Consider the following 65655-nt stretch of genomic DNA (forward strand, 5'->3'; position numbering starts at 1 on the left):
TTTGATCACTTGTATATTTGCTTTTTGTAAAGTTTAAAGAAATATTATAAATTATAGAAATGAATATTTTAAAATGTATTCAAATGGCTCATGGCCTAAAATTTATAATAATGATATTGGAGAACTGGTCAATGACCAAATTTGCCATTAGGTTTTCCTAGGACTTCAACACAAATGGAAAGGCAATTATTTATGAAATTATAAGGTAAAATCTAAAAGATACAAGTTTTTCCAGACATACTTAGATTCATATTGGGACAATGTGGATTGTCTTTTCTTCCAGTTTATGGTATTGTGGCTGGAGCCTGAGGCATTATCTTTTAGCTGCAAATATGCACTGAGTGGAGAAATAATATTACAAGGTGTTTTCTGAGAATTTATGTGAAAATTCAGATTCAGAATTTCCTTAGAATTTCCTGACTTAAATTATTCAACTACATCAAACATTATGTCTGTATTATTATAGGATAACCTCTATATGTTCATTTGAGGTTTCTAAGCAGTACTCATGTCCTTCACCATCTCCACACCTCCTGGGCCCTTGTACAAAAGGATTCTCATTTAGATTGTTTCTACCAAAAACGTTGAAAAACATTTCTACAAGTTTCTACCACTGGCCCTGCTAGCCAGTCTTTTGTTAGCCTAGTGAAGACTGACAATGATGTTCCGAACAATTCTATTTGCTAGTTCAAAACTGTGTGCTATTTCCACTGACCTCACCAAAGTCAGCTTTTCAAATCTTGGATGGTTAATAATGCTAAATCACCAATCATCTAGATTTTATTGTTCCATGACATTTGTTATCTTATTTTCATGGTTACTCATTTTATTGTAGAAGCAATCAATGTGTCTATGGCTCAAGGAAATGCATTTTAAATGAAGGTTTTGCTATATAATCTTAGAAATAATCTCAAGTATCTGCAATTTTCAATAGACTTGGTAACGGCCAATTAAAGTTAATTATACTGCTCAATTTAATTTGGTGCTATGCTCCTGAATATTATAAAACTTTTGCTAGTATTAAGGAGGGAACTCAACAATACGTTTTTGTCTGATACAATATTAAACTCATAAGGACAAAATCTACATGTCTTAGACACCTTTGAATCACCTTTTGAATAATCTGCTTGTAAAACCAGGAAGAAATATTGGGTTACTGATTAGCAAATTACTACATCAGATAACCATAACATGCTGACTTTATAATGAGTGAAGATTTACTGAACACAAATACTGTACATACAGAACTTTACAGTAGTACAGTATAAGCTACACATACAGTTTCATCTGCACCGATTTACAAAAAGTAAAATAATTAATGTTAAATTATTATGCATTTGCCATGTTATTTATAATAGTACATTATGCACTTTACTTCATAAGCATGGAAACTTAATCTCTAATTAACAATTCAGCTGAAGACAATATGTGAAACAAATTTCTTTGACATGCTATAGTACAATTCAATAAACACCTTTCTGAACTACTTCAAAAATAATGCAGCATATACATAAGGTAAAAGAACTTAAATGTTTGTTACTCCTTTTGGGTCCACAAAAGCTAACAAAAGTAAATGGATAAAAAATATATTTACCTTTATATTATTTTTTAAAAATATTTATGTTAATTAGACAATCACAGTTCTATGGGGATTATTGTTTTAAGCATAAGTGAATCCATCAATTCATTTTCTAATCAACACAGGGTCATGGAGGACCTGGAGTCTATCCTAGCAAGCATGTGGCACACCTTGAAAGGGAAGCCAGTCCATCACAGGGCACACACAGATACACACATGTACACAGTCACACACTGTGCACATCTTCTCAGAAGGCAATTAATCTGCCAGTATGTCTTTGGATTGTAGAAGGAAACTGGAGTGCCCAGAGAAACCAAACGCGAAAATGAGGAGAACAACTCCATGCATTCAGCACCCCAGCTCTGGAACTGAATCCAGAGCCGCAGCATTGTGAGGCAGCAATGCTAACCACTGCCAAACTGCGCCACCCAGATAATAGTCAATAATGTGTTCAAATTTATCTAAAGTGCTAATACTCTTTTAAACTGCCACTGTATGAAAAGCATTTAATTTTGATTGCTTAACTGACAACTAAATGTGTTTTCTCACATGCTTTTAAAAAAAAAAAACACCTTTCCTTCAGAGTACTGGGAGACTGACCAAAATACACCAAGTTAAATAGAACATATGTCATTCAGTCCTAAATTTCTGTTATTTCCTGCATATCTCATTAGCTGTTGCTAACATCGTAGTGGTTTGGAATAATGAGATAAAGTGGCAAAATTCTTGTGGTAAGTTCAAAACCTCAGAATTGTATTTTAAACATTTCATACATATCAGAAGATAACTTTTTGATTTTCTGTTCCAATCTTAGTAAGTAGGCTTCATTGCATATTCTATATAATACAAAATGCAAAACAGATTTATTCTAGCTTCATCTCCATTCGCTCTTCCACAATCTGCACTTCCTGGGAAAAATTAAAATTTAAAGTTTAAAAATAAGAGACTGCATTAGTAAAACATGTAACACCAGGGAAGATATTAGCAAAAATATTGCATCTTTGATATTAAGTAGAAATAAAGGAATACAAATTTAAAGTAGTAACATGTTTTAAGATAATAGTCAACAGTTTTGATGGGTTTTATCAATCCCACTGTTTGAATTATTCCTTTTCACAAAATGACAAAACCACTGTTCTTTCCATCCTGGGCCAAATATTAGTGTGCTTGTAGAGAGAAGCAGCTTTCATCATGTTTTTTATAAATACAACAATTATGACAATGAATATTTGTAATGCAAACAGATGAAACTGTGGAAGTTTTTCTGGGTTTCTGGGTTTACTGGGTTACATTTCTTTCTCTGTAAACACTTTAAAGCCTCCCTTGTACAGAGAAATGTATCTGGCATTATAAACCAAAGGTATATACCATTTATTTAAAACAAATATTGTGCACTAATAGTAACACATGTACAGATTTTGATAAAACATATACAACATATGAACTAATTAGAAATAAGACTTCAAGGACTTCCTGAAGGTACTTTTTACATTATGCTATTTTTTAATTGCAGATGCAGTAAAGGTAAAAGAAACCCATATTTCAGTGAGCCAAGACCTGCACCGAAACATCTTTTCTGAAACAGCTTTTCATAGTTGAATATGCCTTCAGGCATTTTTTTCTCACTAGGTGGAGAATATGTGATTTCAATCCATGTTTGAACTGGGTGTCCAACTGACTAAAACGATGCCTGATACATTTTCCTCCCTGAAAAAATGTATCCCAAGCTAGCACTATGTTAACCTGAAAAGCATTCCAAGCCCTGTCCAATGAGCATGCTCATACCAAGCTTATTAAATTGACAAGAGCAAATCAACTTCTGTCAACTACAACCCAGACATGCAGTTTTTATTTCTTTCCTTAGAATCCTATCTTTTTAAAGTCTCTTTTTTCCACAGTCTGTCATTTTGATGGGTCCTTGTTCCTTACTGAGTGCCTACAGGCAAATCAGATCCTAGTGACAGGAGTGCTTTCAGGTTGTCATGTGTTAATGTAAAGTGCCCCAGGACCTCCAAGCGTATTCATCTTCATCTAGTTGACTTATGCTTTTCCCTTGTTGTTACATGTTGGTAAATTAAAGAAACCTTCCAGAAAGCTCTGTCAACAATTTACTGAAATGCACCTCATTAGCTGGGTGGGCTGCCACTCATGGAGGTCCTTGATTTTAATCCCATTGAATTATCACTCAGGTGTCAGGCAGAGAAGTAGGCCGCTAATGAGAAAACAAGAGCTGGAATTGCTCCAGCAGAGCACCAGGCATCTTAGCAGGGGAGAGTGTAAGGCAATGATTCATTGGGCTGAAGAGCTCCTGGATTCCTCCAGCCTGGAGGAAGATAATAAGGCCATTTATATGGGTGTCAGCAGCTGGGAAGTGCACGCACGTCTGGGTCTGAAGGTCAGCCATTTCAATGATGCCTTTGGAGATCAAATTTAGTGGACAAAATTAACATGTTCCAACACCTTCAATTGTTTGTGTGCTTCTATACCTCATGTGATGTGTGTTACCCAAGCAGGATATAAATAAATGCTTGGGCCATATTAAATAGAGGTCATTTTACAGAACATAAATGAACCCATAGTTCACGAGTCGACTATGATCTAAACTTCATTTTGCTTCCAGAAAATATGGAATGTTTAAAGGCTTTGGGCAAGCCACTTTTTCATGGAACAAAGAAAGGGAGTCCAATTATACTGATTTGTATAACCCGAGGCCTGAGAGATAACCTACTGTAAGTGAAAACCAATGTCCTCATGGTATATCCACTAAAGTATGAAAACATACTTAATCATAGAAGGTAATAACCTGTTGTTGTAATGTACTCATTGTAATGGAATTCTAGGTAACCCCTTTTAAAAAAACAATAAGATAGCTTACTGGCATGCAATAATAGCATGACATAGTTAAACTGTAGTTCTTTTTCAGTGGAAATGAATGCAAAGTAATCAAATTGCAGCAAAGTTTTGGTACAAAACTCATACCCAGTAATCTTCTACATTAGTTATATTAAAAGGGTGTCTATAGCCAGCAGTTATATCACCCTGCAGCTCTCAACTAGCTACCCACTGAAGCTAAGCAGGATTGAGCCTGGATGGGAGACCTTCTGGGAAGCTATGGTTGCTGTTGGAAGTGGTGTTAGTGGGGCCAGCGTGGGTGCCTACCCTGTGGTCTATGTGGGTCCTAATGCCCCAGTATACTGGCGGGGACACTATACTGTAGTGGGCGCCGTCTTTCGGATGAGACGTTAAACTGAAGTCTTGAGTCCCAGTGGTCATTAAAGATCTCCGGGCACTTCTTGATAAGAGTAGGGCATTATCCTGGTGTCCGGGCCAAATTTCCCCCCTCTGCCTTTACAGTGGCCTCCAAATTGTTCCCATGTATGATTGGCTTGCTGTTGCCCTGCAATGGATTGGCACCCCGTTCTTGGTGTACCCTGCCTTGCCCTCGTTGCTTGCAGGGTAGGCTCCGGCTTCCTGCAACACCATATGATATAAAGCGGTTTGGCAAATAACAAGACATGACAACTGTTTCTGCTATATCAGTATGATGGAGGTGATGGAGGATAAACCATATGAGATTTAGCAAGTCTAAGGGTAAAACCTGAAGTAGAACTGTACAGTAGGCTGATCATTGCCAAGTTGGGTGGGTTTGAGCTAGCCAAGGCATCTTTGACCTTGATATCAGTGAAAACATGGCTCCTCCAGGTGTTAAACAAAACGTCTAAGGTAGTACAGGGCTTGCAGTAGTGTTTCCAAAAGCTGAATTTATTCTGAGAACTAGGAGAACCACTACAAATACACTACACTTTCAGATATTACTAAGTTCTATTATTATTTTTCATTTGGTTGACAGCTTCATCTAAGGCTGTGGATCTCAAACTGTGGTATGCGTACCACTTGTGGTATGTGGAGCTCCACCAGGTGGTATGCAAGATGACCCTGGAAATTTGTTGTGTACACTGAAAAACTTGGACGGGTTTACATTTTTTCTATTTTCATAAAATTGTCAAATACACAGTCTATTGTGTTTATATAAGCTATACAGTTTATATAAGCTACAACGATACAGCGCGTGCTAATACTTGAGTGGACACAAGAGCTACTATGTAATTCTATACCATTGTATAGGAATGTGTGCTACGAGCCTAAGTGATTAACTGTATTAAAAGGAGTTATGTTTAGCAAATAGGCAGGTAGGCTAAAAAGGCTGCTTAACAACTCTACCTGCTGACATTTTCAAATGACACAGTCACTCGTAGAATTATTGATATGGCAGATGACGTCAAAAGTACACTGATAGAGCACATTAAGGTGAGCAGACGCTTTTCACTGCAATTAGATGAGTCTGTAGATGTCGTTGATTTGGCCAATTTGCTTGTTTACCTTAGATATGTGTTTGAGGGCATGTTCCTTGAGGACTTTCTGTTCTGTTAGCCACTACCAACAAGAACTACAGGAGAGTACATATTTCAGCTTCTGAATGAATTTATCGAAGAGAATGGTATTGACTGGAAAAAATGTGTCAGATTTTGTACTGACGGTGTTAGAGCAATGACAAGCTGACACACCGGTGTAGTTGCACGAATTAGAGAGGTTGCTCCACATGTGAAGTGGGCACACTGCAGCATCCACCGGGTTAGACTCTGCTGTCAAAGTTGTGAATTGTATCAAGGCTCGATCAATTAATTTACATCTGTTCAGTGTGCTTTGTCATGTAGCTGGTAAAACTAGCCTACAGTACCTGGCTGATATATTCTCACGTTTAAATGAGCTGAATATGGGACTTCAGGGTTACGCATTCACAATTTTTGACGTGTCTGACAAGATCACTGCTTTGATGAAAAAAGCTGCAGCTTTTTGTACATAAAATCAACGCAAGTGATGTCTCTGCTTTCCCAACTTTGGAGAACTATCTGCACACATATGGTGTGGCACTTGATGCTGCTGTTTGTGATGTAATTGCAGTTCACCTCTTGTCATTGGAAGAACAGTTCTCAGTATTTTCCAGTTGAGGCCACACCAGAGTGGATCAGGAACCCCTTTACTGTTGTCTTTGGAATACCAAAGGATCTGACCTGTGCTGAGCAAGAGAAGTTAATAATAATAATAATTGCTTACACTTATATAGCGCTTTTCTGGACACTCCACTCAAAGCGCTTTACAGGTAATGGGGACTCCCCTCCACCACCACCAATGTGCAGCATCCACCTGGATGATGCGACGGCAGCCATAGTGCGCCAGAACGCTCACCACACATCAGCTATCAGTGGGGAGGAGAGCAGAGTAATGAAGCCAATTCATAGAGGGGGTTATTAGGAGGCCATGATTGGTAAGGGCCAATGGGAAATTTGGCCAGGACACAGGGGTTATACCCCTACTCTTTTCGAGAACTGCCCTGGGATTTTTAATGACCACAGAGAGTCAGGACCTCGGTTTTACATCTCATCCGAAGGATAGCGCCTGTTTACAGTGTAGTGTCCCCGTCGCTATACTGGGGCATTAGGACCCACACAGACTGCAGGGTGAGTGCCCCCTGCTGGCCCCACTAACACCTCCAGGTACTGACCAGGCTCACACCTGCTTAGCTTCAGTGGGTTGCCAGTTGTGAGTTGCAGGGTGATATGTTGCTTGAGTTATCACCTGATGCGACTTTGATGTTAGAATTGAAAAGACAGTCACTGTTGGATCCAAAGACAGAGTGAATACCCAGCCCTCTCATTAAAGGTTGTGTGGTTTTTGATACGTTTTGCTACTACCTACCTTTGTGAGAAAGGCTTCTCTGCTCTCACTGCAATCAAGACAAAGTATAGCAACAAAATGGATGCTGAGCCAGATCTGCGTTTGAAGCTCACTGCCCTCATCCCTGACATTGCAAGGCTTTGCTCGACTAAACAGGCTCACCCCTCTCACTGAAATGGTAAGTGCTCAGTGTTATTTTTATTATATGTGTGTGTGTGCACGTGTGCTTATGTTGGTCATTGAGATTTTCTGTGGTTCCTATGAGAAGATGACTTGTAGGTGGTACTTGGATGCTTTGGTTTGATCAGGGGTGATACTTGGTCCAAAAAGTTTGAGAACCACTGATCTAAGGCAATTGAGTTTACAAGAATGAATGTGAGCAACACATGCTTTACACAGTTTAAGAATCCACACAGCACAAACAAGTGCAAGCCTCTCACTCAAAATAAGAAATGATGCAATATAACTATAGGACTATGATAGATTCATAGGCAAATTTAAATTTAAATTTAATTTGAATTTTATACAACACAACCGCAAACATAGAAAAGTGTAATCAATTAACCAGGGAAACACTGCCTCCATAAGACTTAAGAGAAAAAAATCCAGGAAGTATTTCCACAACTTGAACCAATTCACCAAAACAGGCATTTCCCTGGTTGTCAATGCAGACCTTTGATCACTCTTCAATTTTAATGTGGACTGCCTCAGGGAATCTCTTTCTGGGACAGGAGCTGTCTGTAAACTCTCCGGACCAGGTAAAGTTGGAGGAGAGGAATGCAGCTGCTCTGTTAATAAAACGGTAAATGGCTGCATATTCTACAGCTAGTGCACTACCTCAGCACAAAGGAGGTCATGTTCATTGTGGATTATTCCACTGTCACTGTACAGCACCGAAAACATTTCACCCTAGTGCTTAATCCCTGTCTGGGACTTCCTACTCCTCTTTTGATTTTTGTTATATCAATGCTTAATCACTTACTTAATCACTTTTCAGCTTATTTTATATACACCAAAAAATGCTCAGATTGCTTTATTTTATCAGACCTAAAAACAAAGGTTAAAATAAATCCAATGATTCATTTTGGAACACTGACAAAACAAAGGTTTCTCTTGTATCACTTGACTGAAAAATAAATATTACTGTCAATGATTTTATTAATGCATTTTTCATTTATTAAAATATTTTAATTTCCTAAAGCCATATCTGCCTAACGGGGCATCCAACTTTCATACAATTTCATATATTTAATTAAAATGTACCTGTTCAAAATATAGATTGACAATAATATGTATAATAAGTATGTGGGGAGCTGTGTCAGTGTGTGTTGGCTGCAAACGAACAAGTAAACGTTAATTTATCTTAGAAAAATAGAAAGAAGAAACACAGTATTTTGCCTGCTGAGCCTTCTTCAGGTGATTCAGAATTAATATTTACTTGTTTTTAAAGTCATGAAAAACACTTTATTTTGCTGTACAGTGTTTTTTGAAAACAGAAAATCTTTTTAACTGCATATCCATCCATTTGTAACGCAACGGGGGTTCAGGTGGGCGCCCTTGCCACATTAGGTCGGCCCTGCACTGTCGGGGGCTCGAACCCGGGACTCCCGCGTCACTCAACAGGGCCCAGCCTGGTGAGCCAAAGAGAGATCTCGCTGTATAGCCCAGTAGCTGTAGTCCTGCTATCACAGGGAAGGGCGGCGACGTCACCGCTCTGGTAAGCCGGCTCTTACACAGTGCCTGTCGGCCGTAAGCGTTACACATTAATCAGCTGTGGTTTACCAGCTAAGCTACTGGATCAGTTGAAAGGCTGTTTACAAATGTGATCTTTTACTAATTCAAAATCCCAAGCCCAGTTAGTAGCAATTCTTATTTTCCACATTGAACTGATTGGACACAGACTTTACTTCTGCAGTATTGATGCAGTACTATGTGGCAAAGTAATAACAGCCAGGGTCAAATTATGAAGTTCTTTGAATTGGTTGCTACCTGTTGCAGCTCTTGTAGGATTCTACTACACACCAAAATGTTCCATCATATTTTCTGAGTGAATATGATGTACAGTATATTGCATCACCAGGTCTCAACGTTATTTCCTCAGGGGCGTTACAAGATTCATTATCACCTCTGTCATTTATTTATTTGTACTGTGAAGAGCTTCACTAACAGATGGTGCAGATGTCTACTGCAATACTTTTGTGTTATCTAGGTCTTTTCTGACAATTGAGGTCATAAACCTATGTGGTGGAAAGTGTTATTTCCAATCTCTACAAGCCTGTCAATTCATTCTATTCATTTATAATTACATATTATTTTATTGAAATGTTTTTAATTAACAGTCTTCAGCTGCGATGGCACGTATCTAGAAAACATTTTTGGGAACCACAATACAGATTACACAGGTGGCCTTTAATTTCACTTAATCTCTCGTGAAACCTTCAAACAAGGTTTTTAGCTCCTGGTACTACTGAGGTATGTTTTTTAGTACAGACAGAATAAAGATCCACATAGCTGGGCACACTGCAGTGTCTTCAGTAGCTGTATTCTTATTCATTGCAGTTGTTTTTTGCATTTTACTTGCTTTCATACATTTTGCAAGAACAAGTTAAAATTGAAGTTAATGAAAGAATCTAAAACAATTAAGTAACATTTTATAAGCATGGAATACTGTGAGTGAGGCCTAATTTACAGAACATGCTGAACAAGGGAATAAGGGAAAGAATTTCATTGTGAAAGCACATATTTTGAGTGATTGTACCAATGCCTGTGAATTTGTAAAGTCTAACCTCAACATTGCACTATAGTTCTTCAGAGAAATTGTTAGTTTTGCTGTGACATCAAATTTCACAGCACTGACAAAATCTTGAAACAGTTATAGTTTTGTTTCATATTGAAGTTCTTAATGCAAACCACCTTGACCACTGAGATGCCCATTTGATTGATCAATGCTTACTATGTGTTCTCCAGGTGAAATATGCTAGGTCACTGATGAAATGAGGCTCTGAAATTCTTCATGCCACTTAGATCACACTACTTCCGTTAAAAATATACTCCTTTAACCAAGACAAAAGAACTTTTATTTGGATTAGCAGACCAACAACAAAGTCAACGTTTATGTATTGCTGGTAACTCAGCCAGCAGCCATATCACCCTGCAACTCACAACTGGCAACCCACTGAAGCTAAGCAGGTGTGAGCCTGGTCAGTACCTGGATGGGAGACCTCCTGGGAAAAACTAAGGTTGCTGCTGGAAGAGGTGTTAGTGGGGCCAGCGGGGGGCGCTCACCCTGCGGTCCATGTGGGTCCAAATGCCCCAGTATAGTGACGGGGACACTATACTGTAAACAGGCGCCGTCCTTCGGATGAGATGAAAAACCGATGTCCTGACTCTCTGTGGTCATTAAAAATCCCAGGGCGCTTCTCGAAAAGAGTAGGGGTGTAACCCCGGTGTTCTGGCCAAATTTCCCATTGGCCCTTACCAATCATGGCCTCCTAATAATCCCCCTCTATGAATTGGCTACATTACTCTGCTCTCCTCCCCACTGATAGCTGATGTGTGGTGAGCGTTCTGGCGCACTATGGCTGCCGTCGCATCATCCAGGTAGATGCTGCACATTGGTGGTGGTGGAGGGGAGTCCCCATTACCTGTAAAGCGCTTTGAGTGGAGTGTCCAGAAAAGCGCTATATAAGTGTAAGCAATTATTATTATTATTATTATTACTCATGGACTTTGGGGTGCTACCAGGCTGAAAAAACAAAATTTTGTGTTTGGTAGGGCATGTATCGGAGGAAAGTGTGCATGGTCTGCATTGGAGTCATTCCAGTCCATGATGATGAGTTGTTCCAAATAATTAGGGAATAATTGGCAATTGCATTTTTATTTTTAAGTTGTCTCTACGCAGACACAATTTTATACCTTATTCAATGTATTTTGTGAGGAAAGCTAATAAAATCAACATTTATTAATTAAAATAACCTTCTCTTTTATATAGTAAATAAAATATACATAAGCATTGATTGTGAAAAAAGATTTATCTGTTGCCTTAGAGGGCTGCCTTTTTTGTTATGAACCATTCAACCACTAGGTGGCAGCTAGACGTTAAGAGAACGTCTTCATAAAACATGGTATGCTGTAGTCATTGTATTGATGTAAACTACCAATGTCAGGTATGGTGTGAAATGGAGATACTATTAAGGCTGACATTTACTTAGTGTAAGCCTTTAATCATTACTTAAGTTTTACTCCCTGCTCCATAGATACTTTTTTGCTTTGCTGTTTTGCTGTGCAGAATTGTTTCAGTAACTTTATTTTTAACCTTTTATGTTGTGTGGCATACACACTTTTAACATGTCTCCTAAGATGTTGCCTTCAAAGGTGTCAGTCCCATCACCATTCTTCACACACAGACCTGTTGAACAAAGAATGCAGCTGTGCATCATAGTTACTTATAAATAAATAAAGCTTGTACTCAGTGCAAATGTTGATTCACAGATCTGGAGTATCTAATTAATGATTAAATGGTGAAATCAATCAGTATGTCTATGGTAAAATAAAGAGCAATTCTGTTACAATATTTTTCTTTCCTCCTAATCCATTTCTCTATACTTTAATTAAAAAAAAATAGTTGGCAATTCTTTTCTGGTTATTGGGGTGTGCACCATGTACAGCAGACACCGAACAAATCAGATGATAGGATGCTTATTAGTCCTGACCACTAGGTGTAGAAACTCAAGTGGATAGCAAGAACCTCATTCAAACATTGAGAAAAAACAGATGGTGCTGACAAAGCCTGTAGGACTGCTTTGTGTTAAGTGTGTCATTATTGCCCTAAGCCAATGTTGTTTCAAACCTGTCCTGAGCTCACCTTACCTCTTGAGATATTTGATATCAACATAAAACACCTTGTCACTGAACAGTCAACTTTTGTCTCAAAGACAAACTCAATGTATTTTGTGTAGCATCATTGTATTTTTTTTTATCTGTGTCTTTTCTCTAGATTCACATTAGCGTCTAAAATGCATTGGACTAGTCTTAGAAGTAAAATGATCAGCTCCAAAGCAATGCAAATGTAATTTAAAATCAATGTGGCTTGCATAAAATAAGCAAAGAAATTGAATCCTACAGCTTTAAACATTAAACTAAGAAAAAAAATGTATTTCTAATTTATACATCAAGATTACCAAAGTCATTTGAATAAAAATCATTGCGGTTTTGCAAGCTGTAAAGCATATCATTACCATTACCATTTTACACACTGGTATAACTGCAGATCCGGTCTGCAAAGTACAGAACCTTAACAAAGTCATTAAATCCATTTAAAAAGAGCCTCATTTGAGGAGCAATAAAATTTTTAATCATTTTATTACCAAAAGAGTATTTAACAAGTAGCTAATTAAATGCCAAAGGCAGGTTATCTAAGTTTAACCTTCAGAAAGAAAACGATGTATCAAAGTCTGCCGCTGGCATCTTGGGATAGAAATGTCATCCTAGCTTATCCCCACGCCTGAACTAGCTGGTGGCCTTTTCTGAAGCAGGAACAAAATTAGGTGATTCAATTAATAGCCATCTTTATGTTTCAAGGATTACAGCGCTTGGGCTACATTATGGGGAAAGATAGACAAGAGGAACAGTGAAGCAAATAAAAATGTGGGCATGGCACAGTTTTCAGGGAAATGCTAAATAAGGTAAGGTTCTACTCTGGATGAATTTCCATGCCAACATCATAAGATTAGATTGTGAAAATAACAGAATCCTTGTGTGCATGCTTTGAAAATAATGATAAAATTGAATAATACATTTATTTTTCATACAAGATATTTACAAAGAAGAAAACATGGCTTTGTATTGAAAACTGTCCCAAAATATGGGACAAAACATGTTTCTTGACATGCTAATAATAATAATAATAATTGCTTACACTTATATAGCACTTTTCTGGACACTCCACTCAAAGCGCTTTACAGGTAATGGGGACTCCCCTCCACCACCACCAATGTGCAGCATCCACCTGGATGATGCGACAGCAGCCATAGTGCGCCAGAACGCTCACCACACATCAGCTATCAGTGGGGAGGAGAGCAGAGTAATGTAGCCAATTCATAGATGGGGATTATTACGAGGCCATGATTGGTAAAGGCCAATGGGGAAATTTGGCCAGGATGCCGGGGTTACACCCCTACTCTTTTCGAGAAACGCCCTGGGATTTTTAATGACCACAGAGAGTCAGGACCTCGGTTTTACGTCTCATCCGAAGGACGAGAGCTAACACCTCTGGTTATATAGCCCATTTGAAGTATACGAGTTAACTTTTTAAGTTCTAATAGGGATTTCAAAAGGACTTTTTGTCGTATTCACTGTTGCATCTTACAATTTCATAAACTTTTTTTAGTTTCTATACATTTATTTTCATTGTGGTTCAAAATATTTAAAGAAATGTATTTCCCGTGACTTGTAAATAATCAAGTCTTTAAATCTTAAGCCGCTTCTAAGCCACTGAAGGTTTGGTTAATGAAAATAGCAATTTTTTAACTCCATAGATGAGACCTGATAATAAAGCAGAAGTGGGAGGTATTTAGGTCCAACAGCAGGAGATCAAGGTTACTATTACCATATATCTGTTGACGGACAGCCTTGGGCTCCCAAAATTGTAAAGGAGTTTTTTGAGGCTGGAGGTCAATTTATCTCTGTACTAAGATTTAAATTCTTAAAGCCAATGGGATTGTTGACGAAGACTCAAAGGCTGGGGGCCTCACCATTGAGATCCAACTTCTAAGTGAGGAGTTGGAAAGTTTATGTTTTTAATAGTTTAACAATTAACAAAATTGATTCTTACATTTAGTATTGCAAAAAATCACAAAGACAAAGGATCCAGGAGAACAAGACTTATAGAAGACAAGTCACAAAAATGGGAAGTACGCATCAAGTTAGAAGTTATCACACATAGAAAGGAGAAGAAAAACTAGGAATTAAGGTGTGAACTGAACCACAAAAGCTCTCAGAAGACTTACAATGCCAATCACAAGATAAGTAAAACTATGTATTACAAGGACTTTGACGCAATCTGAGATAATTTGAAGAATGAAGGTCACATCATCTGACTAAAATAGCATAGGCCAAACCCGTTCAAACAGATCTCAAGAGAAGTGTATGAGACCTGGCATAAAAATCGCTGGATCCCATAGGGTTAATTTAGTATAGGTCTCTGTGACAATACACTTTACCCATTGAGTGCATTCTGTCCTTGTAAGAGAACATTAGGTTTTCACCATGCCAGTTGGGAATGATACAAGGGGGTTATGTGCATTCATGCACTGCCTTCATTGCTTTGCTGCTTTCTGCTCTCTGTGAAAGTATTGACCAGCATAAGTTAGTGTTAGTTTGGGGTGCTTATCACTGGAGAGATAATGGCAGTGGTAAATTAAATCACCACTTGTGACCACTCTATTAAATTCAAAACACAGAAGGATGCTACAGTTATTCTCAGACACACACTGCTCCATAATCTGTAAACTCTAGATGCCCAACATGTAACCATAGAGACTTTAACAATATTTGATAACCTTCATATTTATAAATCCTGATAGTAGGTACAGCATTATGCTTTACATACTTATCTATCCTGATGGCAGATTTCCAGTTTTGGTTTCAAAAGCAAATTCAACTTCATGCTATTAGAAGTCAAGAATAGATTATATATGGTTTACATATGAAAATTCAGTAGGAGGTATGGGTCATCTTTACTAAAAAATAGTAAAAAATTATAACAAACCATTGATTTGGATGAATATATTTTAATATGTCAACCAACACATCAGATGTTATTTGTCTATTTATCTTCCCTAGGGAGAAACTATTACTGCACACCCCTAGACATTCTGTCAAACAGACTAATCACCAGCTATTTTTCATTTAACCTCTATCTCAAGCTCTGTCCACTTCAGATATTCTCCCGCCTAATTTTTACTTCTTTCAATACTGAAAGTTGGTCTCAAGGATTCAAGATTGTCAATGATTGTGAGGTCCACAAGGATATGAAAGCTTCTCTCAAAATATTATCAAGAAGTTTGAATAGAAAATATACTGTTCATATTCCAACACCAAACAAATTTTGTGAATTTACTTAATTTATTTCAACATTTAAATGTTTTACAAGAATAATTCCTGGGTAACAGTAAAGTAGTTTGAATAAACAAAAGCCCAGCTACCTCTTACCACTAGTTTTAATGCAGTATACATTATAAACATGTAAAATTAGTACTTCTTTAATAAATGAGCATTTGAAAAGAACAGAAGAAATAGAAAACCAGCAACACAGTTGTTGTTGCAATTTGACAAAACTAAAAGCTGCACTTAGAAAAATACTGTTGTGTGCTAGAATACGGCTATATTCCAGTTTCAAAGTCTGTAAATACATCTCCTAAAGCAATCATTGAAGAATTAAAATAATCTAACAATCTGATTTTCCACCTGAACTACCATATACTAACAAGCTTTTTTAAGTCACATCTGCACCAGTAATGTAAAAAATAAGCAGCAGGTTACAGTGGAACACTCATCAACACTTGGATAAACATGTGAACACAAAGGCCATTTTTTCTAAAACATTTCAGGGGCTTGTGCTTTTAGAGCCATATTAAACCTTCAGGAGTCATCTGTGAACGTTTTATACACTGAACGCATGAAGTAACACCACATCAATTATCTTCATTAATGAATTGAGTACAAAAAGAAACTTATTACTTTATTTATGAATGTAGGGTTATAGAAAATAAAGTATACAGGTTTTAGATATTAATTAAATGTTTTTAGTGTCATTGTGATTAATCAATCATTTATGACTAACTGTAATACATTCAAGCAATTTTGTTGCATAAAGTGCTTAATCGCCTAAATGATTTAGGAGTGAGAGAGGCAATGAGGTGATTTAAGTTGTTGAAAGTGTAGCCTGGTGAAAATCAAGAAAGAACAATTCATACTGTAAAGGAATCAGTATGCTCTGATTACCAAGAATAGAATGCCTTCATGTCACTTAAATATGGGAGTCAATTATGTTGGACTCACCGGCAGTAGACATCAACCCTTTTTAGTGGTGAATCAAAATAATGGATAGAATCACCAATCATTTTTGTTTTTTTTTATACTCACCCAATATGGATTAGATAGTTGTGTGTTTTCCATGTTGAAGCTCTCAGATGTGCTCCTATCAACACACACAAAGGAAACTGAGGAAGTGTAGGCAGACACCTACACTTGAACCACTTACCACTGACCCATGCATCAACACTTCCCAATATTGAAGGTTCAGTGCATACTGTAGCTCACTAACATCACTGCATGCAAGCAAAGTGCCCTGGGGGGTGCAGGAGTCACTGTGAAGCTGAAAGCTGAGAGAACACAGGATGATTAGTCCCACCCTACCCAGTAGCGCCAATTGAGGAATTCTGGTCGTAGTCTTTTAGTGATGTGACCCAGGCTTGAACATATGATTTTAAACCTCAAACTACATTTTGGGTGCCTTTAACTGGTGGATCCAATTAGGAGTCCGATGAATTGAGGTTTCGCTAACTGTTCTGTACAACAGACCAGTACATGGGATGGTTCAAATATGATGATCTGGGTAGGAGTGTAGCTGCTACTGGATTGCACTAGTAGTGATTGATTGAACCTGACCACACAGGGATATATTGATCAAGTACTGGGCCCTCGTTTTCTGTAGGCTCATACTAACTTGACAACATTCCAGCAGGACAACACATGTCCTCATGCTGTTCATGTAACAACAACTGTCTTGCAAGATGAAAATGTGGACTTTACATTGTGGATGCCCTAGTGCCTAAAGAAGCTGTGGAACCAACTGAATTCTTGGACGTCTTTAAGACTGAGGCTGTAATGTAAAATGGTTTCTGGCAATTATGTACAAGCCATGTAGCTGTAAAATGATCTAGTGACATTAATTCTGGCAGGTTGTTTTTATTTCACTTTGAGTTTGTGCCTCAGAACCAATACTGTCCTACAGCAATAACTGGCAAGGGAATAGAGCTGTTTGGTGCTGTCATAAATAAGAACAGGTGACAAGGCTGTTTCCATTTGAGTGAACTGTAATGGAGTTAATTATATTTTCAATCTCATTTTTGTTTTGATCTGTATTTTTCAAAGTCAACAATAAATCAGACCTCAAATATTTTAGAGGGACAACATCTCCATCCTGAGCTGTAATTTATATGGTTACTGGGAAAAAAGAATACATTTTAATGGAGGGAAGAGAAAAAAATGTGTTGGTGAATGAAGAGTCATGCCCTCTATATGTGACAATGAAAGTAAGATAACAGAGATGAGCTTCTGCCTATGGTGTAGTAAGCCTTAACTTTAGAAAGCATTTCAGTCAGTGAAAATTTTATAACACTGCTCTTATAGAAAGCAAAACAGAGAACACAAAATTGTGCAATTTAGCAGTAATAATTTCACAGGGACATTGAATAAAATAGCATATTATAGCAGTTTTGCAGAATCAGTAATAATAATAATAATAATAATAATTGCTTACACTTCTATAGCGCTTTTCTGGACACTCCACTCAAAGCGCTTTACAGGTAATGGGGACTCCCCTCCACCACCACCAATGTGCAGCATCCACCTGGATGATGCGACGGCAGCCATAGTGCACCAGAACGCTCACCACACATCAGCTATCAGTGGGGAGGAGAGCAGAGTAATGAAGCCAATTCATAGAGGGGGATTATTAGGAGGCCATGATTGGTAAGGGCCAATGGGAAATTTGGCCAGGACACCGGGGTTACACCCCTACTCTTTTCGAGAAAAGCCCTGGGATTTTTAATGACCACAGAGAGTCAGGACCTTGGTTTTACATCTCATCTGAAGGACAGCGCCTGTTTACAGTACAGTGTCCCCATCACTATACTGGGGCATTAGGACCCACATGGACCGCCCCTTGCTGGCCCCACTAACACCTCTTCCAGCAGCAACCGTAGTTTTCCCCAGGAGGTCTCCCATCCAGGTACTGACCAGGCTCACACCTGCTTAGCTTCAGTGGGTTGCCAATTGTGAGTTGCAGGGTGATATGGCTGCTCTAAGTAGAGAATTGGGGGTAGTTAATGGAGAAGTTGATGTCTAGAAATGGAAGAGTAGTGGAAGATATGTTAACTGTATATGTGAGGGACGGGTGGAAGTTGGGGAACTGATACATAAAGTACTCAAGCTGGTCGTTAGAGCATGTGGTGGAACCTCAAAACAGACATAGAAAAGATCGGGCTTTGCACATTTACGACATAAAAAACAAGAGCCTAGCTCAGAGCTCTAGCTAAACATTTTCAAACTCACTTTCTAAAGCACAGTGAGCAGATTATGTTCTTCACTTGCTTCACAAAATTAAAGTCTCTAACCACAAATGTCCCAAAGAAGATAGTCAAAGAAGCATGTCCACAGGCTCATTGGTCAGTCAGCTTCTTGCTCCCTTTTTCATCCGGTGCTGTGTATTACCCACTAACACCTCTTCCAGCAGCAACCTTAGTTTTTCCCAGGAGGTCTCCCAACCAGGGACTGACCAGGCTCACACCAGCTTAGCTTCAGTGGGTTGCCAGTTGTGAGTTGCAGGGTGATATGGCTGCTGGCATATCACAATAGTTTAACCACAGACTTCAAATATATTATACTTGATTTTATGTTCATTAAGTGTATCAAGTACAACATATAAATACAGTACTTTTAAAATAACACCATTGGCAAATATTAATATATGTACTTATATAGCTGCAGTTTTGAACACAGTTTTAAAGGCACCAGTTTGTATATGGATTTTTCTATATTTATGAGTAATTTATGAAAAATGTAGAAGGCCTTATGAATATGATTAAAAATATCATTTGCAGTAATGTATACTGTGTTTTAATACAAAATCTATACAAAAATAAATACTTCTTTTTTTGTAAAATGGATTTATGTTGCTGGTAATGTCCATCACAGAAAAAAGGAATAGATATATTATTTCTGATTTATTTTCTAATATTAAAAACAACATGTGTGTCTTGACCTCTTATGCTTTGTGATGGTATTGTAATGGTCAGTCAGGTTGAATAACAGTCAACTGTTACAAAATTATATCAGAGGAGAGGGGGATGGTAGATGTAGCTAGGTATTCTTTCGATTAGGTGTTTCAAAATACTATAGTGAACATCTAATAAATGTTTGAAATGTTGAAGGGTTTCTATAAGAGCATTGCATTACATACAGGAGTTTGTCCACTGTCCTGTCATATGCAACTCTCATCCAAAAAATGGGAATTATAAGGTGACTATTATGTGTTATAGAACACCTTGCATTTCCTCTGTTTTTTTAACAGTTGTTCTCATATCTGAGAACAAAAGGGTATTGGTAGAGGTCTCACCCTTTTTTAGTATATTGGACACCAGAAGATATTCATTATCATTGCAAAGTGCTGTTTACAAAATAAATTTAATAAAGCATGCTATGTGTGTTAATTATTGTGTCAAGATAAGATAAGATCATGTAATGGAAAGTTACTGAAGAAAAGTGTTTTATCCTAAAAATGTCATTTAAGGGCAGAGCTGTGTTGTAAAAGCAGCTGGATTCTATGAACAAAGTGTGATTGTACCCAGCGAGTCAAGGGCACGGGATGTTTTAATAATTTTATCTCTGCCCCAGCAAAAAAGGCAGGTACAAAACTGAACGTAGCTGTCTTCTCTGTCCTTCAAGGCTAAGACCTATAAGGACTGGAAAATTCCTGTCTTTCCTGTCTTTGTATTACTAACCAACCATAATGAAGTAAACAAGTTGAGGTGTTGCGTCAGCTAAGTGTATAAAATAAGGGACCTTTTCCTATTTTACTCTGGAAAACAGCTCTTGCTGCACAGAGTAGTTGTTGCTGTCTTTCCCTATTCCGCAATATGAATAAATGCCTTACTGAGTGAATGAGAACACCTTTCCTGGCTCTTCTCTGATAAAGATTCCACGAAATCACTTTATTGGCCATATACATTTTTTGTATTAGGAATTTGTCTTTTCGCATACCCCAACTTGCTCTCCATGAGACACACAGACAAGGAGAGAAGCTTGGGGTCAGAGCGCAGGTTCAGCTATTTATACGGCGCCACTGGAACAGCTGGGGTTAAGGGCCTTGCTCAAGAGCCCAATGGAGTAGGATTCCTCTGCCAGCCGCGGAATACGAACCAGCAACCTTAGCCTTAGCCTACAGAGCAACCGCACCGCAGCCCGCCTAGGACATGCATAGTATTTAACTTTCAGACTTACAACAGTTTTCTGTTTATCCACCTCTGGTCATATGGTGTATCCACATCCCAGGGAAGGTATGAAAGTTAGATGACAGACATTTCAGGTGTTCTCATCATTACTTTGAAACAATGAACCTGATTAGAAAAGAGAACTCATTTAAGATAAGTGTGTCTCAACATATGACTCAGATGCTGTGGGGCTCCACTGTGACCACTCTTGATCTAACTGGAAGTGAGCTGAGTGCGATCTAAGCAGGTCTGTAATTTATTAGCCCACTTACAAGAGTCAGCCTAGATTAACCTCTCTGTGGAGTTCTCTGACACAATAAGAAGCAGCCTAGGGGTATATAAACAAAAACAAGAATACTGTAGCTCCCCTACAGAATATTCAGTTTATTGAGAGGTTCCACAATAAAGTATAGGTGGCCATTATATATATTACGGAATTACATTATAATAGCATTGTAACAATAAATAAATAAGTTGATCAGAAATACAATAAGTTTGAACATTTTTTTTTTCAAAATTAAACACAACAATATTCTTTTTGGACTAGAAAGGTTTTTGGTTTATAGTATTATGCTGTAAATCAGAAACAACTTGTGCAGGGTTCAGTCATGTAGCATCCAAAAGCACATACAATATGTACAAATGTTTATAATTATATTTATTATATCTCATTTTGTGTATTGTAAATGACATTTTGAATAGACTTTTTGGATTCTCTGTTGGAAGAATCCTGGTAGTACAGCCTTTTCTTATTAACAGTTGCTGTACTTAAAATTACAAAGAACAGATTGATCAATTTTCTGTTTAATGCAGTGTAATTCTATAAAATGTTATAAATATTATAAGATTGTTAAGACTATCTCCATTTTATTCTAGAAGTGTGCTTTAGGTGGCTATGATAATTCTCTTTCTGACATAACTCTTACAAAACACCTCTCTTTCATTTTTGTATATACAGTATGCAGGAAAAGGTTTTCCTTAAGGAGCAGTGTGAAATTATACAATCTGGAGAGGGGTTCATGTTGTGTGGAGTATATCTGATGTTCTGCTGTTGGAGATTAGATGAAAAATGAGTGAAACCTGTAAGAGAATCCCAGACTGAATGGTGAGGACTCACGTATACTCACTTACTGTACAGAGGCCCAGGATCTGGTCTCTACTCTCCTGCTCAATCATCTATAGTGAGTTATAAGTTCACAGTAACTGTAGTTTTACTTTATTAATTCACTATGTGTATGAGTTTCTTATAAATAGCTGTTAGTGCATCTGTTGTTTTCACATTTCCCTTTTCTAAACCAATAGGCTGATGATCACAGAAGACTTGTTACAGGATAATATCTAAGTCTGGCATCAATCAACATGCATCATTCCAGTTTAGGTAATTAGACTAGTACTTGCACCTTTCAGAGAAGGAATTCAAGCAGGAAACAAGGATTGTTTGACTTTACTAACCTATTTATTTATGAACACATCTAGAGCATAGGGGGGATCTAAATTTATATCTGAGTTATTATTCCAGCTAAAGATAGATTTTAGACCTTCTTTGTGCTACAAACGTATATATAAGATAGGTATATAAGAAAACAACTATCTCTTTATTGTTGAAAGTCATTTTCAATGTATCTACCTTTCCTATTATCTATTTATATAAGAAGACATACATTTGGACATTCACACTTTCTCCAAGTGTACTTTTCAGTATGGTATTTTCCATGTGAAATGAATTTATGATCTTGTAACAGGATCACTTTATACAGGGTCAGAGATTTACTTGCCCAGGTTAGGTTTTTTAATTTGGACTGCCTATCTTCTTCAGTTCACAGGACCTCACATCTGTTACTGTAATATTTTCACACAGTGAGTTTCAAGCTTCATTTTGGACTCCTTGGCCACCTTTTGTTCCTCTGTCCAGCACTCTGAGATGCCATCCGGGCAGTATTTCAGAGAGGTGTGTCCATATCACAATCACAGCTAGATCATTAAGGTGTTTTATTACCAAACATTACAAGGCCATATTCTCTGGGGGAATGTTAGATCCAGGTGGCCACTGCTTAATGTTAAACCACCACCAAACTCTTCTTGAAGTTTGGAAGATTGTGTTTTTCTTTTCTACCATCACCAGTCTGGGAAACAGTACTTTCTCTCTGCCTTCCTTTCAACACCTGGAAGACTCTGTTTTAGCACTAGCTGGTTCAGTTTTGCTGTAGATGCTTAGTTACAGAAGAACCAGCCTTTCTGGCAGTCCTGCAAATTGAGTAGCTTGCATTACGTTCCTTTTCTTTTTAACTGTAGATGCAGACTGCTACTCTTTTGTACTCTGACAGAAATGACCTCCATCTGAAGAAAATAGGATTCTCCCAAGACCTAATTAACATTATGTATGCATATGAAAATCCCAGAACGACGAATCAAGAGCCTACTGTAGTTCTAGGGAGAGACAATAGTGATCTATTGTGGTCTTAGGAGAGACTACAAGCTTCTTTACCTTGTTATAGTACCAATAATTCTGTGCCTGTGTCTGCAGGTACTGTATATTAGGTCTGTTTAAAAAATCCACACCTGAAGAGCAAGGAGAAGGTGATGAAATGTTCCAATTAAGCCATTAATGAGTAGATTGACGTAGAGTTGGATTGAAAACCCACACCACACCAGACTTCCAGGACCGGGACTGGGAACCCCTGATTTAACTAACAAATTTCTTCACTAAAATTATCAGCAGGTTAAAATGCATTACATTTATTAGTGTTTCAGCTGCCTTGCAAGAGCTCAGATAATTAGTGTAGATGTTGCAGCAGTTAGTGAAGTGTGTTTCAATAGTTACAAATCACATGGGTAAATGGTATAAAAAATAAGCTCCCTTTCCAAGAATTTAACGTCACCATGATAGACAATAAAACAGATACAGATTTAAACTAAAGTGTATTTGGTAAATTTTGTGAAAAACCAGGATCCCACAGGATTCCACATTATTTTAAAAGCCTTCAGTATATTTCTAAATGTTAACTCACTGTGCAATCTAAAATTTTTCTAAAATGAATTTGTTGTGATTCAGGCATATCAAGCAACATTTTCTAGTGCCTATTTAATTAGACATCTCATATGATTTTCCATTTGCAACCAATTCATCCTTTCACTTTCCTATATCCTTTGCTTCCTTAATATCATTGGTGATTCACTTTCACATTTCAATTTTCAGAAATTAATATTATCAGTATAAGACCCCCTACTGTGGACTCTTCATATTCGGTTATACAATTATTTTCATATGTCCTCTATATCTCCTTCTCCTACAACACTTTCAGAATGAAATACAAGATTTTAGAGATTATAGCAGCTTCCACTATCCATTCCTGCTAGATAAGACAGAAGAACATTCAATTCCATGAAATACTCAACATTTTACTTCCCATCATTATACCTCTGAACCATTTCCACCTTTCTAAGGCTAAGAGGAAACCTTCAAACGAGTTTATCCTCTAATAAGGTATTTAATTAATTTAAGGCAAGTAATTTTTAAACAAATTATCACACGATCCCAATTACTGCAGTATTTGACACCTTAAGTTATAGGTTAACACATTAAATTATTATAATTCTCACAGGTTGCCAATACTCTGAAACCTCTGTCTCTGAAAAACGATTCTCCATAACTCTAGACATTCCCAGCTACTGTATTCATACTGTTACAGCACACCTTTATTTTATTCATAATGAAAAAACCTTATAATCTGTTTTCACAGTACCTTTTGTTTTCCTAGATGTTATGAATTAATCTTCGTTTAATACCATTTCTCAAAAGAACACATTTGTAAATCATACACTTTTGTTTTACTATTAGAAAACTAATACTAATCAGTGACTTTCAAATTGGAATCTTCTTTATAACAATAGCTCCTTCCACATATTAAGGTGCTTTACCTTATGTGGAGTCAATCATAGTTTTTTTTGTACACACACATAGTGTGGGTTCACATAGCATTTATCACAACGTGTTTTGCTTTATCATATAAATGCCTTTATGAATTCACAATTTTACTTAATTTGACATGAGAGTGAATTAGACTCACCTTTCAGTAAATTATAAAACATTTTTCATACCATCATAAAAGGTGGCCATTGTGTAGAATGAGGATTACAGAAATTTTACAGATGAAGGTCACAGGAGAGACCTATCCCTGCAAGCAATGAGCACTAGGAGAGATACACACTGGATGGGATGCCAGTCCATAGCAGGGCACAGACAGAAACAAACACACACACTCACACCAGGGCCAATTTTCTCAGAATCCAATTAACCTATCTGTATGGGACTGTGGAAGAAAAACGGAGTACCAAGAGGAGTAACATGCAATCACCATGCACATAGCACCCAAATAATTGACCCTAGAGCCCCAGTACTGCATTGTACCACATTGTCCATTGTACCACAGTTCCACCCTCTAATTATATTGTATATTATAAATTAGTCCCTAATGCAATGTGTAATATTACTTAACAATTGATAGCCTGTGCTTTTCACTGTAGACCAAATCCTACTTTTCTGACTTATGGTGTTGCTGCCACGTAGTGTTAAGAATAGGTCAAAGAAGTGTCAATATAAACATCTAAATCCTTGTCATAGGTTAGTTTGGTAATTTCCTAGTCACTTATACTGCATTGATCATTTTCATTTTTATACCAGCATTGGTTTTAAACATCATTTACCTGGTTCAGCTTTGAACAATATCTACGTTTTTTGAGTATCTGATCAAGAACTGAGTTTCATTTTTAGGTGTATATTGTTTATAGGCTGTCTAGTTTTGTTTTTAACGAGACTATTAAATATCACTTTGGAACCTTAATTAAGCTGTATATATACAACAATATGAAGGGTCTTCATTTAACAATATTTGTTTTCTGCATATTAACCAGCTCTCTGTTTTCTTAATTAATAGTCCAGGGATAAAATCCATTGGTTCTTTGAATTAAATGTTAATATTGTTTAACAACTGAGGTATATTAATAATTCCATACATAGTGAGCTGCTTTATATACAGTATTAGTCTTTTATGTCACTTGTTATTAATTAATTTTCTGTTTTCTCTTCTTTTCTTTATTATATCACAAACTGTTGCCAAAAATTAGCCTTACTCACTGCCTAAATAGCTCTTGGGAGAATACCCACCTGGCTGATCCATCAATTTGCCAGCATCATTATCAGGAAACAATTATGCTGAATAAAATAAGATGTTGTTCTGTACAGTATGAAACACAGGTTCAAAGTTATCTTGCGTGGACACAGAACAAATACCTTTGGCACATTCTCAGGTGCCAGCTGTATCTATATTTGTTTTACTGACTGATTTATTTCAGGATTGTACACCAGTATTTGAATCTTCTCTCTTTTAGGGTTTCATGCCCTCAAACAAACTCTTCTTTCTAAACAATCACTGACATCTGTTCACTATGTGTTTATTGAAATGGTTCCAACTCTTAAGATAGTACAGCATACTTTTTTTATCTAAGAATGGGGAGGCTTTATTTAGATACAAGTGTTAAAATCAACAGAACATCAATCATGTAATAATATATTTTATTTATAATTATAATAGTACTTTGCATTACTTTTGCATTAATGTAACAGATTGCCTCTTGCAGAATGCCAAAATAATTTACACTTCCTGAAATGTAACAATTGTTGGAGTGAAGCCTGAAGATAAGCCTGAAGAATTCTTTAATAAAATATAAGGGCAGACACCAAACTCAGAAAACCTGACTTGGAATGCATCTAAAGCAACAGGTTAGCACTTCTACCCTTAAAAAGAATCATGGATCTTTTGTTACCACAAATAGTCAGGGTTGTGGTTTAACGTCTGATTTGAAGGACTCGGAAATTAATTTTCACCGTATTAAATAATATTCACATATGATGTTCATATGATATTTGGTTTCTTATCCCATAGTATGAGCTTTTCATTTTGAGAATGATTTTACATTTTGATGATCATTGCTAGCAATTAATTGATATAATTTTTTCTAATACAATAGTCAATTCTCTGTTGTCAATTTTATTTATTTTTTTTCTGGGAGAAGAAATAGATTTTCATTATAGAGGAAGGATTTAAATAACTGTATGCATGGAAGTGTGAATACCATTTCCAACTTGCTCAGCAAGAACGCAACATTGCTTGCTATACATATTTAGAAATGATCATAATAATAGGGATGAGTATGACTCTTCTGTTCAGAAAAATTACATTTTTAAAAATTCATTGGAATCCATCCATTACACTAATCAAAACTAGCTATACCATATTGATTAGCCCTAATGAGGGTAAATCAGATGCCCATGGGCTGCAAACTTTGACTATATAAACGCAAAGCAGAATTAGAAATCTATTTACGCTGCTTTGAAGCCTTATGAATAATTATGAATACAGAACTAATCAGTATTCATATTCTCATAAATCATACCAGCTGCTTGCTCTTAAAAGACACCCTATCTCTGATAGGTGTTCCCCGTAAAACATCTATGTACAGTATATTTCCTTTTAACTCACAATATTCTTAGAAATCAAAATCTTAGAACAAAGTTTATCTAGCATGTTTGGTAGTTAGCAGTTAATTATCAGTACTTGACTAAAATCATCCTGTAAAATTTAAAATATAGTAGAACATAAGAAAGGGAACAAATCAGAGAAGGTCATTTCGTGCTTCTTGTTTATTTGATTGGTATTAGCTTATTGACCCATGTATTGAAAGATCTCAGATTCAACAAATTTGCTGGGTATTATGTGCCACAGACCACATTGTAATAAATGACAAGGTACTGTAGGTACAAAATGAACTGCAGCTGCAATACTGGCATATCACAACTAAAAGATTTCTAAAATCTGTAAAAATGGGGATTATGTTACAAGATGAATCTACACACCAATTTCTAGTATTTATAATAAAAAAAATATCAACACACTAAAAGTCAAACCATTCTAAAACACAAGATCTTGTTCTACCAATAAGGACAAAACAGAACCCGTATTTTTGATAAGCAACAAACATTAAAATGCACAATTAACATTAAAGAAAGGATTATGATTAGAAATATATCTGAAACCTTTCAATGCTTTTTGATCACTTTTGGCAGAGCAAGTTTAAAAAATGTTATATTTTCTATCATTTCCAAAACAATATTAGTTCACTTTACTCTTTTTGCTTGTTTTTGTAGCCCTGACAAATCTCATTGTCTCTCTTAACACGCTGAGTATGTTTGAAACAAGCAGGGCAAACTGCATAAAAAACATATCCTAGCCTGTAAAAAGAGAGATTTGCTCAGGCTACAATATTTGTATGAAAGTGATATCAATGCCTTAAAAAAAAAAAAACTTTGGGAGAAAAGAATTCTCAAACACTTAAAGGTATGTAGGTGGGCTGCAATCCATATCACCCGTGAGAGCCAAGTTACTGTGCGGTGCACCTTATTAAACAGAGCCTGATAGGGTCAATAGCCTACTCTCAGAACACCACCCTAGAACAATTTCAATTTTAATAGCTTTTACTATGTATTTCATAAGCAGGCCCATTGAAATAGAGCCATCAAAGTCTCCTGGTTCCTCCACGACAGATTTTAGCCTGAGAGCTTGGAGTAATTATCCCAGTGGATATCGGACTGTGTAGCTATTTCAACCTCGTTCATCATCTCAAACAGCTACATACTCTGCCTGCTAATTTCATCAGATGGATTAGCCTCTCTCACTTGTCTATCTTTTTTATATTTCTAGGGGGTGAAATATTGCCTCCTTCCAGTTTTAATAAGCCTGAGCAGGCCATGCACCAATGCCTGCATTCCTGATGCCTATTTTCTCTATGTGGAGTGATCTTCAGGGGAAGGGTTGGGAGTAAAAGTGAAGGTGAAAACTTGAGCCACTCTTACCTGCAGGGCAACACAAGCTGTTTTTCTTTATACATAAAGAAAAAAATCAAGGTAACAAATCTGCTTTAGAGCACCACATAACACGGTTTTCAATTTGCATTACAGTAATATGAAGTGCAATTAAGGAAATATTTACCGGCTATTATTCCATCGGTAGCACTATATACCAGTTAACTGAAATGACTTTTCACTGAAATAAAAAAAAAATCATTGTAATTTGGTATTTAGCATTCATAGTGATAATAAGAATAGACTAGATAGACTATCTAGATAGACTAGATAAGAATAGAGAACAAGAATAGAATAGATTTTAGTCAAGCACAAACTAAATGTGTATAGAAATTATACATAAGTAAGCATGTGATTTTTTTTATTTAAATTTTTTTCCAGACACACATAAATGTGGACCCCCATGCAGCTTTACTGAAAAATATTTTGTTAACAGAATGTGCATTTTAAACAGATTTGTTCCAACAAGTGCTTTAAAAATACATGTGTTGATTCTCTATGTGCATCCTTAATATTTATTGTGATCTGTCTAGATCTATATCTATTCTTATCTATCAATCATATTGACTGTTAGGGGTGCATGTGTTTGTGCATTCTCCTCTTTCTCCTCATTTTTCTTATTTTCTGTATTTGCCTTAAATATACCTTATATATTCAGTTGCTTTGGATTTAAAAAGTTTATGTGTCATTATTTTGCTGACATTCTTAATGGGAAGCCACCATGGACATTGGGGGTAGAATCCAAGGGCGATCCTGTTTGGATTTTGATAAACGGGCATAGAGGGATGGCATCAGGACCACTGTTGGTGTTATTGTCCTGATATGAAAAATGTGTCATTGAGTTGGGGGAAAGCTGTAGGATGTGGAACCACTGAATCTGCTTCTAGAATTAATGAAGCTATAGTTGTTCTTTTGAGCAGTGAAGAAGTGCTCCAGAAGGTTGCTCAGCAGGACTTAGCTTCAGTTTTCTTTTTGTCACTTGCAGTCCCTACAAGGCAAGTGGTGATTTCAAGTGTGCGTTCCTTCCTAAAAAAGATGAACTTTTGATCAATGAATGTAACAATTGAAGAAAAAGTGTTAAATATTAAAATGATTCCTTTATGGTATAATTGTTCTGATCTCAAGCATATCGTGTCTTAGAAAAACTATCAAATACTGTATCTTATGCGATGATTGAAACAGAGAATTAAGTGTTGCATTTTGGGGTGAAAGAAGCATGTATACAGTATAGTTATTGCCTATAACTAAGAAAGTTGAGACAGTGAGTTTCACTGTGGTGAGGAAGCACAACCAAACCTGGAGAAAACACTGAAACAGGAAAGTCAGGTGATATTGTGAATAGTGGGGCAATAGAGCAGGGAGGATAAACAAGGTACTTTTTGTCATGTGGAACAGTCAGAGGTTAAACAATACTGGGTAGACTGCAATGAGTCAGTAGGAGGTGAGAATTGCGGTAAATACAGTACTCAGAAACTGAATTGTTGACGGGTGTCAGTTTTTGCATGAGAACACCAAAGCTCAAGAGTGGACAGTTCAAACAATGATTAATAGAGAACACAAATGCTAGTGATTCTGACTCATCCATGAGTTTTTTCCAGTCAACACCTCAGAGGAACTTAAAGTACAGAATATTCCTGAAATGTATTAGGGGTAGACAGGAGATAAAAATAGTGGATCATTTTCCCCAATTTGTTTTCTAATGAAGGCAGTGAGAGAACAATGGCCTCCCTAAAACCTGGTCTTTGTGAACTCCTGTGTCTTCTGGTTTGTGCTGTATCTGAGTTTTTAATCACAGACTAATTTATTTGTATTTTTTAAATTTGCTTCCAGCTCTAAAAAAAACTGAAAGAGATTTGTAATTGGTATTCACCCAGAGCTAATTAGTGAGTTTGAGGTTACCTCATTCAGATATGCTAGGTGAAATATAATGAATTTGGCTGAAGCACAAGGAAAAACACTGACTCACTTTGGGGGGTTGTCTCATAGAGTTTCATGCCCACCTGTGTTCTGCCTTATAACAGAGAAGGTATGGTAACTTATTAAGTGATGTTTAGGCAGAAATAATGGAGCAAATTCTTAATTAGAAAGTTGAAGAGAGAGATATTTCTGTTCTGAAATAGATTAAATAAACCCTTCCCGATATATTCATACCCCTGATTAAAAAGCAAAAAATGTATTAAAGTAGAATGGGTTACTGAAAGGATCTCTCTCATCCTAGCGTTAATCGTTAACCGCTTGTCAGCACGCCCGTCTCCATTTGGTGGTTTGAACCAAATCTTTGAGCTGACGTTGCCATTAAATGAGACCGAGAATACTCCAACCGGCGCGTCAGGGAAGGAGAACAAAGTAATGTAGCCAATTCATAGAGGGGGATTATTAGGAGACATGGGAAATTTGGCCAGGACGCCGGGGTTACACCCCTACACTTTTCGAGAAACACCCGGGGATTTTTAATGACCACAGAGAGTCAGGACCTCGGTTTTACGTCTCATCCGAAAGACGGGGCTTGTTTACAGTATAGTGTCCCCATCACTATACTGGGGCATTAGGACCCACATGGACTGCAGGGTGAGCACCCCCTGCTGGCCTCACTAACACCTCTTCCAGCACCAACCTTAGTTTTTACCAGGAGGTCTCTCATCCAGGTACTGACCAGGCTCACGCCCGCTTAGCTTCAGTGGGTTGCCAATTGTAAGTTGCAGGGTGACATGGCTGCTGGCTAGGGTTACTGAAAGGATAATGTGTCTAATTAAACAAATGTTATACTGTAATCATAACAGGATTGCATAGAGAAAAGTATTATCATACATCATATTTGTTATTAACAACTGAATTCACAAAACCAAGAGGGTCACATTTATTCATACCTTACATATTTCTTTATGTAAAATTAAACAAAGGCAGGTGTACTGTAACATTGTATTGTATGGAATTGCAATGGAAGCCACCAGAATTATATACTGGTATCTGAAGGTTTCTTAGTTCCTTAGGGGTATAAAAGATGACAATACATTACAGGGAAAACATTCTGTAGTCATATGTTTTTCATGGTCATTGCTCTCCACAAGTTTAGGGTTGGCTAAAATGCAATCTATAAAAAGTTTTAATGTCCATTAGTAAGACATTAAGTCTACTTTTGTAATGGCCATTTTGCCAGGAAAAGGACACAAGAATATCTTGCCATCATGGGCTAAACTTTATGTTTGGGAGGAAACTATAAATCTAAAGGCAACAATTGGATGGTCCAATACTCACTGGCAACTTCAGGATGCAAAGTGCCAAAATCTACCTTGTCTCATCTTCATAAACGTTGCTTTTATAGATTTGTTTGTAAAAAAGAAAACTCTTCTAATGGCAAACCACAAAGAAAGGGCAAAAAAACTTACCAAACATAATCTGAATGACTTTCAAAACATTTTTTTTATGGTCAGATAAAATTAAATTGAGCTCTTAGGACTTGCTCAGCAGCTCCATAGTTGAAAAGATGAAGTTCTTGTTGAGAGAAAACACTCATACCACTGCACATGCACTGTGTGTGTGGGGGGTCTATTATGTTTATTTTTTGCAGCTTTGGGTCTTGGAGACCTTGTTAAAATAGGGGAAATAATTAACTTCAGTATGGACTCCAGCACTCAAAAATAACCTGACCAGCTCTTGTCCAGTGTGTGTGAAATCAGTCAGTGGGCTTTAATGCCACAGATCAGGACAGTTTTGTGATTTCTGGAATAGAACAGTGTGATTTATACAGAATAATATAACGCCAAACAATAATTTTACAGAAGAATGCAATGAGTATAAATCATTTAATTAAGCACTTTAAGTGTAACATACTCTCAGGCTTTGTGAAAATTTAATGTAATCATAAACAAAGTTTCATATATTCGCAGAGCCATGAGTGGTATGTCTACCTTATGACACAGTGAGAGAACTTTAAAAAAAATGCAACTGATGGCTACAAGGCCGTAAGGAAGAACATTCATAAAAAAAATAAAACAAAGCAAAATGGTGGTATGGCACTTAGCATTACTGTCCAACAGCTCTAAGGCTCAGGTTTTGATTCTAACCTTGGAGCTGTAGTACAATATGTCTATGTGCAGTCCTTATTTCCTCCCTATTTTGATGTCAGTTTTTGTCAGGTGTTCCAGTTTCTTTCCACCTCCCAAAGACATGCTGGCTAGGTTTGATCTGCTATTCTAAATGGTCCCTTTCTCCGTGACAACGCCATGGACTGATGTCCCATCCAGGGGGAGAGCAGTAGTAGGCGCGCAGTTCCTCCTTGTGCCTCAGGCTTGCCAGACCGGGATAAGTGGCTTACTGATGATGGATGGAGTAATGAAAGCAAGCAGTCAAAAAGAAGGAAACTAAATCCTTTATGTGTTTATTAAAGCAGTGAGTAAGTTATTATTGCAGTGTCAAAGCCCATTATACAGGAACATGAAACTATATATTATTTTGCAGAAATAAAATATCCATTTTGGAGGATTGCTCCTTTGAGGTAGGTGGACAGAAAGATGCAATTACTATGAGACTACTATGACTCACAAGAGATTGTCAGTGTAAAATCTCTCTTGCACATGGTATAATTAATTGATTAGAGTAAGGTAATAAGACCAGAGAAGCTGGTGGTGGCAGCAGCTACTGAGTCTCACAAGGGTTTCCCAGAAATTAATGACACATTATGTTCAATTCCCACAGGAAAACAAATAAATATTTGGTCCTGTAACATTTAACTGTCACAGATGTTGCAGAACATGTAGATTTTAAAGCAAATACGTGGAAAATGTCATAGGATTCTAGTAAAGATTTTATGAAGTACCATTTTTTCCTACGTTTCATATAAAAGTTTGAATGCAAGTTGTTCAGATATGTCTAACCTAGCTTTGATTGAAAATGAGATAAAACAAAAAGAAAATCTGCAGGGCATTAGTGTTGTCAGTAGTAAAGCATTTGCAGAAGTATTGCATAAAGGAGAGGATCATATTATTGGATATTTTCAGTTTTTAGATGGGAAACGATATGCCATTTATCAGCACAAATGCTGTTACTAAAACTATATGGTTTTGATATGATGAATGATTACTTTCTAGGAAAAGATATGTGCTTGAATTGATCTGATCTTTTCAAATAATCAGATAAAATGACAAAGGTAAAAATAAGAGAAACATTGGAAAACTGTGACCATGATGTGATCACTTATGAGTTATATTACAAAAATAAAAAAGACAGTCTAAAGCAATGGTTTATGATGTTAGTAAAGCAGGTTTCAGAATGAGAATGAGACAGAGCCTAAGAGTAATAAATTGAGGTAAATTACAGGAAATAAGTAGAAAACGCATGGCTACACTTGCGCTAAAGGCACAAGAAAAAATCAGAACGTGTTAACAAACTGTAGTCCAGAAAACGTTGGCATAAATTGTTTAATATATCACTATAGAAATGTTTTTTACTATTACAAAATGTTTTATACTATAGAGTTTATACAGAATAAAAAATTAAGATAAGGCCAAGCACAGCAATATCTTGAGATGCACACGCAGGTAAAAATGTCTCAAGAGCTAAGGAAAGATTCAAACAAACATATTGTGCTTATGGGAGCCAAAACTAATGTCAAGGGCCTTTTCCAATATTGAGATAGCAAATAAAATTGGTAAGGTAAGTATTAAAGTGTCATAGGGATACAAATGGTCTTATTATGGAAGATGAGGAGAGAATGGCAGATGTTTTCAAGGATTATTTTACTCAGGTGTTCAGAAATCAGGGAAGTTATAATATGAAACAATTAAAAGACAGTCCTACTCAGTTTTAAAATATTACAGAATAGTTTATAAGGAGAATAAGGTAATAAGGGGCCTAGGTCTAGAGAACTTTAATAATGCAAATTGCATGGACCAAATGGCTTTTTCCCATGATTAAAATGACTCATATGACAGGGGATATACCTAATTACTTCAAAATAGAAAATATAATACTCATTCATAAAAACAAAAGAGATCCAGGGAATTATAAACCAATTAGCCTTGCATCTGAAGTTATTGGAAAAATATGAGAAGCAAAATTGGAAGTTGTCATTAAAATGGTGTTTTGGGAGAACGTTAACATGGATTTAGGTAAATAACCTCCTAGATCACTTTGATCAAGTCACTAGTATAGTGTCAACTATAACTTCAGGGCTAATGACATAATATATTCAGACTTTCATAGCACCAATTGAAAAACTAACCTTCAATTTTAAAGCTACATAAATGATAAATTGGAAAAATAGGAAGCAAAGGACGCTGATTAGATGTTAACTCAATCCACAATAAGTCCAAACGTTTAATAGAAATCAGTTTTTGGACCACTGCTAATACTAATCTATAACATATCAGTAGTTTATACTTTTATGTAATAAACTTACTGCACTTGTCAAATTTTCAGATTATACAAAAATAATCAGTTTCAAAAGCTTTAAGCTTACAGTCTTGATCTATATTAACCTCCTAATATTTCAGAATGTTTTATTGTATTTTGTATTTTTCCTTTATCCTATTGTGTACACTGTGTACACCTCACGAGATAATCACCAGGTAACACTAGGTTAAACCAGAGTACCTGGCATAAACCTACATGAATACAGGGAGAACATACAAACTTTACGCGGACTGCAACTAAAGAATTTAACCTAGCGCCCCAGTCCTGCAAAACAGCAATGCTAACCACTGAACCACCGTGCTCCCTGAAGAAAGATACAAGATGTGAAAAAAGGGTTAACTGTTTTTTTTTTCTGCACAAAGACTTCTTTTGGTACAAGACATTCCATGCTTAAACACTTTTGAGTTATGGCAGGGACGGGACTTAACTGATAAGAGATTCCAAGTGCGAGCTGGAGACTCCCTAACCATGGGAAGAAGAGACCAGCCATTCAAAGTGTTCAAGGTCTGGAGAATGTCAGAACACAGGTGACCTCCCCCCATTACCATAGTAACAATTTGGGTCAGAAACAGCTGAAGTTTGCTATATAAACTGGGGCTTTACAACAATTCTCTAGACAATTCTTATTGTTCCTTGCATGCAATAAACTCAGTTGTTTAAACTTCATCTCGGGATCCAGAACTTATTTGTCTGTTACAACGTGCCCTACTATGTGGTCTAACCTCTAAACTGTAGGTTCACCGCTAAAGATGTCAAATTATGTTACATTTTTAGCAGCTAATCACTCAAGAAGAGGATGATGTGCCTATGAATATTAGTATGTAAAGTAGGAATATAACAAAATACAGCTAAACAACAATTACATAGTAATACATGGTAGGTATTATGTCTTCTACTCCATATCATTTAACACCAATTTATTGCACTGCGTGGTTCAAACTCAACTGCACAATTATGAAAATGCACCTAATGTACATAACCTTCATGGTGTAAAAAACACACATACTGCTTATGTGGTAGCAACATAATTCCTCTGCAATACCGCTTTCCAGAACCAGAGTTATCTTACAGTGTATCACAACCATTTGACATTCTGGTCAAATGTGTTCAAGACATCATATGACTTATGTAAAGAATTAAAATCAGATTTTTAGTGCTAGAAATTATATAATTATTACTGTAATTAACTTGCTTGTGAGAATAAACAGCTTGTATAACTAGACTTGCCCATGTGTTGTTTTTGTCAGTCAGGCAAACAAAACATTTAGGTCCTGTCATCCATCATGACCTGCCATCTAATCCAAAAATAGCAGCAATTTGTGGACCCTTGAAATGTTCTTTCCGCTTTTCTTTTTCTGTCTGGTAAAACTTTGAGACCCAGACATCTTAAAGCTGATGGCAATGATAGTGATCTGGGACAGATCCTCCTTCTTTCATTTGTGTGAAAAATTATGTACAATAGGCTCATCCATCTTTGAACTATGTAAGAACATAACAACGATTACAAATGAGATTTAGTGATGAAGCCTATTTTATATGCTTGGTTCCTAGTAGCTTAATGACCAAATAATTCCATTAAGCTGTTCCTTGAAGGTTCTCATTGACTTTGGTTTCAACAATGTGTCTAAGGAGTTGTTTTTACTCTTATTTACTCCCGTTTATGGGAATCTGTTTTCCATTTTAAATATTCCTAAACTTTATTTCTACCTGTGTTTCTTCTCCTTATATAGTTAATGATCTTCAAAAAGCCCTCTGATTTGATTTGGTCAATCAAATTCTGAATACCTGAGATAAGTCCCTACATAATGTTCTCTGCTGAAAAAAAATAAGATTTTTTTCAGAAGGGTATTAAGAGTCTAATACTAAAAGATTCACTTAGTCTATCTGAGCATGATCCCTTCAGACCAAGAATTAGCCTAATTTCTCTCATTTGTAATGCTGTTAGCAGCCATATCTTTCATGCAGTATGTTGGCTAAAATGGAACACAATATTTCAAATGAGTTCTAGCTAATGCATTGTATAATTTTAATATTACATAATTTCATTTGCAATTCATTGTAAACACTTAATATCATACGAAAGCATTCTCATTTTTTCCATCAAACTGTCTAAATTAGTCAGCATTCATTTCTATAGTTTTCTCATACTTCTGCTTCACTCACTGAATATATTCAGACACCTAAAATAATAAGGTATCTGAATTATATCTTTTAATGTTCGTTTTGCTGATGATAACATATTTGCAACCTCACCTAATTTTTTGTCATCACCATACCTGCTAAGTTTATTTGTTGTTGTTTTCCTAAATAGCAAAATCTATTTCACACTACTTCGAACTGTACTCACTGTTATTGCAATTACTAAAAAAATCTAAGAAAAGCAAATATTGATATATACATTGTGTCAAGTGCAGTATTATATTGTTCTAATGCACATCTCAATATAAAGCAGATGTGTAAACCTCTCACTAAAGGCTCTGTTGTTCTTGTGGTAATTGTTTTTGTACTTTGCAGCATCTGTAACTCAAAGCAGCCTTTATAAAAAAGCAGTCTCAATGCAGTCATCAAAAAAGTGAAGACAATGATATTTTATATTTTTTCAGGGGAACAATTGCAGATACACCAACATGACATAGGCAACGACCAGGAATGTGAAAGCGATGGGCCTGTGAGATTTATGAAACACATCTTAATGTGTGAATCAGGTTACCCTTTTTCACTTTGTAGTGACTCCTCTGGGCTTTACGGAGTAAACTGGAAAGCAAAGCCAAGCATGGTCAGCTCATGTCTGTCCAGTTTCAGTGACTCTCAGCCAGTTGCATTCCACAGCAGAAATAATTCTGGTCACAGTCATATAATGACATAACTCAGTAAAACTAGACATATCTCTTTGCCACTCAGGTAGTCTTTCAACCATTGTGTCCCATGTTGTGAAATGTGCAGCATTGTACATCTCATCCATGTTTTTGAATCCCTTTGAATATATACTGATGGAAAAAAGAAACACAACACCTTCTCCTCCACACTCTGGCTCTTCCATCTGCATGGAACAGGCTGAAGAGTGACTCATCTGTGAAGAGGACCTGATGCCACTGTTGACAAGTCCATCGCAGCCTCTGACTGGCCCAAGCCAGTTGGGTGTGACGTCTAGGAGGTGTGAGCAGTGGGCCTCTGACAGGTCGCCTTGCTCTAAGGCCAACAGCATGGAGCCTCACTGTCCTGTCACTAATGTGGGCATTGAGTCTGCCGGCAGTTTCAGCAGTAGGACATGTGGCAGATCTGAAACAATCTCTCAGATGGACCAGTCTATGTGTCGGTCATGCTCTGTGGTCACTTGAGGGCAACCGGATCTTGGACGGTCATCTGCCCTGCCGGTCTGCTGAAACCTTCTCTGCAGTCAGGACACAGTGGAGCAGCTTACTCCATAGTGTCTGGCAATGCTGCCACATGAGATGCCTGCCTGCAGCATGCCAATGGCCCTCTCCCTTGCTTCTGGTGACATTCAAGGCATTATGGAATGCACAGAAAGCTGGCTAAGTGTGGCCTTTTCCTTGCAGTGACCTAAGCTTTGAATTAAGGCCTTTTTAAAGGTGACCTGATCAGGCATTGTTCAACCTAAACTTTGTTGTGTAAAAGTGCACCTAACAAACTTTTATGTGATTGAGTTGCAATGCCTCATTGCACAAGCTGTATTGCTGGTCAGAGGGCTTAAAACAAATTGACAACTTTTTGTGAAAGTACATAAGCTATTACTATTGTATTCTCATTCCAGGAAATGTTGCGTTTCTTTTTTCCATTTATATATTTATTTATAACCCAACTGTGCTTTATTTAGTAGGATAAATGTAGTATTGTACAGCTTTACTGAAATTATACCACAAGCATATAAAGTTGCTCTATCAGAGCGACAGCTTGAATGAGACATTTCTGCAAAAAACTTACTAACTAGATTTGATAGTGCAACTGCCCACTCAAACTGATTTTTTCCAACTATTTTCCAACATGATTGGCTTTTTCTTGACATTGTGCTCTGGGCAAATGGGCAAGTGAGAATTTTTTTTTTCAGAGCTCGGTCTGGACTTTGCATGTATCCCATCAATAAATACATGGTTGTTCCACACTATCACCCTCCACTCCTGCTTTAGAGCCTTTTAGTGCACAATCCTGTCATAAATAAGGATGCCTTTTCTTGTTGTTGCAGTTTTATTTATATCTTCTCTTTTCTGACTGTTCTTTTCTCCCCCTTGCCATTCTGCAGGAATACAATGCCATTCTACAATATGTGGATATCTTCAAATGTTTGTATCACAGCAGAAGCATGTTTTTAAAATAAATCATGAAGGAAACGATTTTTCAGTTTAGATATCTTCTCATTAACTTCTCTAAGCAGACAAAGCCAAGCAATTCTAAAAAACAGAAAATATAAAGTTTATTAAGCATATGTGCTGCTTCTGTACCTACAAATCATTAAACATGATGTTATCTGATACTCATAGAGTTTTTGATTGATGCCAAACCTCCCATGGTGGTAGAAGAGGATAGAAATGCTTTTTATACTCATCCAAGAACAACAGAGTGGATCAACAAATGGACATTCTCTGACCACAGAACAACCTAGATCACTAAGAGTGATGAAAAATCAAACCAGATTTGATTACCTACTAATGTTAGTTTGCTAGTTTGTGGACTCTGAACAACATCCATCAATTTATACCAAAAATATACAGCTCTTAAAATTGTGCTGTGTGGCTTGAATTTCTGTGTGTGCTAGTGAAAATTGAGGATTTTCTATTTTTTTCCCACATATCAACCAAACTCAATGATGGAAATGCACAGACTGTACAAAGTAAATACAATAAATAAAAGTCTAATAATATACTGTTGGCTGTGTTACTATTGGTGTAATTTTGGTCAATGCATTCAGCATCTTTCTTATGATATTGTCTTCGATAGATACAACACAGAACACAATAAAATAATAAATCATGGCCAGAACCTGTATGCTTAGATTTACAAAAGACCTACATTCAATGAAAAAAACCCCAAAAACATAAACACTCTCTTTACCGTTTTTTCCTAATTGATGTCTTAAACCATTTGGGACACTTTTTGACTAACTTATGTATTAGCATAAATCTGTTCAGGACTTCAAGGAGAATCTTTCTAACCTTTTGCCATCCATTCTCCACTAAATCCATACATATCTTTACTCATACTCATTTACATCTCATTCCTGCAAAAGCTGCATCTGTTCATGTGAAGCAAACAATTAAGTAAGAATATGGATGTTAAGAAAACAAAGGCTGAATGACAACAGAAATAGCAAAAAATCTAAACATTTATCCCAATAAGGTAAGATTCCAACTAAAATGTTCATGAAACTGCGTGATTTTATCTGCAATGTCTAATGGAGTTAATAAGGAATGTTTGGAAGGTACAAAAGTACCACATTCATGATTAACCTATCAGGACCTATGGTAGATTAATCTACAGTATGATAGATTTAATCTACTGTAAATTGAATACTTTTCAAGCCACCCTTATCTTGATTATCTGTTTCCCCATTGTCCATAGTCTTCTCTGACCTCTGATCCAACAGTGTCTGAAGGCAAATGCTGCTTACTTGAGACTGGGGCTCTTGTTTTTCTTGCTTTGTTTAACTGCATGGAGACATGTTTAATTTATGACAGTTAATTAAGTAAAAATCCTTGCTTCTGGAGTTAGTTAGTCTAGTTGTGTCTGAGGACTAAGGAGGAAGTTCACAGGCTTTTCGTCCTGTTTTTTGCTTCTTCAGGAGGATCCTAACAACTGTTTTATTTTAAGCAGAAGTCAGCAGCACCTGGTTTAATGGCTTTCACTGCTGCTCGTTCCAGTACCTATTCTCATACCAACGATCCTGTGATTGTTTTTGAGTCCCTGCTCTGGTAAGTACTCCAGATTACTTTCTCGCTTGCCTCCATTTCTCCCCCAGTTTCTGTTCCTTCTATTTCCACCTTCCAGGAGCTTCTTCCTGTGGCAGTTTGATGGCAGTTTTTTCCCTTTCCCTCTGCTCAAGTTGGCTCACTTTACTATTTGTATGGACACAATGTATCATTATTAAATAATGTTAATTGAATAAAACTGCTAACTTGTTCTTACTCATTTGAGGCCTTCACTGCTTTGAAACTCCATTCCATTCCAAAACTTCCTCTGAAGTTAAAAATTATCTCACATTGCATTCTTACTATTAGAATTAATTCACTATTACTATTAGAAGTATTACTAGGTGCAACACTGGCATAACTTTTTTTTGTCTCACTCTTATGTACCTGACCCCATAAAAAGCCAGAAATGGACTGAACTCACTTCTGCTCTTCTACTCTTCAAACTATCTCCTCAACAAATAAACCAAGTGGTTTTTCAATAACAATTTCATTGCTATTCCAGTTTCCTCCCTGCAATGGTCATATCATTTTTGAAACTGATTTCCCCCTGATCTCAGAGAGTTCCTTAGAACATCAAGCTTGTTGCTGAGTGTTTCTCTACCCTTTAGACAGAACTGCTTTTTTGGCTTATTGGCTAATTCTGGACACCGCCTGATTAAAAGAATCTCAGTTGCTGGATCTTGGATAACTAGCATGAGTATATTGTATCAGGATAAGTTCCTTCTAAACCCACTTCCCTAATTTGAATTTATCTCAACTTGTTACATATAGGAATATGCTTAATATAGAACCCGTTATGCCATTGGTACAGTATTGGTACAGGTGGTGGAAATCATTTCCTCTTCAGCCGTACAGCTGCAATTGATGCTATTCATATTTGGCACAATCTGTCTGACTACCTCAGTGGGGCTGGACGTCTAATTTGTACATCCAGGTAGTCAACATATGACTTATGACCTGCTTCCTATTTCCACACAGCCCAATCATCTGTCATAACCATGCTCATATAGTTAACTAAACCTATGAACAAAGCTACTCCTGCCCATCATTGTACAAGTTATTTCTAGTATACTATACACCTTACGTGCCATACAAATGTTACTACATAGCTGCTTCTTATATCTATACATCCTTGTTAGCTGGTCATTTGGCAGACACCTGTACAGTACGTATAGCCAGGTGGCCACGGTTATTGAAGCTTGAATATTTGCCTGTTTCTTCCTTCAGATGATTTCCACTCAAAGTCTGAAGACATACTGGTGGGTTGTCCCTGTGTGAGTGTGGACATGTTGGTGTTTGTGTCTGTCCACCCTGCACTGGACTGGTGTTCTGTCCAGGGTGTATCCTGCCTTGCGCCCATTGTTTGCCAGTAAATATTCCGGTTCCACCGTGACCCTGATTTGGAGGAAGCAGATAGAAAATGGATGGTTTCAGAGATGGATTTTTGAGTGGAAGCCCTCATTTTCCAAGTTTAAATCAACTATATCTATTGGGAAATTACAAAAAAAAGACACTGTAATAGATAAATAAAAGCTTTTCATGTGATGAGTCTGAATTTAAAACTCTTTGTCTTGGCAACAAGATTTATTTGGAGAAGCGATTGTGAATTTTACAATGCTGAATGCCTACAGCCAACAGTGTAGCTCACAGATCTGAGAACATCCGAGTTTTTCAATTTCATTACAAAAGAAAACAATGAACCAAAACATAATTCATAAAACGTCAAATGATATTGTCACCAAACCCGAATTTACAAAAATTCAATAGATTTTCATATTAAATTAAAACATTTTGGTAAATAAACTGGTTCTCTACAGTGTTATATAGAGTGCTGAGAATAAAAAAAAACAATCATAATATGCCTGCATATGAATCACTGATGAAACAACCTAAAGATTTTAACCTATAGTTTGTCTAGACTGAAAATGATTATTCCTGGAATTCAGTATGCTTTGTCTATGCCATAATTTGTATGTTAATTTAAACCATTAGGTTCCTTTTTTCAATGGACCTCAAATACCCACATGTATCAGTATAATACAAATATATTAAAGTGGAATTGTTTGGAAGAAATAAATTACATTTTGAATTGACTTCCAAAAAAGCAATGATGTGATATTTATAAAATAATAACAAACCACTAACGTGTAATATTATAATTCTAAAAATATTATTTTTCCATATACAACTTCACTGAAGACTTGTTTATTATGCAGGGAACATGGAAAACCACATTTACACATAAGTCTAAATACTTAATATTTTCTAGTTTAAATTTCCCTTAGTAGATGCGTTTCACCTTTCAGCACCTTTCAGCAGAACTAGCTACAGTCTGTCTTTTTTAATTTTACTTTGTGTTGTGACATAGAAAATGGTGATAATATTTACATACTGTATCAATGTTCTGTTTCTGACTCATAACCTTATCCTACTGTATTTACCTTCATATAATTCCGAGTAACTGGACTACCCCCCTGACAAGGAAGACAATAGACAGATCAGAAACAAAACATCAATGTGCACCCATGTACAGAATCTTTCTATTTTTATATATCAAAGAAATAAACATACAATATCTAAATTGTGTAAGTGCTCTATTTTGCTACAATGCTCAAAAAGGTGCATGTTGTAATTTAACATAATGAACAGAAATATTTAAATCAACATCTCCCTTAAGCCAATTAATCTGCAATGTATTTAGATTTTACTGCTCTGTATTGCTTGAAATTATCTACTGACTGCAGATGCATAACAATTTTTGCAAGCATCTCAAAGTCTTACATTGAACATTAACTAATTTAATGAAAATATATTTTAATTATTATTTTTTTGCATATTGTTTTTTGTCAAAACTGTTTGAAATTTGATTTGAAACTTCACATATTTTCAGAAGCTCACTTTTATTATTCAAAATATAAATGGCTCAGTTGCTCAATCGGTTTCTTACAAAAAAGTACACGACAGAATGCAGAAAATACATCCATTTTTGTATTCACAGCCAAATAGTTCCTTCAAACAAATACAGTGTTACATTGCGACGAAAAACTACAGCCAAATACGGTATGCCTTGAGACTTATTTTTTCCTATAGGGGCAAATCCAGCCCCTTTTTTGTGATAGACTAAGCTTAAGCTTTAATAAGAAAAAATAAGTAACAAAATATTCAAAACTATTCAAATAAAGGACAGGCTATCAATTAATTAACTTATAATTACTGTACCAATCGCAAATTATTATATTTCAAAGCCTGGACTGAAGTTATCATGCATAAATAAACCAATACATAAAATCACTAACTTGTGTAATATTATTATTGCTCTTGTTGTTCAGAAAAAAATACATTGTAGTTAGTATTTTAAAATTATTCCTCTCTCACTGTAGGTAAAATGCAGAAGATCAATTCATACATTTACACTTAAGTAGTTTTACGTTGTTTTTTTTTAAAGTAAAGCCATGATCTTCATTTAGGGCAATATGGATTTAATTGGATGGATGTAACAGTGAAGAAGAAATTATCACTATGTATATACACTAACTAATATTGAATCTCAATAAATTTAGAAAAATAGACATTCAAATATTTAAAAAATCAAATCAAATTATTATATTGTATTAGAAATCATTTTCATTTTTACAGTAATACATCTCGGAATTCAGATTGTCTATCAATCTGATTTGCTTATTTGAAAATAAAAGCAGGAATTATGACTTTTTACTTTTTTACTTCACTTCACTTTGTGGTAGGTTATACATCTATTTAATTTTGTAAAACAAGGTTACAGGTGGCACCTTAGAGCATAGTTAAACCAAAAAATTAAATTCAGTGTCTGGTACAGTATATGCACATAAAAAAAAACTTTGAACAACAACAAGGCCACATAAAACAACAGTGAATACTCAGCTAAACCATTCTACAGAGCACTTTTGCTGTTAGTGGGAAAGAGCAATGCCTTTGTATCAGAGGTAAACCCACTGCTACATGTACTGTATATCTTTGATTGCTGAAGTATTTCTAAGGATATTTTTTTGTGTTACAACATTAACACAAGAAATCCTTCATGATGGATTTGATTCCCCTTCATAGGAAAAATCCCTTTCTTCTCACCATTATTATGGTACAAAATGTGATTTATTATACATTTAGAACATTATTCATCTGTGGCAGTGAAGCTTCTTGGGAAACGTTTATTAATATGGTCATTCTCTGTTTGGTCCAGAAGATGGCAGACTTTACTGCAAAATGTTTTCTCAGCGTTTTCGGCCACATTCCACCAAATTGTTCAGCAAAGAGAGGGTAAAAAATTGAAATGACCTAGCCATATTTTTTAAATGCATTGAGAAGAGACATGTTGTTATATCTGTAGAGCTATGCTTCAGTTAATTGTTCATTTGCGTGTCTTCCTCCTGATGTCCTTGGGATTCAATGGGCTAATTTAACAAAGACTATAAATAAAATCCTTCACATTTTTGTCCATTATTTTAATTTACTTTATGCTATTATTTTGAAGTAGATTCACAAACTTAATAATAATAATGAAGATTTACACAATTTACATTATTTAAAATTATTCTTTTGAAATAAAAAAACAATCCCCAAAATGAAACTGATTCAAGCACTTTTCAAGTATTTATGTGAAATGGTCAATTAACCAATAATTGTTATTCTATAAAGTACATTGCTACAATAATAGCTTTAAAAAGTAATTAACACACAACTTTATTTGATTGCGTTTGTTTACCTTTTGAATAAATCAAAATTAATTTATAATGTTGCATTAATTTTGCAAGACTTCAGACGTTCTTTGTGTTTTTCAAAAATAATCACACATGGTTTATTTATTTTAATTCTGTGATATTATTAATATCACATATTTTTGAATGAAGGATTTGGATCTGTTTTTGACTCAAAAAATCCACTCAACAAATGCCAAAGTCTTTCAGGAAGAAAACACATCACATGCTAAGTAACTCACCAAATGTAAATTATTTAAGACAGATACATGGACCAAGTAAAGAGTTTGGGATTAATACTTGTAACATGACACAATTTTGGTACCATTTAAATTAGTTAGAAAAACATGTTGCGATGCAATTATGCCATGATTCAGAACTTTATCATTGTGCTATGCTTTTCGTGTTTACTTTTAAGGCTAATTATATGTTAGTTTATACTGCAGGTATCAAAGTTTCTATTTAACAGTTCTGTATTATGTTGTTTTTCATTGTATATGATTTCACTCATAATCATGCAATAAGGCTGCTTGTATCTCTGACAAAATATTTACACAAACTTCACAAACTTCTCTACATATAGCCTGTCAATATTTATAACTTAATCACATTTGGAACTTTCCATGGAAAGTATGTAAAGCTCTACATGTACAAATTGGTAAGGTGCTATATAAACAAAGGTCTTGTATAATATTATGTCAGTTGTTTATGTTGCAAAATGTCTAATGTTTACATACCTCTGACTGTACCACATCTGCCCTTGAGATGCAAAAAAAGATTGCTTTTTTTTTGTTTTTCACAAAACACTTCTTTTAGAAGAGCTGTACTGTATATCAGAAAGGCTAGAAGCTCACAACAAGCTTTAAAATCTATTTGAAATTATTTGAAAAATGTTGTATTGCTTGATAGTTATTTTTTCAGTTTTCATTTTTTGACAAAAACTCAAACCTCAAACCTCAAACCTAAATGGAAACACAAAATCAAATTAAAATATGGATCTTATATTCTTTCTATTGCTTACTCTATTTTCTACCGATGTGTAATATTTATAACTACTAAAAAGAGAAAAGTAAGTATTATTTTAGTTTTGCAAGTACTGTACAGCTAACTATGCAGACATATATAAAAACAGAATTCTTCTAAATTTGTCTGATCTTTATGACAATAAAAAAATCTCTTTAAACTTGTGTTAAATACAAAAAAAATGGAATAAGGTAAAACTAAAAGTGGATTTAATTATGTTTATTGTAATGTTGTTAAAAAGAGCCAAAAATTTAATAAAATAATTCCAACATTTCTATTTATAGCTCTGACATGCTTGATAGACATTAATTTATCACACTAAATTAGAAATATATATTGGTGTTCACAATGCTTATGTGAAAAATAGTTTTAGACTGTTATTACATATTTTAAGACGTTGTAATCATGTAATTTTTATTTGAAAAATGTTGCTTTTGAAAAAAGGGATCATGATAGCATTGAGGGAGGACGTTACTGATTAACTGAATTAATCATTTTTTGTATCTTTATAAACTGAAAAGTAAGGATACAAAAAAAGCGGACAACTATGAATTAATATTCAATATGCTGCTTTATATATTTTAGTTAAAGTATGGAATAAAAAACAGATCCCTCATCATGATGTTCTAAAACAATTTTTGGGGCATGTGAATAAAAAATGTGTACAGTATGTATGTACGTTGTGAGGAATGCATTAATAAACATTCCTGCACATTAAAATATAAATCATATCAACTATATATAATAAAATAAATCTAAATTAATCATTTGTGGTAACCTCAGAAAAAGAGAGTTAACACATTCAGTCTAAGTAGACCCGTTTTGCCACAGCTAGAACTCATCAGTAGTCTTGCTTTTCCATAACCGTCTTTGGTATTTTATAATTTCCTAATGAACAAAATATGTAAAGTATTTTTTTCTTTTTATATCAGAAATAATTTATATATGTATTCAGTATGCATGTTCATCTGTATAGGAAGATTTAAATTTACAGTCTGATACAACATTTTTACAGCCAAAGTATGGTTAAAAATAAGAATTCACTGCTAGGATCATTTTCTAAAAGGATGCATTTTTTATTACACACATAATGAAAAATAAACATTTAATTAGTGGATTTTTTTACTTGATATGTAATAATAGCATAAGGTTTATAAAGCTCTGTGGATAACTAAAATTTGTCACTATAAATTGATTAAAACTACAAGATTCCTTGTATTTCAAAAGCTATATTAAACCTGTGTCAAATGGCATAAGGTGAAAAATTCCGTGCTTCAAAAGATTTGTTTTGGAAGATTAAGTAAACAATTACAGCAGTCTTTATCGGCCTGTGTAGGCTATTTAAATATAGTTTGCTCATATCTCTTTAAACTGCAGTTTTCACAAATGCAGATTATTTTTCAATCAATTTGGCTTAAATTTATGTAATTACATATGAATTCTGTTTTTTGGCCAATGGATCTACTTCATTCCCTAATTGAGAGTACTTTGGATGTCCTTAACACTAGTGTAACCTATTATTTAACTGCAGCGGAACATACTGTATGCATAAAAAATCCAATGATGTTATTTGCAATTAGCAAAATATGATTAATTCTAAATTAAATAAATATATGTCTATGACATACAATTAATTTAGAATGAATAACTGTAACAGTCTAACACAGTATTTAATTAAATAGACTTATATTAGTTTCCCTTTTTGCTATCTTGATCCAAATTCAAACCTTCTGACCAGTTCTGCTGTGAAAAAGAGGTAAATGTCTAGGGGCAAAAATAAAACTATTGTGTACAAGTCTCTAGAAGTAATTCACACTTGTTTGTACAGTACATCACTCACGTCACAATTATAAATGAAAGAAAAATAAAATTATTGAGTTACATACAGCAGACCTGTGTTTAAAGTGAAGATGTACTGTATGTGTCTGCAAGTCTATCATTTCAAATTGAAGGCAATTTTATTTTTAACTAATTAAATAATTTATTGTGGTTTTTAAACCCTAGTGTTTTCATATACCTCTTTTCAATTAAAACAGGCATGCATGACTGCTTCATACAGGGCAGAGTTCAAAAAAAGGAGTATATTTAGATGTAAAAGTAGAGAGAAAAAGTGTTAAGCTTACCCTTATAGAAGGATAACTTTATAGATACTGTCACGGCTGATCTAAAAATATTTTTTGAAAAAAAAAACAATACAGCAGACCACTTTAGTTCTTAGTTTTGCCCAGAACTAATTCTGTGAAATTTGCTGCACTTCCTTTTTTTGAATGTATTCTTATTTGCATGTTGCTTTATGTCTTTTATAGTACAACAATTTTGAGTTCAAAAGAGCATGTCTCCTTTTACAAAATAACAACATCAATAAGAGGACCTTTTCAAAAAAATAAAAATACCAGTGAATACTAATTTAATCATGAATTGAAGCAGGAACCTGAGTGTGCTTCACTTTTCAGGGAATGAAAAGTAAGTTCGCAATGCAGCTACTGCACTTAGCAATTGTATTTATTTGATTTAAACTAACACAGCATCAACAACACCTGGTAACAAAATCAATTTACTATTGTTTGTTCTCCCAGGTATCTTTGTCCTTTTAATTAAATTCTGTTTACTGTTGAAGCAATTATTTTCAATTTAACCACTTAAATGGAGATGAAAGCAATTCTCTTGGTGCTTCCCTAAACCAGCTTGCAAATTTGTAACCTCTAAAAGAGTATTTTGCTTTATCTCTTCTCATTTGCTAGCAGAGATTTAATTTCCAAGCCTTTAAATATGACGAATTACTGAGCTTGTCTTCAGTTAATGCTTTTAACAGCTCCCAATAAACTGCATTAATCAGGTGAGCTCCTGGCCCAAACGTGCAGGCTGGACCTGCTAATTTACCTTATTAGATGGTGACTTTAGCGCATAACCAGGTGGATAATCTCACGGCTTTACAGCCTTAATTATGCTATAATCAGTTCAGTGGTTGGCTGTTGAAAAAGCCAGAAGCACTTTTTTTTTCTTTTCCTCCTCTCTCAACCTCTCTTGCAGCAGCACATATTCTTTCTGTCACAGTAAGACCCCTTTGACAAATCACTTGAAGGACAGACTAACTTTGTAGGACAAGACAAAGCTTAAACATATGGTGGAATCCCCCAGGTGCTTTCTTTAAGAGGGCCAGTTTGTAGGCCTTATGATTTCTAGCAAACTTCCCCCTTAAATATCAGCCATTATGGTTTCCTGATATAGTTTTCCCAGTAGATACATCAAAATCATTTGTGTATTGTTAAACTATTTGGTTGTTAATGGAAGTTCTAACAGTCAGGATTTTGTCATCTGCTAAAAGGCATTTCAAAGGCTTCAAAATTAGTCCAGCTGTGTTATGTAGCTTCCTTTTACACTTGCCTGAGTGAAATGTGAGCAATAGATATTGCAGGAGTTATTTAATTTCTAACAATAATTCTCCATTGAACATTTTATATTTAGTATTTTGGTAATTTCTGTCTGAAAAGTTTTAGCTGGAAAATAAATATCAGCTATTAAACATCATTATTATAAATCTAATGTGTGCTTCTAAGCATGTTAATGAAGACTAAGTGAAATATGGATGTTTTTCTCAATGCATTCTATACCAATTAAGAGGCCCATTTAATGGTAATTAACCACTAAACTTCAATTTATGTCACGTTATTTACTCTTTTGAAATTTCAGCTCTCAAATACCAGTTTCTGCATGAAATTCAATCAAGGAACATCTGTTTTCACCAGTTGCTAACAAGTACATTTCAGGATAATGATGATGGAAATGGAGGGAGTAGCAAAACTAACAAGGAGTGTGTTGCTTCAGAGAACACTCTAAATAAAAAGTGCCTGAAAAGCAAAAGAATGAAGCTGTAGCCATTTTATAGGGACCCATCAATACAGAAGTAGGCAGTTGTTTGTAAGTTTAGAGTATAAGAAGAATCTGGTGACTGTTCTCATTACTTGAAACAAAAATATTTGCTAACTATGAAGTGTAGCAAACACTGTTAATTAAAGTTGAAATCCCTACCTCAAAAGTACAGAGAGTTTATTGTATTTGGTGCAATACTGCCATATTTGCAGTGACACTGATCTCTTGTAACATAGACTTTGAAGTCAGAGCAGAGATTTTCCCACACTTATTTGCAGGATTCCTCAGGGTGCTTTATAATATTATAACACTATTGACACCATTCCCAGTCCTTTATGGACCTCAAGCTCTATTGGTATTCAAAATATTGCTCTGAAATTCAAGATGGCAATTTTACAATAACTCCAACTGCCCCAAGTATTACTATCGAGGACATTCTTTTCAATTGTGTGCCACAGTGGTGTTCTTATCCATGAAGTTACCTTGGTGGTCAATCTTCAGCCAAGTTAAAGTGACTTGTGACAGCCTTAAAGTACACATACTGTACAGTACTGTATGACTCTCCCTGCTGTGTTTATTTCCAAGTTGACACTTGAATATACCATAGAAATAGATTGAACTTATCTAAGATTAAACAAGCTTAATAATGCAGTTATTCAAGTGCTCAGTATACATGCAGAACTGTAGTGTATGTCAAGTAAGCTTTTAGATTTGTTGTCAGCATCAGTTTACTGTATGCTAATGAATGCGGAGGAGTTGTGATGCCATGGCAGCATTTTATACTTTGCCTGAAATATTTTTCCTAACTCAATAAAATACAAACTGCACTCCCACAGCACCCTTATTCCATCACCCTTTACTCCTCAAATACATTAAGTGTAGGGTGAATATTCTGACAATTAAAAAAAAAGCAACAGACATACAGTATGCGGATAAAGAGAATATATAATATATTTTGCACAATGTTGAATCCTAACATGACATCCTTAGAAAGGTTAGCAACTGTTTAGAGGTACTGTATGTGTGATGAAACAACAAAACAAAGAAGGCTGTGAAGAATCATTGGATGTTTGCAGGAGATTCTTTATGAAAATATGCTGTTTACAAGGTATACCTGTATCACATGTGAAAAATATTTTATTTATAGTTTAATATGTTTAACCATATACTGTACATTGGTTGGTATTTGGTATACAGTAGTTTCACCAAGAATATGTTACAAACCCCTGGTTGTATGAATCACCATATTTTGTATGCCTTCATTAAAATGAAAACACACAGATCTTTGTGTTGTTTAGAGTACATTCCTTGTGTAAAACAAGTACAGAATTCACCTTTTTTTAAAACTATTATTTCTTGTTAAGTACTAATATCACAATTCTGCTAGCACATTTGATTGATAAAGAGGGGACTGTAACTTGATCTAAGTGAAAATAAGTTTTTTCAAAGTGTTTCTGATGTAACAGAAAATATCTGCATATGCCTACATCCAGCATATTTTTTCATAGATATGAAAAAGTATGTGTGTGAAAGTTTAGAGTGCATACTATGATCAGGCCTTGTCTTTCAGTCTTTCAAGTGGATGGGCAATTGTTACACTGAGTATCTTTCAGTGTCAAACAATTTTCAATTTGACTGTTGACATTTACTCTTTTGTTAAATATAAAGGAATGAAATGTCTATGTATACCCCCCCCAAAAAAATATTTTCATGAATAGGAAAGCAAGCTCCTTTCCTTTTTTATGGTTCCTATACTTTCTCCCTGCCCCCTCCTTGAGGGATACAAATGTGCAAGGCAACATGCACAGCGGACCTGCATTCCCTACTCAATCATTTGCTGTCACAGGTGCAGCCACTATGTGTTATCCTGCCTTGATTGATAGACTGGGATTGTGGAGGCTGGGAGAGCTGGGCACCGCTCCGATGGGGGCCTGTCATTTTGACAGCTTTGTGCTCTGTGAGAGGGTATTCTCAAGAGAAAAGGGCTTTAAAAAACCCGACTGGTGTTTTGTCTTCCTAGGTGTGGCACCTGATCGTGTAGGATTTGGAATTTTCAGGATCTGTCTTCAATGCATCGGAATTCTAGAATTTTGTCATGTAAAATGTTCCATAGTTGTTGTTTTTTTACAAATCACTAAAAAGAAATGCAGAACCATCACAATTGCATCATCACAGTTCCGAAACGCACCTGCAATATCCATTGCTTATATTCTTTAAAAAACAGTGTGGAGCACTTTGCTTTTATTAACGTTCAAATTCATTTGCATATGTCTGTTTCATAATTCTAATTCATATGTCTGTTGATTCCACAATTTTGTCCAGGTCTCTTTGTAATTCTCATCTTGCTATTTATGCTTGCCACACCCCCTTTTTTGTATCATCTGCACACCTTGCTAGTTTGCTAACTATAGTATATCAGAATCTTAGCTGCTGATAAGATGCTGATCAAGAAGAACAATGGGACCAAAGCAGATCCCTGTGGTACACCACTTTTTGCACCTGCCCAATTAGAATTTGTGCCATGAAACACTTTCCTTTTTGTTAACCAGTTTGCAAGTCATGTGCAAAAATTACCTGAAAACCTAAAAACACTTTTAATTTGAGAATCAATCTATGTAACGTGGACCTTAGAATTTAGAAGCTTTCTGGAAGTCTAAATATATCATATTCCAAGAATTCTAAAATGTTAAACAAGACTTACCTTCTCTAAATTGATGGGTATTTCTTTAAATGCCATGATTTTTAAAGTATTTTTTAAACTGAGCTCTAACGATCATTTACAATACATGTAACAGAAGTAAGTAAGTGTAACAGAAGTAAGTTTCTTGGTGCACTTTTGTCCTCATTTTGCTAAACTGTTGTTCCCATTTAAGTAGATATATGACATATCTTAGCTAGGAGTCAATGAATAACATTTTTTATTTCTTTGAGAACATTGTGGAAAATACCATCAGGACCTTATTTTTTTATCACTCTAAGTCCTGCAGAATCTCATGTGATCAAATCAACCAACTCACAGATATTAATTATATCTGAAGGTCCACCAAAAGGACTAAAAACAAAGATAAATGCCAAATATGTCAGAGGAAAGTAAATAAAATACATTAATAAACCATTACTTTGTAGTTATTAAACATGACATTATAGAAAATAAACTCAGTTAAAGTCTTCAGGGGGCATTGTTTTTACTACAGAATGCTTCCCATGCTAATTATAACTTGTCTGTACACCCCGATATGATAACTGAGACCTGATTGATGTTAACAACTCCCAGAAGAGTTATAGCTAGGCCTGACTTTAATTGGCCAGTTTTAATGGTATTAATGTGAATCCTTTCTTATGACTACCTAAAAGGTACAATAGCTCACAAAATAGATTTTTGCATAGATGAGGAATGCCGGAATCGTCTTTTTTCTTTGTTCTGAACTCTTTCTGAGGCTGGTGAAACTGTGCTAATATAATTAGAAATGACTGTAAATACATATAGTTAGATAAAATTTATTTGAGAAACCACACATTTTGTGTACTTCCCGGGCATTGTGTCAAAACTATCAATGTTGTTAAAAAATAGTCAGTACAGTAATCAAAATACAAACAGGACAGTACAGGGTGTATTGCGCCTGTTAGCAGCAATGTAGGCCATTTTGATTAATGCTGCATTGATCACAATCCTTGTGTGAATGGATGCTTTGAGTTTTTTGCTCCATTTTCTAGTCAACAAGGGCCTCTAGCTCCTTAAGATTATGTGGTAGTGGATGACTTTGTACTTCACATCAAAGTTCTTTTTAAACAACCTTTCTTTGGTACCAACTTTGAATAACACAGATCTTGAGGGATGCACTGGGTGTTTTGGCTCCATAGATATTGTCTGATTATTCCAGTCATATCCCAAAAAGTGGTTGAATTTTGAATTTGGGATCAGTAAATTAATTCCTGTCAAAATCTTTTAAGCCTGTTAACAGGAATGCAAACGTGCATTATACTCCATAAACCCATCCTTTCTTGGGTAACTCTAAAAAGATCAGAAGGATCCTAGTACTGCCTGTACTAATAAAATGCATTTGATGACAGAATAATAATCTTTCATCTGCAAGTGCGAACAGTATGACACTCAGCATCCCCACAGCACCATTTTTCTTCCTCTGATGTCAGTTGTGGCATTTTTCAAATCAACAAAATTAAAAGTAAAACTACTTGTATTATCATGGGAGGGATGCAGACTAAAATGCAATTGTCCTTCAAAATGTATGCTTCTTTTTGACAGTAAACAAATATAGCACAAACAGCATTTGAGCAGCAGTGAAGACTTGGATGGAGTATGAGGTTGGTATAGGAAGAAGAGGAAACTCTGTGTAACTCTGAAACCACAGACTCCAGTAGTATCAAATCGTATCAGGGCCTACCATGTGCAGCTCAGGAAATCTTTGTCATAGTTAATGACATAGACATATTAGTTCTTAAATGCCCAGTCAGTTTGCTTATAGGTGTTTACTGATTATGCCACTTAGAATTATAAACTTAATGTGGGAAATCCTTTAGAGTTTAAATTTGTTGACACTGTTGCCTCATTATGGATATTTTCAGAGCCAGACCTAGCAAGCATTTCAAGTTTTTTTTTGTTTAGATACATATTTTTACTTCAAAAAGCATACATTTTTTTGTTTTATATTTCAAAAATGCATTTAATCACAGGTTTTATTTGTTATTTTGCATTTAATCAATTGTGGCCATGGTTGGGATAAGGAAGAAATATTCAGAAATATGCAAAAGTAAATATATAAATATATAAAAGGCAAATTATATATAAACCATTTTTAAGTTGTAAAAAAATATTTGGTTTATGAGTTAAGATTTCTTTGTAGTCACTAACTTATCCTTAAGTGGTTACGTATCTCTTTTCTTTGATTCACATTTTAAAAGTTCTATGAAATAATGTTCTTGAACATTCATTAATGTTTATCATTTATAAATATGGATCACACAAAATGTGAAAACTTTATAATTTACTTTGCTGTATTCAACTTAATTCAGGATGTTGGATTAAAAAACCCATCATCAAACTTTATAATTTACTTTGCTGTATTCAACTTAATTCAGGATGTTGGATTAAAAAACCCATCATGGTGACATGGTATATAGTGCTTTGGCCTCGCTAATTGAGAGTTCTGGGTTTTATACATGCCTTGGCTGTCAGCCTTTGTGATGTCTGAAAGACCACTCACTTTTTGCAGCGGTGCAGGAAGAGAGGTAAGCGAGCAGGTGTCTTGGTTAGACTGAGACAACACTGGAATTGCCCTCCGCTTCCGAGCATACTCCTCACTAATGTTCAATCACTGGACAACTAGCTGGACGAATTAAGAGAAAGGCTTGTTTTTCCACGGGACATTAACAACTGCAACGTGCTAGCGTTTACTGAAACCTAGCTCGACCCTTCCACTCTGGACACCGCTATTCTACCAGGAGGTTTTCCGTGCACCGTCAAGACAGGACAACGGACTCGGGGAAGATCAAGGGAGGAGGGGTATGTTTCATGGTTAATAACTCCTGGTGCACAGATGTGGAGACCATTTCATCGTCATGCACCCCACATCTTGAACATCTGACAATTAAATGTCACCCCTTCTATCTACCTAGGGAGTTCACACTGGTAGTCCTCATGGTAGTGTATATTCCGCTGCAGGCTAACACCACAAAAGAACTGGAGGAACTACATGAAGATCTAAGCAGACATGAGAACTCATACCCCGAGGGCGAATTCATCACAATGGCGGACTTCAATGGCGTAAACCTGAAGAAAATAATGCCAAACCTGCATCAGCATATAAATTGCCCAACGTGTGGAAAAAACAAGTTGGACAGTGTTTACACTCCCTTCCAGGATGGCTACAAAGTCCTCCCCCAGCCTCCTTTTGGCAAATCTGATCATATCTCCATCCTCCTACTCCCTGCCTATAGACAGAAACTCAAGCAGGAGAAGCCTGCGACAAGGACCATTCAGCGCTGGTTAAGGAATCTAAGTAAATGCTTTTCCACCACTGACTGGCAGATTTTTCTTGAAGCTGCAAGGAATGGCATTAACTTATATGCGGACTATGCTACTGGCTACATCAGCAAATGCATAGACGATGTTGTCCCCAGGATCACTGTTCGCACATACCATAATCAAAAACTGTGGGTAAATGGTGAAGAATGTGCTAAACTCAGAGCTAGAACATCTGCCTTCAACTCTGGAGACAAGGGCAAGCACAGAAAATCCAGATCCAATCTCAGAAAAGCCATCAAAAAAGCCAAATATAACTACAGAGTGAAACTGGAATCACAATATCATGATGGCCGGGACATTCAGACTATGTGGCATGGAATCCGGACCATCACAGACTACAAAGCGAATCACAGCAAAACGACACACACTGGCTTTCCCCCCCGATGAACTAAATTCATTTTATGCACAGTTCGAAGTACATAACATGGAACCAGCTAAGGAAATCCAAGTAAACCAGGGGGAACACCCACTGTCTGTCTCCAGAGCTGACATGTACCAAGTCTTTAAAAAGACGAATCCATGCAAAGCTCCTGGTCCCGACACTATCCCTGGTCATTTCCTGAAAGCCTGTGCAGATCAACTGGCAGACATCTTCATGGACATATTTAATCTCTCCCTCACTCAATGCACAGTCCCCTCTTACTTCAAGAAAACCACCATTGTTCCAATCCCCAAGAAAACCAGAGTTAGCTGTCTGAATGATTACCGCCCCATTGCACTCACATCTATCATCACGAAATGCTTCGAGCAGCTGATCAAAACACATATCACCCCTTTACTGCCCGACACCTTGGACCCACTGCTATTTGCATAAAGACAGAACAGATCAACTGAGGATGCCATTGCCACTGCTCTGCACACTACCCTTTCACACCTTGATAAGAAAGGAAAGTATGTGAGAATGTTGTTTGTTGATTACAGCTCAGCATTCAACACCGTCGTACTCTCAAGGCTTATCACCAAGCTCCAGGACCTAGGACTAAGCTCCCCTCTCTGCAATTGGATCCTGGACTTTCTGATGGGCTGACCGCAGGTGGTGAGAGTAGGCTCAAGTATATCCTCCTCTCTGACGCTGAACATCGGCGCCCCCCAAGGCTGAGTGCTCAGCCCTCTCCTCTATTCCTTATTCACCCACGACTGCATCTTCCAGGAACAAAACAAACTCCATCATAAAGTTTGCGGATGATACAATGATCATCGGCTTGATCAAAAACAGTGATGAGTCCGTATACAGGGAGGAGGTAGAAGCACTGACAGCATGGTTCCAGGACAACAACCTCTCTCTGAACACCAGCACAGCTAAGGAGTTGATTGTGGACTACAGGAAACATCAAGGAACAGACCAGGCACCAATTCACATCAGCGGGTCTGCAGTGGAGAGTGTCAATGGTTTCAAAATCCTAGGTATCAACATCACAGACGATCTAACCTGGACCCACCACACCAACCTCGTAGCCAAGACAACACGGGAGCACCTATTCTTTCTTCACAGACTAAAGAAGTTCAGCATGCCGCCACACATCCTTTTCAACTTCTTCAGGTGCACCACTGAAAGCATCCTAACCGGCTGCATCACTGCCTGGCATGGTAACTGCTCCACCCAAGAGTGCAGGGTACTCCAGAGGGTGGTGAAACTGGCTCAAAACACTTCCGGCTGCATGCATCGAGGATATCTACTCTATCAGATGCTGCAAGAAGGCCAGGTCTATCCTCAGGGACCCCAGTCACCCTAACCACAACTTGTTCTCTACTACCATCTGGAAAACGATACCGAATGACACAGACCAAGACCAACAGGCTTTGAAACAACTTCTTCCCCCTGGCAATAAGCCTGCTAAACAGCCAACAATAGTACACACCTGCAATTACCCAAATGGCCACTGGAGAATTGGCAACCTACTTGAACTGATAGGGTGCACTGGCGCACTCCTGACACTTTGCACACATATGAACAGCGGTAAATACCTCCTATCTTTGTGTTACTTCTGCACAATGCTGGAATGCTGTGATCCACACTAGGATAAGTGATACTTGCTGATAATGGATGAACATTTTGAAATGATTAAAAATTAGACTGGAAACATTTACGTTACCAGCAGCCATATCACTCTGCAGCTCACAACTGGCAACTCACTGAAGCTAAGCAGGTGTGAGCCTGGTCAGTACCTGGATGAGAGACCTCCTGGAAAAAACTAAGGTTGCTGCTGGAAGAGGTGTTAGTGGGGCCAGCAGGGGGCGCTCACCCTACGGTCCATGTGGGTCCTAATGCCCCAGTATAGTGATGGGGACACTATACTGTAAACAAGCGCCGTCCTTCAGATGAGATGTAAAACCAAGGTCCTGACTCTCTGTGGTCATTAAAAATCCCAGAACGTTTCTCGAAAAAAATTTCCCATTTGCCTTTACCAACCATGGCCTCCTTATAATCCCAATCTATGAATTGGCTTCATCACTCTGCTCTCCTTCCCAACTGATAGCTGATGTATGGTGAGCGTTCTGGCGCACTATGGCTGCCGTCGCATCATCCAGGTGGATGCTGCACATTGGTGGTGGTGGTGGAGGGAAGTCCCCATTACCTGTAAAGTGCTTTGAGTGGAGTGTCCAGAAAAGCGCTATATAAGTGTAAGCAATTATTATTATTATTATTATTATTATTATTATTATTATTATTATTAAGTTATTCTTAATTTTAAAGACTTTCGTTTGCAAACTAGGATTAGAATTAGTGGGTTTAGATGGTTATGCAACATTGTTAATGGCCATAAACATATTATTACTTCACATACTTCACAGCAACTGATTAATCTTAAAACAATAACCCTGAAAATTTTACTTCATACTGTAGATTGATAGCAGGTATAGAATACACTACTCAAATTTCTTAAATTTCCTCTAAGTAGAACATTTTAATTCTTTGAAAAGCATATTTTGAAAGAGTAGTTGTAATTATTTTTTTTAAATATCAGGTTCTGAATCCATTTCAAAACAATATACCTAAGTACAACACTGACAGATGCAAAATATCACAAAGCCGTGAATCCTAATACTATAATTTTGTCATTTTGCTACTTGCATGTAATTGCTTTATATTGCTTTCCCTTAAATCTTACTGTATTTTGTTTTTCTCCTTTGAAGCTGTGTCCCCAAAATAGCAGAAACATAAAAACAGACCTTCTGTTCTATTTCTATGTAATTATGTTCTATTTCTTCAAGCCTGCTCTACCATCTTAAATATGTTTGAAGATGAATGGTATATATAACATTTTTTCAGAAGTCCTGTTAAAGTGTTTTCAAAGTTTCACTAGAAAGCAGACTTTGTTTGCTTGCTTTGAAATTTAATACATATATAGTATCTCACTGTATTGTGATAGAATACCAAAGAACTGTCTGGTTTTAATTCCAGTTGAGGATTACTTATAACAATTATTTGTTCAATAGTACTTCAGTAGATTGAATTAAACCGTCAATAATCCTACCAGTCAAAATTCCATACATTTCTTCTACTCAGTGGAAAAACCTTAAGTACCAGGTGTGTAAATTTCAACTGGTGGGGTTGAAGATTTTTTTAACCTAGTTGTGCATTGCTTCTGATTACTTAATAATTTCTATAATTTAAAATAAAAGTTTATTTTAGGAAATTATGTCTGAAGTGTACCAAATATGTTGTACCACATTTTTTGCTGACCTTTTCTGTTTTCAGCATGGTTTCACTATTTAAAAAGACTTGTATGATCCTTCCCAGTTCAGCCCCTACTTCGATCACTGCCCCTACCTCTAATGTTTTTTTAGTAATAGCTTTGATTTGTAAACAAAACACACTGAATTATAGTAGAGTTGTATCTAAAATGAACATCAAGATTTTAATGTGTATTGTATTGCCTATAGCAGAGTGTCTGGCATGACACAAATTAGGAAACAATTAATTAGACTTGAGTGGGATCAGGAACTGTGACTGCCCTCCAGAAAATATTTTTTACACATTCCCTCTTGTTAGTGTTAGTGTTTTTAAAAACAATGGGTTAAAACTGGGTTAATAATAAAATTATATTATTATTTTATTAAAAAAGAAAGTTCCCAGGTAATTACAATAAAAGAAATATACCACCAATGGTCTCATCACAGCAAGAGCAGTTCCCAAAGGTAATTTTGGATTGCATTGATCAGCCGTGTTTTGTGCTCTAGCAGATACTTATTTCACAACAATTAAGCTAATACATGAAATTTGAAGACTGTGATAATCAGATTTATTTTTTTAACCAAATTGGTCAGAAGTATTTTTTTGTTGTGAAGAACTTCAGCAAAACTTTGAATGAACTGATTTCCTCAGAAAACCACTGTTTGCAAAGCAAGAGGATCTAATGGAACTCATAATCAACAACTCAGGCAGCTGGCCACTTCTACAACAAGGATATACATCCAGTTTGGTCCATATGAAGTCAAGGATGGGCAATCCTGGTAAGTTTACATGTTTTCATTCCACCTCAGCTCTTTAATGGCTTAATGGGACCAATTTAATATCTTCTTCCAATGTTTCAGGTGCTGGTGCTTTGTAAACACTTGCTAACACATCCAGCCTTCAGAACCAAGATTGTCAATCCCTTGGTTAACACCTAACATTGTGCAATTGGAAGGTCTCTCACTAATCCCACCACATAAAGAGTTACTGACAACAATGACCAGACGGGTTCACTGTAAACAATGAAACATTTTTTTGTAAAAAAATACTGTACAACAGTACCATTTATAGGACTGTTAAAAGCATAAACACAATTCACTGAAACTCAAACCCAACTCCAAATCATAATCGTAACCCTAATAAAAAGAAATTTTCACTAACTCTAAACCTATCTAGATAATAGTAAAAATGTAACAAAAGGCAAAAAAAAACAGGCTGAGGTTGTATCTCAAAAAATAAAATGGAATGGTTCTTGAGCTTTATTTGAAATCTGACTGAGGATAACAAAATCACAAATATTTTTAAGAGTGGTGGAAAAAGGAAACAAAAAAATGATAAAGGCGAGGAAAATGCTGTAGCCTGTTTAACAGGTGGTTAAGCCACACAAACCATCAGACAGGCATGTGATCCAGAAGTCAGGTCTGGAGTCAAGGCTCCAGACAAAGGAGCTACACTTGTGTTTTCCTGTGCCTGTTTGTCACTCCTTATGCTAGAAGATGAAGCCGTATGACAGAGAAATTGCCAGGGGGCTACACGTAAACGTATACCATTTTAATTATATCTGCTCTTAAATCCACATTTTGTAACAACAGCCACAGTGCCATGAGATCAAAGTATCTTTTCAACAACCAAAGAAAGAAATGCCCATGGAGTTTTGGTACTGAGGGTGCCAAAATTAATTTGAAAGAGATGGAAAGCATTATCTATCACCATCATGCATGATTAATTAATTAGTTGTGTAAGTCTAAAGTCTATATTAGAGCACTTCGGAAATATACATTAGCTTTCAAATTTATTAGAGAATGGGGCTGAGATTTAACACATACAGTAGAGTAGGATCTTTCTTCAGTAATAATGAAATAATAGTGGTGTTAATGTCTCAAGTAGACGAGTGCCTATCCCTGCTGTCTGTATCATCTTAAGTAATTGGTGTTGCTAAAATTCATCCAAAAAGTTGAGGGTTATACCATTGAATCCAATGGATCAGCAAGAGGAATCAGTGCACTGACATCACTTGATTCACTCTCAGAGATGTGGCAGCTGAAGGCTTTGGAGAAGCTGATAGAAGGAATGTTTGCAAAAATTTCATTGCTGAGGAGTCTTAAAGCTAGGAAATGTATCAGTCTGTTGCCATAAAAATATTAACTTTGCTTATTCCTTTTGCATAAAAGGACTGCATGCCACATAAGAAAAATGTAAATGTTACTTAGTGATATCCAATTCAAGCATGACTGTTTAGAGAAAGCTTTTTATTGTGGTCTTAGATTCCATGTCTTTAATTTTGCACTAATGGGATTTGTTAATATTAGGGGTAAATATTCTAAAAGTGCTCTTTTTAAAATAGTGATGCCGATAAAGCTGTTTATTGCATATGATTATTTGTTTATACCCATACGATCTGAGGACTGCCTACTAAGCTGTGATTAAAAGACAGACATTTTTCAAGTTCAGGTTTAAATATGAGTTGAAATTATTTATGCTGTACCATGGATTTCTGTATTCGGAACATCTGCAATTATTAGGCTAGTAGTCATTGCATTGTAATTGGAATAAACTCGTGGGTCTCAAACTATGGTATACATACAGTACCACTGGTGGTACACGGAGTGCCCCCAGGTGATACTCCAGATGACCCTGGAAATTTGTTGTGTGCACTAAAAAATTAAATAATCAAAAATCTTAAAAAAAAAAATATCTGTAATTTACTTAATCAGTCTCAGAAAACTTGGGACAGGTTTTCATATTTTCTATTTTAATAAATTTAGTTTATGTGTCAAATACACAACCTATGTACTGTACTTAGCTACCTTGATACAGCACGTGCTAATACCTGAGTGCTGCTGTTCTTGATTTGATTGCAGTGCACCTCTTGTCATTGGAAGAACAGTTCTGAGAGTATTTTCCAGTTGAGGCCACACCGGAGTGGATCAGGAACCCCTTTACTGTTGATGTCATAGGAATACCTAAGGAACTGACCTTTGCTGAACAAGATAAGTTGCTTCTGATGAGATTTCGATGTCAGAATTGAAATGACAGTCACTGTTGGATTTCTGGAATCAAAGACAGTGAATACACAGCCCTCTCATTAAAGATTGTGGGATTTTTTATGCATTTTGCCACTACCTACCTGTGTGAGAAAAGCTTCTCTGCTCTCACTGAAATCAAGACAAAGTACCACAACAAAATGGATGCTGAGCCAGATCTGCATTTGAAGCTCACTGCCCTCGTCCCTGACAGTACTTGGTCAAAAACGTTTGAGAACCACTGGAATAAACTATTGGTAGGCTGTCAACATTACAAAATCAAGAGAATAGAGATTGCAGTGTGGAAATTACATTTATCCAAGCAAATACTTTATGTTATTTTCTGGCAGAGAACAGTTTAATATATTTGGCAGATGAGTTAAACATTTGCCAAGCATCAGCTAGCCCGAGGTCAAATGTAAATTTGTACAGAGCAGATGCAGTCTTCTGTGAGGAGCCATACTGCACAGTCGATCTATCAAGACCTAAGTTAAGTACAACACTCATGTCAGTGCCCTTAATTAAATTATTTTCAGTAGGTCTAATAACAGTGAGATCAGTGAAGTACAAAATCTAAGTTAAAAGTCACCTGGTCATAAACTGTTTATTAACTGCTAAACCTGGTTTCACAAAATGCAATCCTTCCTATTCTATCACACTTCAACCAAGACATTAAGTATGAAATTGCAGTATAGTAAAATCAAAGAACTTTGCAATTTATTGTGAGCAGGAAAGTAAGTCGCATCATAATACTAAGCAAATCCAGGAACATCCTACTGTGCAAAGAAAAACAAACAACTAACATGCTTATTATGCCATTTCAATGCAGCAAAATTAAAAATTAGTCATTAGTATCTAGGATAACTTGAAGAGTCAGTGAAAAAAGTACGAAATAATCGAAGGCAATGTAAATAATGATTTATAAAGTCAAGTATACAAGTACATTATCTGGGAACTGGAAAGACTGGAATTTAAGGCCCTAGTGGGGGTGTGTGTAAGCGATTACAGCTTCTTTTGTTGAAACTAAGAGATGTGTGAGACCTCCAATTATGATCCAAATAAATAGCTAATAGCAACTTGTGGGAAGGATTATGTCTATAGCCTGTTACACTATTCCGGTCTGTCTGTTTCTGACCAGAAATAAAATTGTTCTGGACCAATGTCTGTGTCTGCCTCACTTGCATGAAAATCTGACACTAACAGTGAAGGAGAAGGCAAAAATAAAAACTATTTTTTATGAGGAATTGGAAACTCCATGTCTCTTCTGTCAGCTGGTTAAAAAGGCAGCAGTTCATGAGAAAACAAGAGTCTTTGACTGACCTGGAATTCTGGTTACAATGCTTGTTATTATTATTTTTGACTCACATATCAGTTGCTCATTTGTCAAATATGGGAGGTTTCTATTTCTGTACACATGCCAGAACAAGCCTTGTGTTTTAGAAACATATATATTCAGTCTTTTGCCTTCAAAATGCTGGGAAACCCCAAAATGCCTTACAGTTTATTATTGATTCTTGTAGATCAGATCTGCTTTTTGAGAACTAATTTTTATTTCACTCAATAAGGCATAAATCACAAAAGTTAACATTCAAGAAAAAAAGGACCAGAAGACAATAGCAACTGCTTCCACTCTTCTGTTGAAAGGTAGCTAACATCACTTCAGTGTGGGAGGCTTCAGCTTATCTTTTAGAACCTACTCCTAATCTGGCCGTCATATACTTGAAAGATTAAGAAATTTACCCATCTCAGAACTCCTGCATGATGAAGACAGTTACAGTTAGGATTCTGCTGGTTTTTTTTCACATGGTGGTTTTAAAGCGTTGCCAATTACAAAAAAAATTAGAGATGTGCTTTCAAAAAGTTTTCATCCAACCAGTAAAAGTGTCAGAATTACCAAAAACTTCAGTACGTGTCATATTAGTGTGAGAGAAACCTCCTTTGCATCCTTTTATCTGATTTCCAGATCATCAGAAGGACTACAAATGAGAAGAAGCCTTTTGGAAAAAAGTGCAAGGTATTGATCCAGCATTTAAAATAAAGGCAACTTCTACTTTTTGCAGCATTTTGTTTACTTAGTGGAGACATGTACTGAAATATGAAATGAATCCTTTGAACTGTCACTTCTTCTAGTTTTCTATCACAGTTACCTGTGAATCTGGGGTATTTAATCAAATATGTGAACATGGGAGATGGAGGAAGAGATACCATAATAGTTTCACGGCTGATTGCGTTTTTTGCATTCTCTCTAAAGAATATACCCAGACACACATATTTATCAACATATACACAGTCACGTCTCATTAATACAGGTTCCCAGAGAGCACAGATATTGCGTGCCTTATCAGTAGTTCATCTAGGCCATTGGCGAATTATTGAAGTACTACACACACTCACAGAAACGTAAGTATATTGAAGGATCTGCAATTACCTGTTATGTAAAAGATTAAT

The 65655-nt window shown here is 36.1% G+C and overlaps 1 long non-coding RNA gene across 1 annotated transcript; it reads left to right on the forward strand.

Moving 5' to 3' along the window:
• The first annotated feature begins 12803 nt into the window (after positions 1-12803).
• On the forward strand, positions 12804-42700 carry LOC148674543 (uncharacterized). Its single transcript, XR_015935339.1, has 3 exons — positions 12804-12999; positions 40745-40842; positions 42070-42700. It is a non-coding gene; the product is annotated as an uncharacterized LOC148674543 (long non-coding RNA).
• The last annotated feature ends 22955 nt before the right edge of the window (positions 42701-65655 follow it).

This window comes from Lepisosteus platostomus, chromosome 3, assembly GCF_059453375.1.
Source record: "Lepisosteus platostomus isolate fLepPlt1 chromosome 3, fLepPlt1.hap1, whole genome shotgun sequence".
Lineage (NCBI taxonomy): Eukaryota > Metazoa > Chordata > Actinopteri > Semionotiformes > Lepisosteidae > Lepisosteus > Lepisosteus platostomus.